This window comes from Varanus komodoensis, unplaced genomic scaffold (assembly GCF_004798865.1).
Source record: "Varanus komodoensis strain SLA01 unplaced genomic scaffold, ASM479886v1 scaffold3, whole genome shotgun sequence".
Taxonomy (NCBI): Eukaryota; Metazoa; Chordata; class Lepidosauria; order Squamata; family Varanidae; genus Varanus; species Varanus komodoensis.
Window position 1 is genome coordinate 55,079,608 of NW_025335761.1, and position 71,635 is coordinate 55,151,242.

Genomic DNA, 71,635 nt, shown 5'->3' on the forward strand with positions numbered 1-71,635 from the left:
CTTGATGGCACATAACAACAAGAAATGCAGGCCATGTCTTAAGCTTGAGGAATGAGATCAAAAGAGTTGGCAATGGCTGCTGTTTCTTGGACAGGAACAGATTCTTCAGCTTTCTTTCATATTTTTTTTAACTTAACGTTGTAAGCTGCCCCGAGGCTTCAGCGAATGGGGCGGCATACAAATGTTTTAATAATAAATAAATAAATAAATACGACCATTTTAGTGTATTATGTAACCAAATGGCTTTTCTCCATCATACTCACACCCTATAGAGAGTTTCTGTGCACTGCTCACAACTGCTTGGCCCCTGAAGATCAACTCTGTGGGGCCAATTTCTAGGGTCTGGAGCCTTCTGGACTCTAAGTGAGGGACTGATGATTTGAATAGTCCTCCAGATAAAAACAATTTTCTGCAAATAGAAAAGGGATACTAGTTTGGAACTCTATTCTTGACATGCTAAGATGAATGTGAAGGGGTGTGTCTGTGTGTTTTTAATAGTACTGAAAGAGTCTTCATGTTATGTCCCATCTGTGGTCTGAAACAGTGCCAATGTACATACTGTATATGACATGGTTTATCCACAAGTCTAGATCAGAATCCTGTGATTTATGGAGAGCCATTTTGGGCTGTGTGTGAAGGAGATCCCCTGTTTGGGCAACTTTTTGAGAAATATATTCCTGTGTGACTTGAAAGCTAATTCAAAGGCTGCTGAGCCTTTCTGTGCAAAGTTCTGTGTTTCACTCTCAAGGCAAGGCTGTTCATGGATGTTACACATGGGAGAAATATATATATAAAACTTTAGCATAATAAAGTGAGTAAAAGCATATGTATATAGATGGCAAGCCTGGCATTTTTATGCCTGAAAGTTGTTCAGTCACCAGTGAGCACAACCAAGATGTCATGCTTGTGTGAGGAGAGTGGTTGGTGGTTGGGAGGTGCAACGAATTATGAAAAGTCGGGTCTGGTATCGGAAAGATGATGCCTTTATCCCATTTTACTCCTCAGAACTGCCAGCTGTGTGCTGCTGACATCACAGCAGTAACTTTCATGTTCTTTGCCCTGCTTATGCAGGTCGCCGTAGCTTTGGGACAGTGCCCACGTGTGGGGTTTTTCTTTGGTTCTTTTGGACTGGGCAGGTTGTGACCTCCAGAGAATTACACAATTTGCATACTTTATGTAAAGAAATGGGTGCTTTGCACAAATACACCACACACGACCGGAACACTTGCAGACTTGACCTTGGCTTGGCTCGCTTCCTGGTCAGGGCCAAAGTCCAGGGATCTCGAGAGAGCCAGATTCTGGTCTGATCTTTGCATCCAAATCACTGGCAGGAGTTCGCTGGACTTGCTCCTCTTCTTCACCACTGCAGCCTCCTTGCCCAGCTGTCTCTCTTTGGCCCAGACAGATATGATGATGAGAAAGAGAAGCAGTGGATCCCATTGTCTACATGCTCACAGGCTCTTGGCCTCCTAAGTGAGCATCATCAGTGAAAGCTTATGAAGTGAGCAACAGCAGCTGGTGGCAACAGTGGTGAAAAACTAGACTCACTGTTGTGGTAAACCCACGGAAGGTGCCTTGCTCATGGGCTCTCAAAAACCTGGTGCTGCCACAGGCTTGACACTTGCCATTAAAAAAGATGCTAAACTTCCTTCAAAGGTTGTTAGCTGATCACATAGGTTGTCCAGCAGTGCTTTAGGGGTCCTGAATTCCATAGGCCAGACCTTCTTATTGTATCTTCATTGTGTTCTGGTTAGGAAAACAAGTAAGATACACTGGGCACTTGTGACATCCTTTAGTCTCTAGCTGCCTGGAAAGCCTGTCTGGCTAACATCATCCCACTGAGTCCATTAATGAGAAAGCATGAGAGCCGATTGCTAAAGGTAATATCCCCTGTGATCAGGATGAAAACATGTTGACCGTAGTGAAGATCTGTGCACTGTCTACCTGGTAGATAGGAAAATGCTGTTTATCAACGCATGCGGAGATCTGTGTGTGCTTATTTTTGCTTCTCATCCTGTGCATTTGAGTGGCGTCCTCTCCTTTGTATATTTTTGTACAGAGGAGCTTGTTTTCTCACCCGCTCAGTGCTGTGTCAAGGTTGGAGGAAACCGTCTGGCACGCACTGTTGGTAGCTTCTTGCAGCTTTTATGGGAAGGCGGCCTTGAATGTGTCACCTACAATGCACTTTTTTCCTTTTGAAGTAACGGCTTCTTTTATTTTAAGGTTCACTTATTTTCTAGGACTGTCTTTTCATATTCATATCAGCATAGATGGCGGGGGAGACAGAGGAGGGAGGGAAAGCCACACACAGAAACGAGAGAGGTACTTTCCAGAGCTAACTTGTATGAAGGATGCTGTCTTCCAGGCAGTGAGGTGTGCCTCTCCGGAGAGGCCTCAGTAGATATTTAACCTCTTTGTTCTTTGTAAGAAAGCTGTATCATGCAGCATGCCTAGAAATTTTTATCCTGACACGGTTAAAACATGCAATTATGTTCAGGTGCAGCATAGCACTCTGAACTAGCAATTTTAGGAACATGTATTTGTCTGCTGCTGAGTGTTGAATGCATCTTGAATGCATTTGTCCTGATCCGGTCTGTAGTTGATGGGTCAGCGGAATGCGATGCAAGATGGGCTGGTGAAGTATGTTCTGCTGCTGAGCAAAGTTTATATGTGTACAGCAGGGATGAAGGCATGGAACATTTTGGATCTTTTGAAGGCTCAGTGAAAATGCACCTACTGTTCTTTTAATGGGGACAGTTTTTTAATGCATCTGGAAGAGAGGACTGGGGAGATCCCTGTCTCATCCCTGGAGAGCTGAACCAATGATCTAACTTGGTATATGGCAGCTTCCTATGTCTGTTCTGTGGTGCAAGGCAGCACCCCCCATTGGTTTCAAGGGCATCTGGGCCAGTCCTTGTGGCCTGGTGGGCACTTTTTCTAAGCTGATGCTCTGTGATGACTGGACATGCAACCTGCGCAGAATGTCGTGTGCTGCAGGAGACCCACACAGTGGGGTCACTCACACCACAGAAGAGCCCTGCTGCATCCTACCTTTCCAGTCCTCTTTTCAACAGTGGCGTAGCAGTTGCCTTCGGGAAGCAACTACTGCACTTGCAGTCATGACTTCCATAAGAGAATTGCATGGAGAAGCATGTCTTAAAGTTTTGTCTTGAATTGGCTATCCTGACACTTTCACTGGGAGCCTCTAATTTTAGAATTATGGAAGAAGGAGAAAAATTATTTCTCCATGCTAATATTTTAATCTGCTATTAAACCATATTTTAACCTCTGCTATGTTTTCCCAGCAGTGTAATCGTACAACATTGTGGACATGATGAACAAAGGGGGATATGCATGGGTTGCATGGAAACTGTTCTCTATGTGGGGGTGCCATCTACACTTTGGAGCAGGGATAAGGGCACTTCTGCACAGACAGGGATTGGTTTGCAGAGCAGGTGAATTGGAAATGTAACAGTTATTACAGATATCACCAAGACAGTGAGCTCATTCACACTTACATTTGCATTGTTTAATTTTTTCTACACTTCACACCGCACATTTAAATGATTTGCAGCTGAATATGTGAAGACGCCATTGCAACGCAATCTGCTTCAGGTGATATCAGTGTTCTACCAGCATTCTTTGTTCTTCCGTTGGCCAGTTCGTTCATGCACATTGTCATTTGATGCAGTCTTTAAATATTGCTTGTGCATGTGTGAATTGGCCGTACGTTCTGTTCCCTTAGGAGAAATGTGATTGGAATAGCAGGGGCTTTGCATACAAAAGGACCCAGGCATCTCCTGGGAAGGGTCCCGCCTGAACCTCTGGAGAGTCTTTGTCAGAAGGTGTAGCAGGCAGGACTAACCTGGACTGGCCAGTGGTCTAAAGCCAGTTGCCACTCACTCACTCACTCACTCACTCACTCACTCACTCACTCACTGAATTTCTGTACCACGCAATAGTCAAAGCTCTCTGGGCAGTTCACAATATGATCCAAACTTCATGCAAGAATTGTAAATGATAGAAAATCAAGTAAAAAACAATTAACAATAGAACTACTGAGACTTGATTAAAAACTGAAACACCCCATTGTGTGCTGTCCAATGCCTGCAAATAGAGGAAAGCCTTAATCTGGTGCCGGAAAGATGCCAGTGTTGGCACCAAATGGAACTCACTGGGGAAAACATTCCACAGGCTTTCATCCATGAGGACTGTTCTCAGAGTGCCTTCCTCTGTAGATGGTGAAATTATTGAGATATAAAGTGGAGGCAGAAATTGTGAGTGAGTGATGCATTCATTTCAGTTTGGGATTAAAGACTAAGATCTGCATTTTTTATGATTCTTAGGTAAAAGTCATGGTGAGAATCTGCCCGTCGCAAGGAACACATGATTCATCGGAATCAATGTCGTTTCTGAAGGTAGATCCGCGGAAAAAACAGATCACGCTTTATGACCCTTCTACAAGTGGCCCTTCCAATGCAAGTCACCGAAGAGGAGTTGTGGCAGTCCCAAAGATGTTCGCCTTTGATGCAGTATACCCCCAGGATGCTGCTCAGGTATTGAAGCCAAGCGCACGCAGCTAATAATTTGGGTGGCTGCCATGGTATTTAAATTCCGGCAAGAGAATTCTTTGCAGCTTTTCGGGGAGATTTTTTTCCTTTGAATTAGTTGGCTTAATTACTGGGAAAGCATGCTAATTAATAGTCAGTTCGCAAGGTCTCACACTGTTTTAATTTAACCCAGATGTGAAATTAAGAAGCGATATCTGTGGAGATAATTCTGCTCGGTGAATACATTCCCCCCATACTTCTTTGTGCTATTTAGAGTAACACACACTCTGCATATGCACCTTGCGGTTTACTGAGGCTCTGATGGTGCGTCCCGTGTAGGTCTCTGTTTTGGCAAAACATTTGCAGGCGTGTGGTTGTCTGTTCTGGTTTGGGAGGTATTTCACACCTAAGAGGCCTTTGGTATTTTGCTGAATAACGATAGAACAGAACAGTACTCCTCCTATTGTGCTTGGGAAATGCAGGCTTGCCTCATTGAGAAGATCAGTGATGGAAAATTCCCTGCAAGAAGGTTGCTCACCATTCTCCACCCTTCAGCATTTGACAAAGCATCGCTCCCGAGCAATTGTATATGCCTAGGGCACACTTTCAGGCCACAGTGCAATTGGGAGTGAGTCCCAATTACTTTTGTGGGACTTTCTTCTGAGTAAAGGTGCTTAGGTTAGTGCTACATACTTGTGGTTGTAGCAGGAAGTCACAACAGACCTACCTATTTCCAGTGACGAATTGGATGTTTGCCTTCCAACTCACAGGGTACTCCAGAATCTTGCAAACAGGGCTGCAGTCCAGAGGGGAGATGCCAGGGTTTCTCAATAGACAAACAGATATAAAGGAAGTTAATAGAAGGAAAGAACCTTGATAACCATTGGAATGTATCATCTGCAGACTTTCAAATGTTGGAGTTTTACTTTGCTTGTATTTAAAAAAACCCCAAAATGTTCAGCAAATAGAGAGGAAGAAACAAACTAATTTTGCTTAATTTTATATAAGAGAACTTTCCCTGAGGGACAGATCCTGCTCTTTCTACACATGCTGCACTGCATCTCAGCAAGAATATAGGATGGTTCACTAACCATTGACAAATCAAGGACCTTCCTCCGTCACTGCTTGGTTAAGCGCACCATAGTTCCCATAACATCTGACCCAGGCAAAGATGGGTTCTGCAAAGCTTACTTGCTGTGTAGACTTTGCCTGAACTGGGGGAGAGGAGGGGCGAAGGTATGAGAATGCACATCAACTATAAAAAGGGAAATGATATTTTGTTTTTCATGTGGGCGCCTGAATGGGCTACCACTGGAAGAGGAGGGATTGTACCAAAGAGTGGTTGAAGTGAGGTCAGAAATAGGCTTGCCTTATACATTCAGAGGTACCATGTGTGTGGAGATTTCTTTTTAGCAGTTATAGATAGCAGAGAAAAAAAACCTCTAAGCTTGAAATAAAGTCTTGAATTTGAGATTTAAATCCTACAGAACAATTAATTTGATTTGATCATCTGGTGTCTAATGGTTTTAAAGCTGAGTCAGAATCTTATTTGGAATCAGAATCTGACTTTTTTTTCAAAATGTGAAATATTTGATCAGCTTGAATATTTCAGAAATTAAAGGAGAAATTTGTCTCAGCTGGTTCTCTCAGCATATTTTTCTGACATGTGGAAGAAAAATGGATTGAAGAATGCCAAATAACCCAGCCTTCTCTGACTTCGTTTGTGCTTCCTGCTCACTCCTTGCTCACTTACAAGTCAGCTTATTATTTAAATTCTGATGGGCTATGGGGATTTTTTTGTGGCCATTCTGTGAGGTTCACTGTCATAACAGCCGAGTCTGGATTTCCTTCTGGTTCTGGGGTGTTTGTTTACAGTATCACTTTTACATCCAACCTGCTGACCTGATCTCAGGCCTTTCTGTTCTAGCGGTCTACCAGCCCTGTTAACCCCCTAACCATTCAACACCTAGAGGGAGTTTGCCAAAGAAGAAGAGAGAGACCACCTATGATATGCGGGGGGAAGGAAGACACAGCCTTGGATTTATAAGAGCTGAGCAGGGCTGTCAAAGACAGGACATTTTGGAGGGTCTCCATAGGACAGAGATGACTTGATGGTTCATAAGAACAACTGTGAGCCCACAGCCCTGTAAGGTTCCATCTTTTAATTGTGGTTAAGGGACAAGGGATGCCCTGACTGGAGAATTGTGGGTTTTCTTGCCCTTCTTAGCTGGTGTGAGTGCCTCCTTCCCTTTCATCCACAGCCTTAAGGATTATACCTGCTTATGGTTTTAAAGTAACAATGCTATAAGAAAATGAAGAAAACCCCCATGGTGTTCAATTTAAGACAGAATTTGAAATGAGGGCTTAAACCTGGATTGTAGACCCTGCTTCTGAAGGAACATTCTGGACATTAGCCATGGTTAAAGTTAGCAGAGGAGGCAACCTGGTTAGCATTAAGCAGGGATCAGGTCAAAAGAGAGCCAGTGTGGTGCAGTGGTTAAGAGCGTGGGACCTGGCTCTCAGGAGATCTGAGATCTAGTCCCTGCTCACCCATGGATCCACTGGGTGACTTTGGGCCAGACACTGCTTCTCAGCCCAACCTATCTCACAAGGCTGTTGTTGTGGGGATAAGATTGAGTGCAGCAGGAGGAGAATGATATAAGCTGCTTTGAGTTCTTTGTGAGGAAAAAGGCAGGCTATAAATCTAATAAAATAAGTAAATAAAACAGATGATTTGAAATAAAAGTTTGAAGGTGGTGTTCAAGAAGGGATCTGGTCATCTTGTAGTCTATCAGATGTTTAGCCCTATAACTTCCATGTTGTATCCACTGATTTGATTTGTACCCTCATTTCTACCAGAAATGGCAGTCAAGGCAACTTACAGGAACAATTGAAATAAACAAGAAAAAGAAACTATTGAAATAAACAACAAAACGATATATTTTATCCATGTATTCTGTTTATATTCCACCTTTTTCCTTTAGGGGACACAAGGCAGCTTATATAATCTTCCTCTTGAACATATCCTCACAACAACCTTGTGAGGTAGATTAGGCTGAGCATCCATGACTGGGCCAAATTCACCCGGTGACATTTGTGGCCAGGTGGGGACTAGAACCCAGATCTTTTGGATCCCAGCACAACACGTTCACCTTTACACTACACTGACTCTTTTATTAAAATACAACAAAGCATAACAATTACAGAATTAAAAAAATAAAAGCATTACCCAATCCAACAGATCACTAATAGGGTAAAGGCCTGATCCTTCACCATTGACTGTGCCAGTTAGAGCTGATGAGAGTTGTAGACTAAAACATGTATTATAGGCATTTACATTCCACCTTTTTCCTTTTGTGAGGAACCTAAGGCAGCTTACACAGCAACATGTTATCCTTCTGACAACAACTCTGTGAGGTAGGCTAGGCTGAGAGTGAGTGACTGGCCCAAAGTCACCCATTAAGCTTCATGGTTATGTGAGGACTAGAACCCAGTTCTCCTGATTTCCAGTCCTGCACTCTAACCAACACATCATTCTGGTCCTTAAAACACGTGGAGGACATCATTGCCCATTTCTGCCTTAAGAAATGTACAGATATAAGCCCAGCTTTTCAGGTGAAGAGTTTTGGGTAAGAAAGGAGGGTGTGCTGTACAAGCTGTCCTGGATCTCTAATCAAGGATAAACGGTTAAGATGCTTTTGTCTTGACTAGGTCATAGAATCATAGAGTCGGAAGGGGCCATGAAGGCCATCGAGTCCAACCCCTTGCTGTTGCAGGATGCTATGTTTTTTCCTTTAAATTTTTAATAATTTGACAAAGCATCTCCCACACAGGTTTATTAAAAACTATCACTAAAGAAACACTGTACAAAAAAAATCTGGAATTGCCTTGTATTTTTTAGCAGCTATGAAGAAATTACCACCTTGGACCTCCTCTCATTTGGCCTGGGAGGCGTCTTGTTCTGGTAGATCCCTGAGTGCTGAAGGAAAAGCAAAAGCTGGCTGGAAATGAGGCATGCAAGAGAGAGCAATCGAGTGTTAGTGACTTGTGGTTCAGACTCTATGGTTTGAGTTCTTTTGAATGCGGGGAGATGTGAATTTTCCCCATGGGGAAATTGTGCTGTGCTCTTGTATGCATCCCCCCTGCCCCCCAAACTCACATGCACAGATGAGGCCCAGAAACATCCACTTGTGTTGATTGTCCAAAATACCTCCTCTATTTTGTTTCTCCAATGGATATGGTTCCCAAAGTGAAGATAAAATAGAAATCTTTCAAAATTTCCATCGGGGGCTCTTGAATTCCTCTCTCTCCTCCCGTCATCCAACAGCTGGGGGGAGCTCCTTTGCAGTGAATCTGCCGCTATTACTGAGAAAGCATGGATGAGATATTATATTAGCCCTACGCTTCGGTGGATAGCATTTCTTTTGTTACCAAGGTCATAAAATTGATACTCCATGGGAGCCAGGATAATGGGATAGGAAACTATTGCAGACTTATATAGCAGCTTTTATTAGAGAAAAATGGAATATAGACACTAAAATAATACGACTAATGCTGTGAAATGTGCAAAAACATTGTGTTTGGAACTGTTCTTTTCGTATCAAAGGCATGATAAAGCACATACTGATACATGGTCTGAAGGTGGCTCTCTGCATGTCTTCTAGGCCGAGGTATGCTCTGGAACAGTCGCTGAAGTCATCCAGTCTGTCGTGAATGGTGCAGATGGTTGCATCTTTTGCTTTGGCCATGTCAAGCTTGGTGAGCTCCCAAATTCATTACAGTTAATTACTATGTCAGCCTGGTAATTACATGCTGTCAGCTCCTGGAACAATAAACCTGGAGTATATGAATAGATTAGAATTTCTTTTTAATTAGCTTTGCAAACTTCTCCTGCTTTATTTCTACACTGGGACCTTAAGTTGTGTGTTTCTTTCTCTCTTTTGTAATTCATTTGAGAAAAAGGTAAAAGGCAGCTATGTATCTATATTAGCTTCTTCAGGAACAGGCTTTTGTAGGACAGGTGTGACCAAATTCAAAAGATCCAAAGGGCCTTGAGAAATTAATTGGCTTTGGGAAGAAAAAGTTAGCAGAGATGGAGAAATTAATTGAGTAAATACCAAAGGATTAATAATGTAATACATAAAAGCCACTTTTAAAACATCTGTTCTTTCCCATTGTCTGTTAAAATGTGTGGCATTAACTATAATCGAAGGGCATGTTCAAACATTTTCCAGGCCCTCTGTCATATTCCTGCAAGCCAGATGGCATCTGCTTATTGACCATTCCTAAACTGCCAGTTGGGAAGAGCCCCATGAGAAATTTGTGGGAGTGGAGTGGGTACTGGAGTTTGTGGCCATGGAAAACCCTACTTCAGAGCTGGAGAAAAACTTCAGATTTTTAAGGGCAATGCCAGCCCACCTTAGGCAGCCAACAAGAATGGGGCAGAAGGGCCTTGGTGCATCTGGGAGAGAGCTCCATCTGTAGGGAATGAGAATGTCCATTCCTGTATACCTGTAGAAAGGTCTACAGGTGTGAATCTACCTATAGCAATGCTTCTTGTGATGTTAAGCCCTGAAATTGGGTGCAACAGGGCAGCCTTGGGTCTGCTGAGGCATAAGCACCTTCATTTCCCTATGTGACATTTTTGGTATCCATTTTTCTCAATGCAAGCAACATCTGAAAGTTCACAAAAATGTGATTTTGGAAAACAGCTCTGTCTTGGCTTGTGGAAGACTTGGGAAATACAAATTGCATAGGGCCTTTAAAAAAGTACATCAACAGAGTGAATGTTTTACCCATCCCTATAATGCCCATGATTATTTTAAGTGGTGTGCTGTCCATTTAATGTTGGACAGCACGCAAAAGTTATTCTTGATGGGCCAGTTAAATTTTCTCTTGCGTTCCCTTCAGGAAAATCCTACACCATGTTTGGAAAAGATAACTCCACGCAAGGCCTTGGTATCGTTCCCTGTGCGATCTCATGGCTCTTCAAACTAATCAATGAGCGGAAGGAGAAGACTGGAACGCGTTTCTCCATTCGAGTCTCCGCTGTGGAGATCAGTGGCAAAGATGAAAACCTTCAGGATTTGTTAGCTGAAGTAGCCACCGGCAGTCTGCAAGACGGGCAATCTCCAGGGGTTTATCTGCGAGAGGATCCAATATGTGGAACGCAGGTATAAGATCTCAGGGCAGGTTTGGAAGCCTGGCTTTTCCTTTCTCGCTGACATTTTTTTTTTAAAAACCCTTTTATCTGACAACAATTCCACCATTTCTTAAGGATGATATTTTTAATTGCTTTTTCATTTTTAATCCTCAGTCCCAGAGTGTACATATTTGTTTCCTTTAGCACCCTTGAGGCTTGCTCTATTCAGAGAGGGGGTATCATTCACCCCGTCTTAATTAGTTGTTGTTTTCTTTATATTCCAGCTTCAGAATCAAAGTGAATTAAGGGCCCCAACAGCAGAGAAAGCTGCCTTCTTCCTCGATGCAGCACTGGCAGCCAGGAGCACTAGCAAACCGGAATGTGATGAAGAGGATCGGAGGAATTCACACATGTTCTTTACCCTCCATATTTATCAATATCGCATGGAGAAGAGTGGCAAAGGAGGAAGTATGTTGCTCTAGCTAAAATTTGCTTTGCTCTCATGATGATAATTTGCTTCAGAACCAAAATTGAAGCTCAAAGAAAGCTTTGAGTTGAATGACCTTTTGATCATCCATTGAAGGAATCTCAGTACATATTTCAATGTCTTCTGCCGTGGAACTCAGTGTGGCATGCATACTTTCTGTCTCTGTCTCCGTTTTTCTGTCTCTCTCTCCCCCCTTCCATTTTATCCTTACAATTTCCCACAGCTTGGTACCACTAGTACAGTATCATTTGTGATACTGGACCAACACCATTGGGTACTGCCCAAATGATCTGATCATTTACTAATGCCGTTTATTTTCTGATGTCTCTATCCTCCATATTTAATTTCTGCTGCCTTAGTATTTCTGCTGTTCTGCGTTGAGCTGGACCAGGGTGTAGCCTGTGTTCCTGTTGCTTTTCAGTGTCTGGAGGTCGAAGCCGTTTACATCTCATTGACTTGGGCAGCTGTGAGAAGGTGCTCAGCAAGAGTCGAGAGGGAGGAGGTTCCCTCTGCCTTTCTCTGTCTGCATTGGGCAGCGTCATCCTGGCCTTAATCAACGGGGCCAAGCATGTGCCATACAAGTAAGTGAGTTATTCTACCTAAGGTAGACCCAAGGCTTGGACTGGATTCTCAGGTCACTTATCACTTACCTGAAGGCAGATTCAGATGGTGCTTTCAAGGTGGTGGACTTCTGGATGTGATGATACCTCCAGTTTTAGTTGTGTTCTCCTCCAAATGGTCAAAAGGAATTCTCTATTATCAGAATAAGGCATAGATGGTTGCTTCCTATTTGAGAGAGTTATGTCTTATAAGGCCAGCAAACACACCTTGCACATCCTGTTTAGCACTGGAAGAATGAGAAGTTTGTGTAAAGCATCATTGTTGTTCAAATGAGAACTTACCAAGATTCAGTGTGGTGCAGTGGTTAAGAGTGTGGGACTGGGACTCAGACAATCTGGGTTCTAGTCCCTGCTCAGCCATGGAGCCAACTGGGTGACTTTGGGCCAGCCACAGACTCTCAGCCCAACCTACCTCACAGGGTTGTTGTGGGAGGAGATGTAAGCTGCCTTGAGCCCTTTGTAGGAAAAAGGCAGGATATAAATCGAAAAATAAATAAATGAATTCACAGATTCCTTCATAAATGGGATGGAAAGAACTTGAGGTTAAAAAAACCCCCAAAAATGGAAATGAACAGGTTTTTCCAGCCAAGGCTCTGAATGCTTGGCCTTTACACCTCTCAGTTGGTATTCACCCATTTTTAGGATAGAGTTAGTGTTGCCATCCGTTTAATCTTTCACAGCTCCTTGACAGGCATATCCAGCATTGTCTTCTCCATGTTGGGTATTGTTGTTGTTAATGGTCTTTAACCTATGGTGACCCTATGAATGAATACCCTCCAAAACGTCCCATCCATGACAGCTCTGTTCAGCTCTATCAAATTTAAAGCTTCCTTTATGGATTTAATCATATTTGGTCTTCCCAATAATAGGCATCTGCATATCTTAAACTAGTGATGTTTCTTTTACCAGTTTTCACTCCTTCCTCTGATTCTAATCCAGTTTTCCAAATGATATGTTCTGCGCATATACTGAACAGATAGGGAGGTAAAATACATCTTTGTCTGACACCTTTGCCTATGGGAAACCATCCTGTGCTCCATATTCTGTTCTAACTGTAGCTTCTTGTCCATGATACACATTACGCATCAGGACAATCACATGCTGAAACACACCCATTTCTTTCAGGACCATCCATAGCTTCTCACGACCCACACAGTCAAAGGCTTTGCTGTAGTCTATAAAGCACAGACTGATATTTTTTTTAAATTACTTGGTGCTCCCAGTAGCCAACACATATTTGTAGATTGATCTCTAGCGCTGCTTCCTTTTCAGAATCCAACTTGGTTGTCCAGCATTTCCAGCTCCATATAGGTCAACATTCTTCATTGCAGCACTTTGAGCATCACTTTGTTTGTGGGGGAGATTAAGGCAATGGCCCTATGGTTGCTGCACTCAGAATTGTAGAATAGTAGAGTTGAAAGGGGCCATGAAAGTCATCGAGTCCAACCCCCTGCTGTTGCAGGACACCACATTACACATCCTACTCAGACAGCTGTCCAGTTTCCTTTTGAATGGTGGGAGAGCCCACCACTTCTCTAGGCACCTGGTTCCACTCCTGAATTGCTCTGACAGTGAGGAAGCTTTTCCTGATGCCCACCCTGAATCTGGGTTGTTGCAACTTGAATTGACTATTCTGCGTCCTCCACTCTGGCATCAGCCAGAAGAGATCTTGACCTTCCTCTTTGTGACAGCCTTTGAGGTTCTTGTAGAGGGATACTTGTGGACTCTTTTGCCTCTCCTTCCTTGAGGATTGAAATATATATAGAATGTTTCCAGTCTGTGGGCCATTATTTTATTTTGCATATTTGTTGAGATGTTTTTGATGGGATTTGAACTGATTCATTTTCTGAAGCTTGGAATACATCTATTGGTAACCTGTCTATTCCAGGTTCTTTATTCTTTGCAAGTGCTTTCAGAGAAGCTTTCATTTTACTTTCTAATATTGTAGGCTCCTCTTCATGGGATTCCTCTTCAAAGAAGTCTGCCATCCTTTTATCTCTTCTGTGTATTGTTTCCACCTTCCCTTTATTTTCTCCTGATTGGGTAGCATGTTCCTTACTTGTTTGCTAGCATTGCTAATGTAGGTATGAATTTCTATTTGATTTCTTGGATCTTCTGGAAGGGGTATCTTGCTGTTCCTCTTTTGCTCTTGTCTATTTCTTCGTAATGGCCATTGTAAAAGTATTTTCATTTTTACATGACAGTTGCTGAGAGGTTGCATTCAGATTTCTGGCCCCGTTTCTGCCACCGTTTGCTTCTTGGTTGTCTTTTTCAACTGTGTTTCTTGTCAACCATACAGGCCTTTTTCTTTCTTGTTGCTACAGGAATTGTCTTTTGGCATTCTTCTCTAATGTCTCCAGTTTCAGTCCAAAGGTTTTCTGGCTCACTGTTAAGTTGAGCAATGCAGGTGCCATTCCTGGTGACCAACCTCCTCCCCTGCCTGGTGCACCTGGCAGTGGAAGTTGGGCTCTGGAGCACTCCAAAGCACACGAGTTTCTGGAGAGCCAAGCCCAGGGAATCTGATCAATTCCCAGCCCCAAACAGATTTCTTTCCACATCTCCAATAGAAAGAATGAAGCTGGATAGAGCAGGAAACAAAACCGGCAAGTCTTGTTGCCAGTTGCATTTAGTGCAAGAATACTTCTAAAATATTGTAGAATAAAATATTCTAAATGAACTAAAACACATGCTGATTCTGTTCAGCAGAATTTGACTCCATTGCATACACTTTTTTGATGGGACCAGCTCCAGGTTTCATATGGGCCCAAGATTGTACCTGGATAGGCCTGAAATCCAGGAGAAGCAGCATGCTTAGAAAGTTGTGGAAAGAACTGTGAATGGTGACAGATCCTTGTTTGTCTATATTCCATAGGGACAACAAATTGACAATGCTACTGAGAGAATCACTTGGGAACATCAACTGTAGAACAACCATGCTAGCTCACATATCAGATTCCCCAGCAAATTATGCAGAAAGTCTTACGACTATTCAGCTTGCTTCTCGCATCCACAGGATGAGGAAGAAGAAATCTAAGGTTGGTACACTACAGCAATGGTTTGGAAAGAATTCTGCTTACCTAAGAGCATAAGAAGAGACCTGCTGCATGAGGCCAAAGGTCCATCTAATCCAGCATTCTGTTCACACACTGGCCAAGCAGGTGCTAGTAGATCCAACAAGTACGGTGTGTGTGCGGTCGCACCTTGCCACTCTCCCCACACCTGTTGGCAAAATAGAATTCCATGACAGTGAGTGGAGTAAGCCAGTTCTTGAATCAGAAACAGTGCCTAATGCTTACACTTCTGAGGTGGGAGGATGATCCATGGCAGCAATACCTCCTGGGTCAGTGTTACTAGAATCAAAGACTCTACCTTTCTTGCCTTCTGTCTGCCAAAATGGAACTCTTTATGATTTTTTAAGTATAGTGAGGGATGGTTTGGAGAATCCTACTTTGATTGTCCCATTAAATCTGGTTGTAAATTCACTGGTGTGAAAACAGTGCACAGAAGCAAGTCATTCTATGATTCTGTGTTTGGGGACTGTATAAAGGGGCCAAGAAATGCCACCCTCTGCTCTTAAACTTGGCCACCCCTTTTGGCAGGTGGTGAGGCTGCAGGGAGAGGGGCATTCTGGGAATTTTGGACAGTTAGTGAGGGAATTTTAGTGGTAGTGTTTTTCTCAGTAGGCCGCCAGACTTTTTACCTAGATGTCCCCTCGCCATGGTGCTCCATGATGCTGTAGCATCGTGAGAAGAGGATGTATGGATTAAAAACAAAATGGCAGTTGCTAGTGGTAGTGCTACCACTGTAGCCGCAAAACAAACCATGGCAGTAGAAAACCTACATGCCTGGCAGAGATTTGGGGAACTTCCATTTTTATCCTAGACTTTGGGTCAAAAGTTCTCATTTGGCCACCTGGCACCAACCTTGCCAGCTTTTTAGCACCAGAGTTAGCTGACCCTTAATGCTGAGACTTTAAGAGAGATCCTTGGTTATCCACTGGCTTCAGGGGAGTACCCATCCCAGGCATCCATCCATCTGCCTGCCTGCCTGCCTTCCTTCACTATATGTTTTCAGCTGCTTTTAATTTTTTAATGTTTCGTTCAATAAGCTGTTATGCTACATGCACTGTATGTAATGGCATTGTTTTTATGTACTGTTGTAAGCAGCCCAGAGAACTTTGGCTGTGGGCTGGTATAGAGATTAAATAAACCATAATAATTTTGGCCCAGTGCTAAGACTGCAGTGCAACTCAGGCACTCAGCATCTGCTGCACCAGGCCTCCAGTTGTCCAAACTGCTTTGGAGGATGTAATGCCTCGGATGGCAAAAGCATCTCCCGAAGCCACCTCCCAGCCACACTCCAAGTGAGTCTAGGATGCTAACAACCTGAATTAGGGGGTGAAAGTGTTCCCTAGACTGCTCCTAATTAAACATTTATCTTAAGTATCTTGTACTGGGATTGTTTCTAGCAGATAACAGGACCTGGGGTATGGAACGGGAGGTGGGAAACAACCTGTTTGCTTTAGCCTTTCATGCTAAAAATGCTGGTTTATTTTGTTTTGGGTTTTGTTTTTTTGCCATTGACAGTATGCATCCAGTTCCTCTGGAGGAGAAAGCTCATGTGAAGAGGGCCACATACGAAAACCGCCTCACCTGCGGCCGTTCCATCCGAGAACCATAGCTCTAGATCCTGACCTTCCCGTGCTGAATCTTTCCAGCGAGCCGGATTATTCCTCAAGTAGTGAACAATCCTGTGACACCGTCATCTATGTTGGTCCCAATGGCACAGCACTGTCAGATCGCGAGCTGACAGATAATGAAGGCCCTCCAGAATTTGTCCCCATTATCCCTTCCTTGAACAAAAAAAGAAGTAAAGACAGCTTCGGTCTTGCGAGAAGTTCTGACAAAGATCATTTTAAGTGCAACACCTTTGCGGAGTTGCAGGAGAGGTTGGAGTGCATTGACGGAAGTGAGGAACCGGCCAAGTTTCCTTGTGGGGAGGTCCCCGCAGCAGCATCCGGCAGCACAGTCCCAATAAGTGCAGACAACGGACACTCTAAATCAAAACCTCTGTCTCCTCCCGGAGGATTCAAGAAGAGCCTTTTGCCAGAAACGGGCCCTTCCAAGAAGGGGCACAACCTTTACTTCCAGCGCAATGGCAGTGGCCCTGAGAAGAAGATACCATCACTAAAGATGGAACACACCAAGCAACAGACCAAGCCTGAGGCCAAGAGAGTGGACTCGGATGGGGAGAAAGAGGCAGCGGTTGAATCCCACAAGTTACCCGCATGTAATGGTCCCAGGGACCATGAGGCAAGTCCAGCTACTGCTGAACTGGTGGTGAAAGAAAAGCCATCGCATGTGAAGAGACCTTTGCCCAGCCCTGCTCCCCCTCCTCCACAGCACCAGGAGTCCCCGCTGAAGAGCAAGCAGGCACACGTGAAGTTTGACCACAGCCGTGCCATCCGGACACCCCCGGTGGGAATGAGTGAGCAGGTGGCTGGTGAGCCTGAACCTCACGCTGGAGGAAGCACGGTTTTGGCCACCAACAACGCGGAGCCGTCAGGAGATGGCATAGAGTTGCATAGGTTCCACTCTTCATTCCGGGGCAAATGCTTTGACCGGGATATTTTGACAACCACAGTGACTTTGCAGCAGCCGGTGGAGCTCAACGGTGAAGATGAACTTGTATTTACAGTGGTTGAGGAATTGTCCATCAGTGGGATCTTGGACAACGGAAGGCCTGCCAGTATCATCAGCTTTAACAGCGACTGCTCTCTGCAGGCCCTTGCATCTGGCTCTCGGCCGGTTAGCATCATCAGCAGTATAAATGATGAGTTTGATGCTTATACTTCCCAGGCAAGTGCTGCTGGCGTTAACATTGAAATTGTTGTGCCCTTTGCTGAAGATCCATTCTCTAGCAGTAGCAGACGTTCCTCCATCAGCTCATGGCTCAGTGAAGTCAGTATATGTACAGTTGGGAGTGACGGAGGCCGGTCTGGTGATGGCTTCCTTGAAGAGTCCCCTTACAGCTGTAGCAAATCTGAGGAACCATTTAACTTGGGTTCTCCTAATGCACCGGTCCCCTTGAAAGCCACCCTAAATGACAGCGGCTTTTGCTTTTCCGAGCTGGAGAGTGAGAGCATGAATTCAAGGAAAACTTCAGGAGGTGAGAACAAAAGCCCTCCAAATTCTGACTTAACCAAAGCATCTCAGACAGAACATGTTCTTTGCATCTCTGATCAGCCAGCAAAAGTTAGGCCTTCTAACTCTCAAAATGCACCAGTGATCGAAACAATACACTCCAGTCTTCCTCGGAGAACGAAAACTACCTCAACTTCAACCCACAACACCACCACCCTTAACTATAAGGAACTGCCAAAGTCACATGTCATGTTCGAGGATCCCTGGTTGGTTCGTACAGATGATGGTTCGGAAGCAAATGCCACAGATCGGTTGCCATCTCCAAACATTCAGACACTCAGTGCTGAGAAACAGTCCGTCAAGCCTGCCCAACAATTTGGGCCGACAAAATCTCAGACAATGCTTGCATGCTTGCAGAGGGTTGTCGATGGTTGTGAAATGGCCTGCAAGTCTTCCAGTGGAGCTGCTAAAAAATCTGAGGCCATTACAAAAGTGCCGCAGCTCAGAAGAGGAGCAACCACACTGGGAGTGGTCCCTGTGTCACACAACGCTGGCCCAGCTGCAGAAGGTACAAGCAGGGCAAATCCTGAAGCTGCTTTTGCCACCAGCAGCCTGAAAAAGAAGAGCATGCAGCAGAAATCCAGCATGCTGCCCAGGCCTAACGGAACAGTGCCTCCAGCACCCCCTATCCGTAAATCGAGTCTTGAGCAGAAAAATGGTGGGCTAGCCAATGGATGGGGCAAGGCTGCAGGACTGGACCCCACTAAGGCCGCCACAGCAAAAAATGAGGATGAGGCCGATTTGCGCGGAAGGTCCGGGTTATGTGCTGCTGAAAACCTCAGTAGCAGATGTAACCTCAAGGGAGACCATTCATTACCCAAAGCAACTTCGAGCTTGAAAGCCAAGACATCCAAAAGCGAATCTGTCCATCGCTATGGGAGCCACATGTCCCTTGAAAGATGTGATAGCCTGACGTCTGTTGGATCCAAGGTCAGTCTGATGAGGGAAAATGGCAGTGGCGGCACGAGCAATGGCAGAAATGGTCGGCTGGTCCCCAGGCTTGGCGTTCCTCCTGTCTCCTCCGGCCTGACATCACCTCCCTCATACACCACACCTTTACCATGCAAAAGCAGTCAAGCAAAAACTGTTGCAAGCCAGAAGGCTCCGGCCAGTGGAAATAAGAACCGGAGCCTTTCAGCCAGCGGATCCAAGTCTCTGAGCAGCTCTGTGAAGTCGCTAGCTCAGTCTGCTGGGAAGACCTCCAGTGTCCCTTTGAGCGGGAAGCCCACTCCGCGGTCTGTGCAAGGTGTGACCAGCAAACCTGGCCGTGGAACCATCATGGGGACCAAGCAAGCCATCAGGGCAGCCAACAGCCGTGTTAACGAGCTGGCGTCAGGCAGCTCAGGCAAGATGAGCCATTTCCGGGGCTCGACAGACTCTGACAGTGGCAACGACAGTGGAATCAATCTCAGCGATGAGAAGTCGCAGGTCCTTGTGCTGCCATCGCCATACAGCAAGATCACTGCCCCGAGAAGGCCCCAGCGGTACAGCAGTGGGCACGGAAGTGACAACAGCAGTGTCCTGAGCGGAGAGCTCCCCCCAGCCATGGGCAGGACGGCGCTTTTTTACCACAGCGGTGGCAGCAGCGGCTATGAAAGCATGATCCGGGACAGCGAAGCCACTGGCAGTGCATCTTCGGCTCACGATTCCATGAGTGAAAGTGGCATGTCCTCCCCAGGGCGCATGAGAAGTCTGAAGTCCCCAAAGAAAAGGTCAACAGGTAACACAAACAGAAATGCTCATGCGAGCATTTCCAGTGCCTTAGAGCCAAGTGCTTCTTCTGCAAGTGTGTCAAAGCCATGAGCGCACGGATCGTGCAAAGCACATCGGCCTAGAGGCCCACAAGATGCTGGATGGCGTTGGATAGGTAGCAGATGTGCTCTTGCTGAAGAGATAAGCAACTGACACGTGTGGCAGCCTTGTCCAGTCTGGTGTCCACTAGATGTTTGGGCCTGCAGCTCCCAGCATTCTTAACCACTGCCCATGCTAGTGGAGGTGCATGGGAGTTGAAGTCCAAAGCATCTTAATTAATTAATTAAGTTGTTGCATTTGCATGCTGCACCTATATCCATGTCTCTCTGGGTGGCTTACATTACAATTATAATTACATTAAAATGTCAGTTAAATAACTCAATACAGCAATGAGTAAAAAAGTAATAACAATATATATCTATGTATTATATAGATAGATAATAGGGATGAACATTCTCGTAGTAAAGTAACATTAACATAATTGAATAATCAATTAATCAAATTTACACGTACCAGGCTGGGGAAGGCTGCTGTATGTTTCCATGAACAATGTCAATCTTCACGTCTATCCTTTCATAAATTCTGCCCTTATAGATCCTAAATAGGTGTTAGCTAATGATGCTACTGCAGAGTAGTTCCGGCTCCCATCACCATTCGACAAATCCATTCTCACTTGCTGTTGTGTCCATTACTGCTTAAAAGAGGTGTTGTTATGTGCCACCAAGTCGTCTCTGACTTACGGTGACTATGGATGAAGCCCTCCAGATGTCCTTTCCATGAAAGCCCTGCTCAGCTCTTGTAAATTCAAGGCATGGCTTCCTTAATGGAATCCATGCATCTCATCTTTGATCTTCCTTTTCTTCTGTCTTTGACTTTTCCTTGCATAATCGTCTTCTCCTGGGAGTCTCGCCTTCTCATGATGTGTCCAAAGTATGACAGCCTCTGTTTTGTCATTTTTGCTTGCAGGGAAAGCTCTGGATTGATCTAATCTAGGGCCCACTTGTTCATCTTTCTGCCATTCCAGGGTATTTGCAAACATCTCCTCCTCCATGATTTGAATGCATCTGTTTCCTTGCTGCCCCTTAAAAGGGTAGATGCCCTCAATCTGGTGTCTCTGCTTTGACCAGTCTGCGTTGGGTGATCCTGCTAGGATAGCATCCTTGTAAGAGAGTCTAGGCTTCTGGCAGCACTGCTTTCAGTTTCTCTGGCACGATCAAGCCCTCTTACCATGTTAAAGTGTGCTAAGAACAGGGCGAACCCATCTTCTTAGCTCCCTAATATGATTTTGTACTCTGATGTTACCAGAGCAGTGTGGGAGCAACACGGTTGTTGCTCCTAAGATATCACAGTTGGCCCACATCCCATCCACATTCACTTAGAAGAAAGGCACTTTCACTGTCACTTCTGCAATTATCACTCTCCATCCCAATCCAAGACCCAAAAGGATCATTGAGGAACCCTTCATGAATTTTTTAAAATGCTCAGAAAAATAGGGCAGAAACTCATGGAATGAAACTGGCCTCTAGCCTCCTCTTTCCAACCCTCATTTTGATCCTGTCCCTTCCTTCTGCACCCAGTGCCTTACGATATTACAGTTTCCGAGCCATTTGGTGACCACCCACAGCCTCCTGAAGCAGCGCCCAGCGGTTGCCTTGAATTAGCAGAAGATGCTCCTTCCTATTAAGCCCAGCCAAGCTCTCTGGAGCTCATTGAGTTCAGTTTTCAAGCTGGGCTATTTTACGATACTCTCTTTACTTTCCCCCCATCCCTTCCTCTCTCTCACCCACCTGGAGGTACATTAATTGTCCCTTCAGTGCTTTCTCTGCTTGTTCCTAGACTAGGCTGAGACTTTTTTTGGCATGTAGCTGTGCAGCTCTGCAAGCCACCTCCACCAACAGCAACTGCCACCTTGTTCCACAGGAAGGACCAGAAGAACTGTGGTTATTGCTGCTTGTGCTCTCTTTCCCCTTCCTGCAGAATTGCCTCTCCCAGTCTTCTCTAGTTGGTAATTGCCCTGCAGGATCACCTTTCCTGGTTCCTGCTGTTTCTTGCCTGCCTGTAAACCCACACAGTGTTTGATTTTCCCTGTTTCTCCGTTCATTACAAAGCACAGCTAAAGGATGGTTGGGTGCCCATGGGTGGAGGGGGGCAGAATGAAGGTGCATGTGTGTGGGGAAAACGGATACATGCGTGTGGATGTGTTTGCAGTTGGATGCATTGGGGTGTGGCACAGATGGACACCTGTGGGAATGTGAGTAGGGTTTGGAAGAGTCTGTCCGTTTATGGATTTCTTCTTGAGCTCAGCCTGCTCTTGCAAAGCAGGTCTAGCCAAGCAGAAGCTCTAAATGCTTGCAGAATGTAGGTTGTGAACCTGGTGGGCCTGGTTGGGCTTAGCAGGAAGGAACATCTTCTGCTAATTCAGAGCAACAGCTGGGCACAGGTTGCTTCAAGGCAACCTTCTGGCATGGAAGATGGACCGCGATAGCAGTTGCAGGGGGCGCCATTCCTGGTGGGCCCAGTGCAACCATTTGGGCTGCTGCAGCTGATGCAGAAGGAGGATGCTGCTTGTGTGCCATCTTGGGCTCCATCAGGAACTTGGGGAGCTGAACCTGGGAATCTGTCAGGTCTGAGTGGATGGATGCATGCAGGGAGGGGGCATGGATTGATGTGTGCGGATGGATACGTGTGTGGGGATGTGCATGGGCTGTGTGGATGGCTGTGTGAGAGGGAGAGGCAAAGAGGGAGTGCAGGATGAGGACGAGTCTTTTGATAGATGGACATTGTCCAGGCAGATGGGTGCATGGCAGTGCAGTGTCTCTGTGGCTTCAGCCTCATTCACTGCTGCCATGTGAGCTCAGGACATAGAGGATTGTGGGCATCCAGGCAAAAGTGCTTTCCCGTCCCTGCTTTAAGATGCTGGGTTTGTTTGATGCAGCAAATATCTTTCCACTGGTTCCTTCTGCAGTTCTTTGATTGGCAGTTCCCCGAGTCAAAATTAAAGAGATGTAAAAGAATTTGGAAAAACAATGCAGTAAACTTTGTGATTAATGCTGCTAATTAACTACAAACCTAAGGCTTTCATTAGTTTTACAGCACATTTAGACAATCAACTGAAATTAGAAATAGATTGGAGATTCACTAGTGTAATCAGTTCCAAGTGGCTTCTTTTCACAGAAGAGTTTGTCCAATCTATTGAGCCCTCCAACTTGCGAGAACAATGATGAGGGGCTTATCTAGTTTGAGTTCGGACAAGGCCAGTTGGCGTGCAGAGCGATTCTTGAGACGCAGCCTGGTGATGTGACTTCCCCCCAACTCGTTACTTACCCTTTTAGAACAAGCATGCTTCCTAAGAGAAAAGGACCATTAGGACAACATTACCGAGAACAATAACATCTCAGTCTTTTCCCCTGACTCGCCCTTCGACCGTGATGATGATAATGATGGCATCCCACCTTTTTTTCTCTTGTGAGGAACTGAAAGCTGTTTGCATAGCTCTGTTTCATCCTTACAACAACCCTGTAAGGTAGATTAGGCTGAGTGAGTGACTGGTCCATGGCTGAGTCGTGACTAGATCCTGGATCTCTCGGGACCCAAGTCCAACACTCTAACACTGCACTGGCTTTAGTGTGAGTAGTTTACTAGTCCCTGAATAAACATCACTGTTCTTTAAAATGTATAAAGGACTTTCCTACTCAGATTGATTTTGAACAATCAAGAGCAATCCATCAATCAAGCGCAACCAATATCTACCTAACAAAATATGGGAATCCAGTTTTCGAGTGTGTCTGTGTGCTAGAAATGTATGATACAATTTCTTTCAGTTTGGGGTTTACCCAGTTGGGACTGAACATGAACTCAGATGTAACCTGTGGTCAAAGTTCATAGATGTCCAAGCTTTCGGCACAATTCATGGAGCCCTAAAATGAATTTGAGATTTGAAGAGTGAGAATGAAAAAAATGGATACTTTTGAAAATGTGCACCAATATACTTTAATCAATGGGAGAAGAGTGTGTACATTCTGGAAGGACCCATAGTGGATGCATACATTTGGAAAAAATGCATGAAAACAGGCACAGAATAAAACCACTTTTTTTGTGAAAAAAACAAAGCACTCGATCTGACAGGATTCAAGTCAGAGGGAGCTCAGAAGGAAAGCAGAGAACCTTGGTGAGCTCCAGTTTTGCTGATTTGCATATCCCAAGAATGTATATTTATGCATGTGTATATCTGTGTTTAAGAACACATATACATGTGTGTGGGCAAGCTAATGCTTCTCCTGGTGTGTTCCCTGGTCCTGCTGACCAATTTTCTTCATTCGGTGACCAATCCATTTAAAGACCAGGCTTCAGCCTTCACAGCTGTTCTCTTTTCATAGCACATCAACCTCTTAAGTCTCTCCTGCAAATCAATATTAACAGCTGTGTAAAGTTGCACACATATTGAGAAGGTATTACTGGCTGATGGATTTGTCTTTGGTTTTGCCCCAGGAAATGCTTTATAAGGTCTTTCGTTCTAAAATGACAAACAGTCCCCTTTTCTCAATTGGAATTGTCCTCCGTCAATAAATTACAGTTTACTTTTCAGAGTGCTTGGCGCTTTGACACTTGTAATATATTCAGAAGTCATTCTAGGTTTTAGTTTAGGGGTTGGTAGAAAAAGCAGCAATACAATCTTATGAAGTCAGCTCTGTGGGTTCAGTCGGACTTTCTCCCAGGTCGGTGTGTTTAAGCTTGCAGACTAACAATGCAGTCCTGTAACAAACGGATGCGGGAAGAAGCTCCACTGTGTGCAATAAGGGCATTCTCTCAGATAATGATATGTAAGGATGCAATTCTACGAAAGAAGCCCATATGGAATTCTATATGTAAGAATGCAGTCCTATGGCAGATCCATTTTTCTGCTGAGGGCCACGTTTGCTCAGGAATTTAACGCACCGCATGCTGATGGTGGGTGAGCACAGAGCCAGATGTGGACAGTGGAACACTTTTCTCCTTTCTTTTACTTTCCCTTCCTGCCAGCCCTCCTTCTGTCTGCCAGAACCTTTTCTCTCGCTTGCGCTTCTCCCTGCTTTCTGACATCCTCTTCGCTTTCACCCTCTCCTCCCGGCAGGCTGCCGAGGAGGAGACAAATCTTCCTGAATTAAATGGCTTGCAAAGAGCTTTAATATTAGGCTGATCGCCTGCCCTGGATTAGGGAACAGAGTGGAGGTTATATGTAGGTTTGCACAGTAAGACGAGGACTTGATAAAGGTACATAAAGAAGAACAGTGTAGACGGTTCTTCACTAACAGTCAGGTCCCTCAGGAATAGTTATTGGCACAGGTTTTGGAGAAACAAGATTCCCCTTTCATGCTGTGGCACTGCCATGTCACATGCCTCTCGCATTCCGCCGAGGAAGACAAAGCGTGCGCCGTGATGTCATTGCACTGCAAGTGACCAAGTGGATCCTTCATGCGATGTGGGCATGGAAATGTGCGGTATCGGCAGGGTGGCCTAGGGAGGAGAAATTGCTGGGTCGCTGGTCCTGCATTGGCCAGCCGCTGCTCTGAGGTGGGTTTCCAGACTGCTCAGCCCCATCCAGGGTTCTGTGTTTTGGCCATGCTAAGTTGACCGAATTCAGTGAATGTTGGCAACTGGCTGTTCCCATAGATGTGCATGTGAATGTTACACAAAGTAAACCGGCAGGCCCTGCAGAGAAGTACATGCATAGCCTGGACTGGCACATTGACTCATAGAATAGTAGAGTTGGAAGGGGCCCAGAAGGCCATCGGGTCCAACCCCCTGCTGTTGCAGGACACCCATTTACACCATTGCACTCGGGTGGCTGTCCAGGTTCTTCTTGAACGTCTCCAGTGTGGGAGAGCCCACCACCTCTCCAGGCAGCTGGTTCCACTGTTGTATTGCTCAGTGGAGGGAGCTTTTTCTGAAATCTAGCCTGAATTTGGCTTGTTGCAGCTTCACTTGATTATTCTCTGTCCTACTCTCTGGCATCAGCGAGAAGAGATCTTGACCTTCCTCTTTGTGACAGCCTTTGAGGTGCTTATAGGGGGATTTCATGTCCCCCCTCAGTCTTCTCTTCTCAAGCCTGAGTGTGCCCAGTTCTCTCGGTCTCTCCTCATAGGGCAGAGTTTCCAAACCCTGATCATTTTTGCTGCCCTCCTCTGGACCCTTTCTAATTTTCCTGCATCTTTCTTAAATCTTGGTGCCCAGAACTGGACACAGTATTCCAGGTGATGTCTGACTAGTGAGGAGTACAGGGGAGCTACTACCTCTCGTGATTTGGGAGTGATACTTCTTTCAGTTCATCCCAAAATAGCATCTGCCAGATGAAGATACATGACTTCTTGTTCGGTTCCATCGCAGGTTTCCAGCGCCGTCGGCTGATCCCAGCTCCTCTTCCTGATTCTGCATCCCTGGGGAGAAAGCAGAGTACTGCTGGTCAGTGGGTCGATCTACCACCCTTGCCAGGCACTTTGAAGGAGCCATTTGAAATCAAAGTTTATGAGATTGATGATGTGGAACGACTTCAGCGACACAGACAAGAGGAGACTGAGGTCAGCACATATTTTATCACAACACTAGACAATCTGCGTCACACGCACCACAGACAAGGCAGGATCGTTGTTCTGTCTTGAGCGTGTGCCTTTAGTGGGAACTGCAAATGCTGTTTGTTACCCCATTTTTGCATTTTCTACATGGGGGTGCCTCACCCATTGAAAGTAATTGCTGCCTGCCATTAATTGTGTTTAACGTAGCTGATGGAGTGAGTGGAGAATATCAGTTAATATGTTACGAGAAGGTTTTATAATCATTGCCTGCCTGATGAAACTTTATGGCCCTTTCTTCACTAAAGGGTAATTAACTCTTTATGTAAATGGCATAAAGTATCCCGGTTAGAATTCTGTTAAATTCAAGATGTTGTGAATTTAATTTACTTGTAATTGGCCAAACAATCCAGTTAATTCTGAGTTGCTGACAGGAATTAGTTTGCTCCCATTTCTTTTTAATAACTTGTCTCCTTGTTTCTTTTGTGACAGCCTTTCCAGGATGTTGAAAAGGTAAGTCGAGTCTTTGGATCTGCTTTTACCAGGCAGCAAAGAGCTTTCATTCCTGCCACCACATTTGTGTCTGTTGTGCAAAGCGGTGAGGGGACAGTTCCAGGGGAGGGCCTGTGCATAGCAGAAGCTGTGGGCAAGAAGAATGTGCATAAAAGACCTTGTATTACAGGCCATGGATGCATTGCCCAGGTGCGCTTTTATCTCTGTGGATATCTTAGATCTTTCATGATTTGTTTCTTTATTATAATACGTTTTGGAATCCGTGATCATAAATTGTGCTTTGCTGCTGCATTTAATTTTGATTGCATTTAATTGGCATCTATTTATATTACCATTTTTTACTTTGTATATATGCACATGGCCCTGAGAGCCTTGGTTTTGGGAGACTTATTCATCAAATAAATGAATCAATGCATTTGTAGATACATATAATAAATAGAGTTGCAATGGAGCATTTATTGGAGGACCCAAATAGGGGTGATAGTGCATAACCCTTCCCGTCCCCTTTGCTTCTTCTCGGCAGCCCTTTTCTGCTGCTACTCTGAACCTTCCTTTCCTGATCAAATGGTGAAAGGTGTTTGGGCACCGGGCTTGCAGAGGAGAAAAAGGACATGGGAAAGCATTTATGTACCCCGTCTACTTTTTCCCTTCTAAATGCCCTTCCAACTTCCCCTTTGTGTGCAAGTCAAATTCAGGGTTGAAAATCTCTAGTTCTGCCTACAGATTTTGCCATTTTGGTTTTCCTAACTAAATTATATTTACTCTTTGCACTGCGGAGAGAAAGCAATTTCTGTACATATGGTTGTAATTTAGGAGTATCGGAGGGAAGTACATTAACTCAGGGAATGGCAATAAAATGTCTTAAATGCTCATAGCATGTCGCTTTTATTAGATTAGCATCCATGAAAGTCCACTTCCAGCAAAGGGAGCCGGGTGGGAGAGAGCCCTTCTGCTGTTTAATGTGGCATGTTTGTGCTGTACACCAGTAGTCGACGCTGAATGATGAGGGCCGTAAGATTTGGGGGCAGAGGAAGGAGCAGGCATATGGCTAGCAAGGATCACAGCTCGGCAATTCTCATCTCTTCAAAGGGCCTGATATATTTTAATACCAAGCTGAAAATTCTGGAGAGGCGCCACCAGCGGATTAAAGAAGTGAAGGCAAAGCACGAGCTCTTGAAGGATGAGTTGGAAGAAACAAAGTGCAGGTTGATGCTGGATCCAAGCAAGTGGCAGGGGGAATGTAAGTATTTTTAGCGGATAACCACCAACGGCATTTAGTGCACGGTTAGCACTAATTGCAATTGCATTGCACTGGTGCGAGCGAGCTCTAGTGCAATGCCAGTCGTGTATTAGCTGGTGCGATAGGTTTTCAGGGAAATGCCAACGTGTTTTGGTGTTGTGCTTAGAGATATCTTATGCTACTGCTGTGCAATTTCTACTAGTCCTCGTGTTGCACCAGATATTTCCCCGAGGTCCCCGATGCAGGAAAAAATAGGTGTGCAAAAAATGTTCCTATTACCTTCTGGCATCTAAAATATTGGGTTTGAGCCTGAATTGTTGAGGTGGGCAAAAATAGAATTAGTTGGCTTGGGTGTGTCTCCTTTCATAATTCATCTATGCCTTTGTTCTAGTCCACTTTCCTTTCTAACTATCTTTTGATTTTATATGGTCAAAGGCTGGCTATGGAAGGCTGTGCAAAAGTATTGCCCGTGTCTTAATCCAGAAAAATAAGTATTTGGGCCCATTGGATATGCTTTTAGTGGTCTGCTCTGTGCTTTGGTGCCACTCAAAAGAATTCCCCTTGGATGTTCTTCCTTTTCTATAGAGTTCCTTCCTTGTGCACAGTGGGCTTGTTCATTCTACTGTCCACTTTGTTAAAACTATGAAATTCTTTGCTTTCTGCTCAGAGTGAAATGAGATGCTGTGCTTAATGTGGGCTCACCTATCTCATTTCCCTATTTTGCATTTCCTTGCCCCACTGCTACCCCATGGCTAGTTAAGCTGTGGAATTCACTGCTGCAGGAAGTAGTGAGGGCCACTGAATTGGATGGCTCTAACAGGGGACTGCACACATTCATGGAGGAGGAAGGTATGGATGGCTGATGGCTTTGCTGCCCATGTGCTACCTCTGTTATCCAAGGTGACCTGCTTGTGAAGAATATACCCCCCCCCCAATTATAAGAACAGGGGTCACTTACTTAGTATTCTGTCAGAGGGACACAAGAAGGTCCAAAATATAAAACAAACCTTTATCAAGAAGGTCATAATTTGCAAAAATTAGCCTGGAAGTAAATGTTTTGACACCAAGGAAAGACATGCAAGTCAAGAGAACCCTGTACAAAAGTGACTATTTTCCTTCTTATGATGCTTGCCAGTAACAGATGTATCCTGCCTTTATTTAGAAATGCATCTTGTTATGATATTCTCCGTCATTGCCAAATATAACATATATGTGGGATATGTTGGATGAATGAAGGAGAGCTGATCCCTGCTGGGTGGGCTCACTCTGCATTGCTGTGGCCCACCTGCAATAAAGAGGGTTTTTAATGACTTTTGCTGGTGCTGCCTGTCTCTCAGACAGAAGTCAGACAATGAACATCGGGGAACATCCCCCCCACCATACTTGTGTGCACCAATTGCTGAGGAATGGACAGGTGGAGCTCTTGTCCCCATCCTGCTTGAGGGATCCTGGAGGCAGCTGGCCTGTTGGCATGTGAATGGAGTGTTGGGGCGGGTGGAAAAGCTAGGGTGGGTTTTCTCATTTTTTTAGGTTCTTCGGCTGCTGCTGTTGGGAGTGGGAGTCAAACGGTGATATCAGCGTGATCTAATGGGGCTAATTCCGTTGGCAGGACTTGACATGGGCTGCCATTTTTGGTGGCAGGCCATTTTTAGTGTAATGTGTGAAGCTGGCCTTCTGCCTGCGGCTTTAAAATGGCGCCAGGAGCTCTCAGCAAAGGAAATATCAGTGGCATTGCTGTCCCGGGCAGTGAGGATGAGGTTGCCAATGACTGGCAGCCATCTTTTTCCCATCCTGTGGTGACTTCACAGGTCCGTGGCCATAGCGTACAGAGCAGCCTGGCCTGAGCTGCAGGGGAGCTTTGAAACAGAGAAAAGCAGACCATTCAGCTCCCTTGTAATGAGAGGACAGTGACTCCACTCCTGAAGTTTTGCTATCCAGACATTAGCCTCCCCACCTGCCTTCACTTCACTTCACTTCACTTCACTTCACTTCACTTCACTTCACTTCACTTCACTTCACTTCAGCCTCCCATAGCCCTCCCAAATTTGACAAAGTTGCAAAGAGGGGGGTCAGACCATTCCTCGTAGGGGTGTCGCTCCAGCCACCTGGTCTGTTGGGCCACCCTTTACTGCACCATTTCCAGCTCAACAGTCTCCTTTTCAGGATCCAGTGAGCAGAATGAACACTGTATTTCAAGTGTGGTTGCACCACAGATTCTTAGAAAGATATTTATGACATTTATTTCTTTCCTAATGATCCTGAGTATTGAATTTACCTTTCCACGACTGCCATTCACTGCGCTGATTTCATTTGAGGAATCCATCACAATCCAAAGTTCACTTTCCTGGTCAGTCACCATCAGCTTGAATCCTGTCAGGGCCTGTGTAAAGTGAGGGTGGGGTTCCACATTCGGCCGCAGATGCCATTATGTTGCATTTTCTTTGGAGCTCTCTGTAATCTCATTTTGCTTTTTCAGCTCTTGATAATATGGGTCCAGAAGCTCATGTCCAAATCCAGACTGCGTAATGTCCAAGTCTGTCCAGAGCCAGGGTTCCCCCTCCACACATTCAAAAGCCACAGACAATTTTCCTTGCAAGGCGTCCTATGATGGCCAAAAAGCACAAAGCACCCTCTGAGCATGCACAGAGCAGTTGAACCCAGTGTCTTATTCACCTCCAGGAACTCTCCTTATGAGCATGCCTGGGCCCCATTCCTTTGGAAGCAGCCTTCTGAAAATGAGCACACCCTTTTCTGCTGATGCCATGTTGCCTGAGAATGAGAACTGCCCTGCTCTGAGTCTCCTGCTGCTGGCTGTACATCTTGGTTTTCCCCAGGGACTGCCTGTATCCCTGGGGAGTCTGGCCTTGAGAGAAGCATCTCCGCCTCCCTCCGTGTCTCAGGATGACCCACATTCCCAGCTCTCCCCCCCACACACACACACAATTCTGCTTCACGTTCTTCTGAGATCCAGCAGCCCTTGAGAAGCAAACACCCAAAGCAACCCACCTCTCATTCCCAACACAATTCTGCCTTTCAGGGTTCTTCTGATAGCTGCACCTGTTTTCCCTAATTACAGATCTTTTGGGGGTTTCTTGGCTTTTTGCATTTTTTAACCAAGCGAGAAGTTCAAAATGCCTCTCCCAAAGCTTCGTTGCACGGCATTAAGTGCTTTAAATGAAAATATGCTCGTATTTTTGGCCTTGCTCCTTTTGCTGTCAGGCCCACCCGATACTGGCATGCAGTTCCTGAGAGCTGCTATGCAGTGAATTCCACCCTCCGGATGAAAGATATTTAGCACCCTGTTTTATGATGAGGTGCTATCGTACCCGAGCACCTCATAGCAAACTGCTCGCTCTCTCTCTCAATCATTTTGCGACAAGCTAAGAAGCACGGAGGACCTTCTCACATCCCTCCGTGTGAGAACTGTCTGTTTTTCCCCCTCAGCTAAAAGCCTCATGTGACGAGCCCCAGAGAGGCATTTATTTGCATGGATGCCTCATTGTTCAGTCAATGGTTGGTTCCTGTGTTGGGAGCTATTCCTTTCCCACCTTCCTCCCAGTTCCAGGAACTCAAGACAATCCTTTGAAATGCAGTTCTTTCATTGTAACTCCACAGTTGACCCTAAGTAGCCTTTTTCCAGAGCTGGAAGGAGAAGCCTCTGCCTATGTAAAGAGTTGAATCCAAACTGGAAACTTCCTTGCATTCCCTCCCTTTCCATAAGGCTGCTGGCTACACCCTCGCAGGGCTCTCGCTGTCAAAAAGCAAGATGGCACAAACAGTGGAGTCTCTCTGGCCAAGCAGCTTGTCTCCTGATGTCTCCTTACGAGGTCAAGGACTGGGTCCCATATCCGCTGCCCTTCCTCTACTGAAAACCCTTCTGTCTCTTCCAACACAGATTGAGTCTCACACTCAGCGTGAGACACCTTGCTCAGCCGCTTTGAAGGATCTTCAAAGGGTTTGGCCCCTGCTTGTTCCTCTTTCTTCTTTTCCAATGCATGATGACTCCACCAGCAACTGGCCGACTCTTTATACGCAGCACAGGCGGAATTCCACACAACACGGCATGCTAACATACGCCATCCGTTTGAGTGGAAAGGCACAGGGGATAACTGCAGATGAATCACTGAATCTGGCCAGGGCGACTTATTTTATATTGTTATTTTTTGTATTTTAACTTTATGTTGTGAGCTGCCCCGAGGCTTCGGCGAATGGGGCGGCATAGAAATGTTTTAATTAATTAATTAATTAATTAATGAGGCCTTTGTCAGAAGTGGAGAGGTTTTCCACAGCTGCGCACTTGCTAATATAATAACAGTCATCAAGCAAAGAAAATCAGCAACTGCGGAGCAAAGATCATATCCCGGCGGTGTGGCCATCCTTTTGATACACAATGTAGGCTGGGTTTGTTGCCAGTATAGCTGTGCCTCCTCCTGGCAGAAGTCCCATGCCTACCTGTGATGCATGCTGAAGGGGTGGAGCATCTCATCACAGGAGACCAAGGGGGCCACCTGCAAACCACCTGCAAACTCGTGTGCCAGGCATGCCATCCTTGGCTGAGCTACGCCTGTGGCCCGTCTCACGTATTTACTTGTAGGCCGCCGTTCCCTGGGAAAGCAGTGTGGACAGTTTTGATTCCGGGAGAGTGCTGTTTAGCTATTGAGTGACTTCTCTTGATTTTGTTCTGCTTACAGTTGAGGTTGACCCAGAACTTGATAAGGAGTCGCAAGATTATCTGGAGGCATTGGAGCAGGTGACCGATGAACTGGAGCAGTGTGTGAATCTGTGCAAGTCGCGTGTCATGATAGTCACCTGCTTTGATATTGGAGTGGTTTGCGACACCCTGGATGGAGCACGGGAAGTGGAAGTTTGAAGGTGATTGCAAAGGGACTTGAGAAGGAGCCAAACTTTCAAAAGATGGAGGGCAATTATGTGTATTAGAAAGCAGAAGCATGAAGACTTAATGTGATGAAGAATGTTAACAAAGCCTGAAACTGTCGAGGAATTAGAATGTTCTAACCATTTATGGTGCCTCAGCAACCTAGGAATTGTACAAAGATCACCCTGGTTTCTAAAAGAGGAAAGCAGAAGAAAAAAATCTATTAAGAACCAACTCTTTTTGAAAAGTGGAAGTGCCTTTACCATTCATTTGTGACTTGTTTTCTTGATTTTGTATTTGTTGCTAGAATTAAAACCAGCAAACCTAAACAGACCGTAAAATGTATTCCTATGAAATATTTTATACTGTATAGTGTAATTTATGACTATATGTAAAAATCAAAAATTGTAGCAAAAGCAATAAGTAAATTATGTTTTCATACCTGAATTTGCCTCCTTCTTTCATGGAAAAGCTGGTTTACGTAGCAGAACAACAAAAATAAAAAATTAAATTGTATTATAATTGCTTTTTCATGGTTTAGGATTTGAAATATTTTTATGAACATTTATCTATTGGAAAGGTGTATTATGAAATTTCAGAATGCTTGGTTTGTATTCAGTTTTTGTACTCTTCCTTTTTCAGATCATGGTGAACATGCTTTTTTCCCATGTTTTCTATACAAATATTAGGGCTGAAATAATTGGTCGATTAATCAGCTTGATTAGTCGATTAAAAATCCTTATGATTAATTAGAAAGGTGCCTCTTGATTAACCGAACAGCAGATTTTTAAAATGTTGTTTAAACGTGTTTTTAATAGGAGTACTTAACAAAACCAGAGATTGGCAGGCGCCATCAAGAAGATGCATTTATGGGTTTTGTCTCTTACCCACACAGGACGGCCTCTTCTAGATGGTGCTTGCTGCAGTCTGTGTGAGTAATTTTACAACAAGAAGTATGCTTTTTTCCAGAACTGTTGTTTCTTTGTATGCAAATGTATACAGTTTCATCCTGTAATTGTTTGATTGATTAATGGGCTAAAATACATACGATTGATGGGATTCCTTTAATCAAGCGATAGTCCTAATTGATATATTAACCACTTAGCTACTTCCATGGGCCACATTCTGCTTACTCCAGAGAGGTCCAGTTGGGGTCACACATTAGTCGACAGACTCCAGAGGAGTTACCAAGAGTAAGCAGCGAGTGTTGGCAACGAAGGACCAACCTTTGGATTGTGATGCACAACTGCCTGTGTTAACATCCCTGCAGCTGCTTCATCCAGTCAAAAAATATTTTTGGAGTCATGTTTTTTGACAATGAAGCAATTAAACTTGACCTGTTTCCCACCTGCTGCTTAAATCGAGCATCCCCCTTACTACTGTTTTGGCTGGAATTTGGTTTTGACATAGGCTGGATGAACATGAGTTGAGGTTCTGCAAATTTTCCTCTGAAGCTCACTGTTGCCACTTGAGTGTGAGCACCTTGATTTTTCCAAGTGTGCATTTTCCCCAACCTAAAATGCTCGCTTTCCTCCATGGGTGAAAGTGTGGATTCTGGAGGGAATTTATGCAAATATGCACCCGTAAACATGAATGCACATTTGGAAAACTGCAGAAATGTCCCAAGAATTGCATTCCAGCTCAAGCTCATATTTGAGATTTAGCCTTTTCATAGCCTTGACGAGAAGAAAAAGCTAAGATGGTTTTTTCATGCAGTTTTGTATGCATAATTGTAACTTGACCCCAACTCAGACAATTGACCTCATTCATTAGTGACCCCCTTTTCTTGTATTTCTTAACCTCCAGGCTGGTACCATAGACCAGCTCCCCGTCCTCCCCCCTCCCCCCAATGCACAAAAGACTTGCGACTGAATAACCCAGAGATGACCACGCTACTTCTTGGTCTGAGCTGCCTCACGGCTGCACAACCTGGGGAGAGAAGCCTTGCTTGAGTTGGGTGTGGCCCACAGGAATTCAAGTTGCTGACCCCTGCCTTAATCTAACCTGAGGAAGTCTGTATACAACACTGTGGCTTTTTTCTCTTTCTTCTGAGTGCAGGAATTAAAATTAATGGACTGGATTCAGACTAGTCATATTTAGAGTAGAACTATCGAAATTGATCTTGTTAGATTCAACAGTGTTGCCCTTAAGTGTGACCAAGTCTGAACCCAATCCTGTGTTTACTACCAAAATCACAAGGAAGTGGGGTAAAAAGTTTTCTTTTCTTGGTAAATATTAAGTTAGGTCCATATTTTTGTATAGTTTTGACAATAAATATAGCATTTGCATTTTATGAACTTTGAAAGACAAATATATCTTTTTACAGTTTTTCTAAGGAAGGCAAACTCTCAGGATTGTTTCTATACATGCTGCATGAATCTTGTGCGTTTTCTTTTTCTTTTTCTAAGAACACCACTTTTCAGGTGGAGACTGTTAGATAAATTGTTGCCAAACAAAATGACTTTTGCAAAGGTTTGATAGTGTATGTAATGATCACATTTCATAAGGAACCATATTTTCTGATCATCTTGCTTTGTATGGGATTGGGTTTTTCCCCCCAAATCCTTTGTATAAATGTACACAGTAATAACTCGCTTCAGCTTTTCCATGTGAATAAAAAGATACATCTATTGTTCTCATGTCTCCTGATTTCATTGAGGGGGGCTGGTTTTGTCCTGTACTAGCAATGTGGAATGGGCCATTCGTTCTTGTCCCCCTTATACTGAGCAGTCTAAATTGTGTGCAGCTCATCCTGGTAGATACCTGTGTATACTCTGAGAATTAGAAGCATCTGAAATGAGGGATTGTGCAGTAGTCAAACTGTTCAACTACAAACCCATCAGGAATTTGGGAACATGCTTTGCAAGAGTGCAAAAAGACGTAGGCAATGGAGGGAAACTGCCCGCCCCTTGTCTTTTGAGGGCTGCATGTCAGCAATGGATGAAGGCAAAGCTGGTAGATTAAATGGTGCACTTGGGGCCCTGTGGTCCTGCTCTCCACCTGCCCCATCATCCAGAGGACATCCTGTAATGGAAAGAGTTGCAAACAGGTTTGGCATTTACCTGGGCCCACTGCTGCTCACAGCATCCTTCTCAGGTTTAGAGGCATGTTATGATGGGATTTGGGTGGACAAATGCAGGCATGGCTACCGTTGTTCACCGCATTTTTTAAAAAATTAATCCTTTGCCTAATCCCTTTTCTATAATGTAATGGTGCTCATTGCCAATGAAATCTGACAGAAGCCACTGCATTTTATCCCTGTCGTTGTGCTGGCACTGTGATTTAAGTGAGTTTATAATGAAGAACTGTACATGACCCTCTTTCAACAGGCAGGGAGGGGAACTTGTTTGGACATGAGGAATGTGGAAGCTGTTGTAAAGATGGTGTCACAACCTGTCTTAAACCAGGTAGGCAGTGGGTTGCCTGGTGATATCCTTGGAAAGAAGGAATGGATTTTGTCAAATCCATTCCTTTTCGTGCATTGTCAAGCATCCTTTGTTCTGACACCTGCTCTTTGACGGAATCACTTTTGTATTAGGGTGCCATTCATTTACAAACACGTAAGTTTATATTAGTGCAAATTAACATTTCCTTGGCACTCATGTACACTTGCACAGTTGAGTATTTGCACATGAATGGTACAACCCCATTGCAGAATCCACAGGTCAGAGTCAAAGAAATCCAAAGCAATTTTAAATCTATTGTGGATTTCTCTAACTTCCACAATTTTTAAATTATTTTAAAAAATTACCAGATTTTCTTACTGGCACCTGGACTTCTGTCCACTGCCATGTTTTCCAGTAATGCTTCTACGCCACACATGGGACCCAAAGACCTTTTTAGGAAATGAAGGTGGCAGCCAGGTTCAGGTGAAAGCCTGACTTCTCTGCAGTGTGCCCCAAGCAGCCAGGGGTTAAGGATGGCTGCACGTCTGTTTGGAACAGGTTATTTGTATTTTGTTACTAGCCAAGCCTCCCATGACAGCCAGTTTTGGGTTTTGCCCAGGATATTTCTTTCAAAGATAACAGGCCCCAAAAGTTGCTTAGTAAAAGGTAAAGGTTTCCCCTTGACATTAAGTCCAGTCATGCCTGACTCTAGGGGGCGGTGCTCATCTCCTTTTCCTGGCCGAGGGAGCCAGTGTTGTCCACAGACAGTCTCTGTGGTCATGTGGCTGGCATGACTAAACACCGAAGTGCACGGAACACTGTTACCTGCCCACCGAAGTGGTACCTTTTTACCTACTTGCATTTGCATGCTTTCGAGCTGCAAGGTTGGCAGGAGCTGGGACGGAGCAACAGGAACTCACCCCGTTGTGCAGATTCGAACCGGCGACCTTTCGATCAACCAGCACAGCAGTTTAAACCACTGCACCACCTGCAGTTCCTTAAAAGTTGCTTACCTTTGATCTACAAATTCACCTAGCTGCACCAGTAGTTTGGCTGAACAATGGACGAGTATAGGTGAGGCCACCCCTTTCCACACCCCTCTTTCTTAATTTTCTGCTCACTTTTCCTGCAATTTGCTTCCCTGTCACTCATTACCCAGCTTACAGGATTGTTGTTAGGATTAAAGGGAGAGGAGGAGGATTATGTGACCCATCTTGGGTCTCTTGCACAAAACAGGTAGGCTATAAATACAACAAAGAAATAAAATTGGCTTTGCCTCTGTGGTTCTCGGAGAATGGAAACTGAAAGGCAACTGCAGCTCATCACTGAAAACTTGCTCCAGGGATCTTCTGTGCTGGGTCAACTTAGCAGCTGTCCAGCAGCTGCTTTAGGGACACGGCCTTCTGAACCATCCATGGAGACAGAGAGATGCAAGGAAGCTGGATGGGGCAAATGGCTGTGCGGCACTCGAAACATGCAAGCGCCTCTCCTGATGGCCGTGTGCGGCTCCAGCAGGCACCATGTGTGTGTGCACCAGCTGTTGCAGAACCCAGCTAGGAGCTGCTTGTGCACTCATGTCCTACTTGGGGAGTTTCTACAGGGTTCTAAACAGAATGCTGGCAAGGTGGACCCTTGGTCTGATCCAGCATGCTTTTCCTTCCCATTTGTGCCAATAAACACTTCGTGCACGTCTTACATAGAGATTGGGGAGATGATAAATCCACATACCATTTTGGGTTCAGTCCTATGAAGTTGCACTTTCTCCATTGCAGGACTTCCCCTCGTGGTTGCCCTAAAAGGATCTTGTGGTTCATCTTGACAGCAGCAACACACTCAAGATCCCTTGTGAATCATAAACAAACCTTTCATGGAATTGGGCCATGGGTTGATCTAATCCAATCTTGTGTACTTTGGTAGTTTCTCCCCAAGATCTCTTGTCTAGCTGCTACATGGGACATTGAAAGCCAGTGTTCTTAAGCATGTAAATGGAAAATTCTAAGGCTGGGGGGTTGTTGTCCTTTCTGGGGAAACTCTGGGGGTGGGGAGGCTTCCAGTAGATCCAAGGCCTCCCAGACCCACTCCTAATGTGCTTTCTTTATTTTATTTGTAAACCACCCAGAGAGCCCTCTGGGCTATTGGGGTGGTATATAAATTCAATCAGTCAATCAATGCAATAAATAAATAAATGAATACATTTAAATCCTAAATGCATTCTTCATTCAATCAATCAGTCAATGCAATAAATGAATTTAAATCCTAAATGCATTCAATCAATCAATCAATCAATCAATGCAATAAATAAATAAATTTTAAATCCTCCTCAGCCAGAAACAAAGGGCTGCTAGCTTGTGCTCAATCAGCAAAATAGAGCACACCCTGCCTGCAGGTTTACACTCTGAAAGGATACAGCAGGCAAGAAAAAGGGAATAGGAGATGGGCTTGGGTGGGGAAGAAAAGATTTTCAGCAGGGCTGCAGATTTTATCTTTATTTCTGGGGCTGGTTAGCCGTCCAAATGGAGCAGGTCCTCACGTTCCTACTCTTGCTCCTGCCTCACTTCCAAGTTCTGTGCAAAGTGGCCTTGAGTGGCGCTAAGAGGACTGCTTTGTTAGTGGCCCCTTGTTTCCGTTTCTTCCTCTCACTTTTCACAGATCCAAATCTCAGCCGTGAGATTACTATCCGGTGTGACATGTTGTCAGAAGCAAAACTGGACAAAGTGGCTTTGAGAGTTTAATTTAGGCAATTTTAATTTCTAATGGATTTCATCTTCTATATTTTATTTGAATTATTCATTATAAATGGTTTAATAATGCATGCCTACTCAGAGCTACTTGGTACATTTTTACTATATATGAGGGGTCTTCAAAAAGTTTCTGCACTTTTATATTTTATACATTTTTTGCTGATGGCATTAAAAAGTTGGTACGACGATGGGAAAAATGCATTGCAAAGGAAGGTGACTATGTAGAAAAGCGATATAATTTGTTTTTGAAAATTTTAATAGAGTTTTAAAAAGTGTGGACACTTTGTGAAGAACTGTCTCTCTCTCACACATACACACACACAATTCCAAGACAGTGCAAACCAGAACAGTGTTGTATAAAGTCCTGGAAAACTATTCTCATCCTAATACATAGACAGGGAAAGCTGGATCCTGGGCTTCTTTTCTGAACTTCGGTGATAATAAAAACTCTTAACAAATTACATTTTATTGATTTATTTATGAGCGTGTATAAGTTGCCTTCTCTGCTAAAAAGCCACCAGGGCCATATAAAACAGTTTAAAACAATAAAACCTCACAAAAGTCAAAACAAGAACATTAAAAATGGTAAAATTTCAACACATTAAGAGAGACACATTTTATAGGCTATTTTAAGATGTGTCTTTGCACCCTCCCTAAAGGCCAAGAAATGGGGGGGAGGGATTGTAATTTTAGAGGGAGCCATTTTCATAAAATGGGGGCAACGCTGGAGAAAGTCATTTCGAATACATCTGCCAAAGGGGCTTCTTGTATGTAATGGTGCCCTATGGATCTTAATACCTGGACAGGTTCATAGCAAAATGGGCAGTTCCTTGGATAGCCAGGTCCTAAGCTGTTTGGGGGGATGCAGGTGGCGCAGTGGTTTAAACCGCCGTGCTGCTGGGCTGGTAGATCGAAAGGTTGCCAGTTCAAATCTGCACAATGGGGTGAGTTCCCGTTGCTCTGTCCCAGCTCCTGCCAACCTTGCAGTTCGAAAGCATGCAAATGCAAGTAGATAAAAAGGTACCATTTGGTGGGCAGGTAACAGCGTTCCGTACACTTCGGTGTTTAGTCATGCCGGCCACATGACCATGGAGACTGTCTGCGGACAAACGCTGGCTCCCTCGGCCAGGAAACGGAGATGAGCACCACCCCCGAGAGTCAGGCATGACTGGACTTAACGTCCAGGGGAAACTTTTACCTTTACTTAAGCTGTTTGGGGTTTTAAAGGTTAACACCAATACCTTGAATTGGGCCTGGGAAGGAAAAGGCAGATCTTTCAGGCCAGGAGTCATACGAACGGACACTTTGCACCAGTTAGCAGCCAAGCTGCCAGTTGAGGTCCTGGACGCTCTGTCGGGGGTGTCCCACATACAGGACAGTGCAGTGGCTGGAACGTGATGTCAGCAAGGCACAGGCAGCTACAGGGGCACCTCGGCTCACGGACGCCTCGGTTCATGACCAAATGGGATCGCGAACAAACATTTAATATCTATGTTGTAAGCTGCCCCGAGGCTTCGGCGAATGGGGCGGCATAAAAATGTTTTAATAATAAATAAATAAATAAATAAATAAAAATGTTGACTCAGGCCATGAACTCCGCATTGGGTGGCGACCGCGATCACGGCCGTCTCCCCGCCCCTCCCGAGTGGGGAGATGGCCACAATTGTGCTGGGGGCGGCGGGGGGAGATGGCCAAGATCATGCCCGTCTTTCCTGCAGGAGCGCAACCGTGATCTCGGGCATCTCGCCACCCCCAGCGTGATTGTGCCTGTCTCCCCCCCCCCCAGTGCCCCCTTGCCCCCCCCCCCCCCCCAGCACACCCGCGATCGTGCCATCTCCCCCTCCACCACAGCACAGCGGGATGACAGGCATGATTGCGGTTGTGCTGCGGGGGGCTGGGGAGATGGCCGTGCTCGTTCTCAGAGGGTGGGGAGATGGCTGCGATCTTTGTTGTTCTTTGTCACTTTGCTTCACATTTTTCTGATTAAAAAAATAGTTACAGAACGGATTAACGTTATTTACATTGAACCTTATGGGGAAATTTAACTTGGGTCACGACCATTTTGGGTCACGGCCAGAGTCCTGGAACAGATTAAGTTCGTAAGCCAAGGTTCCTCTGTATTTCCAAGTCAGTGTAGTTCAGGAAAGGTTGCAGCAGGCACCTTGCATAAGGGTAGTAATGTAATGCAGTCCCTGAGTTACAAATGCCCGAGTTATGAACAACCTGCACTTACAAACAAACTGCCATAAAGCCTACGTATTAAAAAAAAACTGCGGAATATTGTCATTACCATAGAGAGAGAGGAAGTGGAATGGGAGAGAGGGAGGGCCTCCAAAGGATCACCATACAGTGAGGGGTGGGGGGTGGGTTCTCCAAAGCAGGCCTTACTTCCTCGCTTGTCTGGAGAGGGAAATCTCTCTGACATTTCCTTGTTGCAAAGAGGTGCTGGTGCGTTAGGGCAGGGTGAGGCGGGGGAAAGGCTAGAGATATCTGTGGTTTTCCCACTTTCAGAGGGATCCTGTATTCTTGACCCCCTCTACATGACCCAACTTACTGTATGTACAAATGCAAGTTAAAGACCAATTTCCCTTTTCTCAGGAACTGAACTAGTTCATAATCTGGTAACTGTACATAAAGAAACTGTCCAGGCTCTCTCCTTGCCACCTGAAAATCTGGGAAGTGTAGAATCAAGGTGCATTCCCAGGCCATGGACCTGGCCCTACCTGGGAAGCACAACCCCATCTAGAACAGGTTGAATTCCAGATCTGATGCCGGGGTTTGTACAGTCCAGCACTGCCATCATTTCTCATTTTAACTTCCGTTTAACTACAGTTATGTGCACCTTTCTTGCTTCCCACTGAGGTGCCCTAACTTCCCACTTTTACCTTTTTAAACAAAATGAACACATTTTCTTATTGATGGCCTAGCCTCCGCCACTGCCTTTTCTTCATGATCGGGCTCAGTGACATTCTTAGGAAATGAGGATCGTGGAGAGCTGCAGGCAGATGGATTCCTGTGCAGCAAACCCAGTCCTATGCAATGCACAGTTCCCATGACCGTCATTTTGTGACAGTGCTCTGAACAATTTCTCAAGTTGCCAAATGTGCCCATGGACCAACCCTGCCTGCCTACCCTGGCTGATAGATTAGGACTGATAGACAGAGTGTAATGTCCAATAGATTACACTCTCCAATATCAAATGTGAAACTGTCAGATATTTTTTCAAATCATGGAGCAAGGCTGCTGAGAATAGACTTCATAATGTCCTAGGGCTGAGTCATGGGCCTAAACGGGAAATGCCACTCGGGAGGTTTTCCGGGGAGGGGCTGAGGGTGGGGAGACCGTTCTTTTTTCTGATTATGGTACCACAGTTCCTGTCTCCTTCCCTCCACCTTCTTTACCACAGAAGGAAAACACACGGCACCTGCAGGGAAGGTTGGTTTGCCAGAGCAATTTTAGCATTTTTTGAGTGTGGAATTTGTGTTCAGTGTAGAGAACAGGCCCATCCCTTGCTCATTACAGGCTGTTCAGATCGAGTCATCTGATTCTGAGGAGCAGGAGGTGCAAGGGGCGCAACTGAGGATTTTGAATTTGCAAGGTTATCTTGTGGAGTTTTTCAGGCTGAGTGTGAGAATTGGCCTGCTTTAGAAGGGTTTCCAGGATGGGATGGAGAGCAGATGTGGGACTCATGCCTTCACCCAGTAAACAGGTGATGAGAAAAACCAGCTGCTCAGTTAGAGGGTCTCCAGCACTCCCACCATCTTGCCTACAAGCAGCAAGAACAGCTTTCCAGTTTGGATTCAACTCTTTATGTGGGCAGGTGCTTCTCCCTCAACTTTGGTAGAGAGCTATTTGGCGTTAATTCTGCTCTGCTGTCTGTTCAGTCTGAATAAAATAATTCCACTTAAAGGATTGTCTTGAGATTGATAACCAGATGAAAAGAAGGCAGCGACCACCAACTCATGACAGCCAATCTAATAGAATAGTCATTGTCTTTATGGGGTAGAGCCCTCCTCTTTCTCCACTCCACCTCAGGCCTTCAGTGGCAGGGGGCTCCCAGCTACAGCAGCCCCCCTTTTTCAACCCCGCCCCCATCTACAGGAAAACAACGGGATCCGTAGGCTAATATAGTGTCTGAAGTCAACCATATAATTCCGACCTTGTCATTTAGCCAGTGTGGTGTAATGGTGAAGGGTGTGGGTCTGGGACTCTGGGTTCTAGCCCTCGATCAGCCATGGAGCCAACTGGGTGACTTCGGGCCAGTTAAGGACTCTCAGCCCAGCCTACCTCACAGGGTTGTTGTAGTTACATGATGGAGAGCAGGAGGAGTTGTATTATGTAAACTGCTTTGAGTTCTTTGTAAGAAGAAAGGCAGGCTATACAGCTAATAAACAGAGACAGACAGGTTGGTGCCAGGTTAAGATAGCACTTTATGCTGGGGCTTGTAAAGTTCTACTTGGTGATCCAGGGACTAGAAAGGATTGCTCATCCTAGGCATTTTTTTTTAATTAACAGGGTCATTCTTCACTGTCTTTTTGAAAGATTCCTTTGATGAGAATTAATGGTATGTTTATTTTAGTTTATTGTAGTGTGATTGTGTATAGTGCTGAATAGCAATCAACATTTACCAAGTGATAGGTTATAAACCAAAAACTATGATCCAGCTCACACAACAGCGGCAAAGCACCATCTCTTCTGTCTTCTTTCTTTGCTAATGAGGTTCCTTTTTTGGCAATTCATAAGTGGCCACCCTATTTGTGGCCTCGTTCCAAAGGACTGACCAGTCAGGGCCGAGTGGGCCACTCAGCGCCTTCTCTTTAGTTCCGACCCACCACTATGGAGGGATCTGATCCTTTGGTGGATTCCCAAGTTTGTGCAGTTCTTTGCAAAATCCTAAAAGGTTGAAAGACTTCCTAAGAGTAGTGACTAGCAGTAAGAGCTTTGATTGTTCCTTTTCCTGATCGCCATCCACTACAATCAAGATCTGGGGCCTGCCTCTGATTGCCACCTCCAAGGGAGGCTTGGTTGGTGGCAACCAAAGAAAAGGGCCTTTTCAGGGGTGGCCCTCCAGTTATGGAACGAGCTGCCCACTGAGGCCTGCTTGAGCTTTGTTGTATTTTTGGAGCCAGGTTGTCCTCTACTACAGGGTGTTTAATTAGTCTATTGGGACTTTGTTAACTGCATAACCAGGTCTAAAGTTCTTCTTTGCTCCAGCTATTTTCTTTATAAGGTTTTAAATTTGCTTTTTGATTTTTACATGAAAACCTTTTTATGATGTTTAAATGTGGTTCATATTTTATACCATATTTTTATGGCTTGTTTTAAATTGCTCAGAGAGCTTCAGCTGTTGGGCGGTATAGAAAAAAGGAATATGAAATGTTAATTAAATAATCTAAATGATGCTGGTGTTTTATCTTTTTGCTTTTCCTCACCACTTTTGCTTTGGCCCTGCCTGCCACCCCCAGAGAGCTGCTCTGGAAGGGAATGAAACCCTCCGGCTGAAAAGGTTTCCTGCCTCTGCAGAAAACAGAGTTGTTTTATATAGTAGAATGAATCCAGGCACTTCCCTTCCTATGAAATTGTACTGTAAATTTCCAGTAATGAATGAGCTGTGTAAAACATATGAGGAGATGAACTAGAATTTGGAGCTTAACAAGCCCCCTTCCTTGTATGGGGGGCACTGCAATCTCAAACTTCCAGCTGATTTCAGTGGTCTTAGCACACAACCCCATCTATACACATAAATTCCAATTCTTTGTCCTTTTCTATTCATACAATTATTTGCAGAGAAAGCAATTACTCAAATGGCAAACAGCCTAAATTACAAAATCGTTAGGCACAAGGCTATCAATTAAAAGAAATCAATCCTTGATGCAAAAAGAGAGAGAGAACACCATAGAGACAGATAGATCAATTGGGGGATATCTGTTACTGAGGAAGAAGAGAAGGTGATGCTGTCTGAGAAGCTTAAAGGATGGGTGTGGGGCTGGCTCCATTGCTGGACTGCAGGGAATGGAGTCCCTCCAAGGACCCGGTTGACTGCCAGAAGCCATACTTGGCGCATCAAGAGCAAAGGGGGGAAAACTTTCTCTTGGGTTGTGCAGGCACCAGGACTGGCAGGAGAGAGAGCACCTCATAGACAGCTTTGCCTGGTGATGTTGGACTCCTTATAGCCCAGAGAATGGTCTGAAGACACGAAAGGCATCCACCATGTTGAAGCTCAGCAGGTCTGTGGCTGGCCTGAGCTTGGAGGGGAGACCACCTGGGAACTGCATGTAGCTGCTTTGAGTTCCTCAGTGGGAGAAAGGTGGGATAGAAATATCATAATTATAATTTAAATAAATAAACAAATAAATACAGCAGGCATGCAGAACATCTACCTCATGTACCACATCTGGCCTCTGGGGTTTGCTTATCTGGCACACCATGCATCTTCCCCAGATTGTCTCCTCTTTCCCCTGCCCCAGGGCTGAGAGAAACTTCTTGTTCCAGAGGAGCTTTCCCATTTGATAATTTATTTATTTGATTTTTGTACCACCCGACTAGCACGTGCCCTCAGGGTGGTTTGCAACCGCAAAACCAAACAGCAACAAGAAAATAACCAAGGATAAATTGAAATAATAACAGAGGAAGATGTGTCAAGATAATACAACATGAAACATGGGAAACATCAAGGAGCCATCAGTAAAATTAATGATGCAGCAAAACTGGAGGATAAGCCCTGCTTCAAGCGTATAGTCTTAACTGGGCATCTAAGAGGGCAGTCCTAAGCATGTTTAGATAGAAATAAGGTCCTGATGCTGGCCATGGACGGGCAGAACAGAATAGAATAGAAGTAGAGTTGGAAGGGGCCTCCAAGACCATCAAGTCCACACGCCTGCTCTGCTTCCACATGTGGTCACCCACCTGGCTACAGTCCTGAGCCTTTCCAGCTTCTTAGCATGCGAGCTCAATTTGAATCTCTTTAGCCGGAGGGATGAATTTTATTTCAGAAGTCTTTTAGAGGCTGCCTTGCAGAAATGGCAGGAGAGATAGGCAAAAGGATCAGGGCAAAAATGCCAGAATAATTAGTACCCATAGTTAAGCTTTAGGCTTTTCTAACTTTTAGAATGAGAGAAAGAAAGGCGTGCAGAATCTGGGCAGCTGTCAAGTGACGGGCAGGCCAGCTGGCTCCCTGTCTCTCAGGTGAGCAAGTGGTAGCAGCGCTACGAAAGTGGTGAAGGCGCAACAGCAGCTGGTGACCACCGGAGTAACAAGGAGGCTCACTGAAGGTCTCTTGCCCAAGGGCCCTCAAAACCCTGAAGCTGGCACTGGTGCAGAACTTCAGGTCTGGGGCCATATCCAGCCCTCCTGGGGTCCCCCATCCAAGTTTCCAAGTTGCCAAACCCCTTCCTATGAATCACTCATTATATGGCTTTAGGGAGGTGGTTGCAGTCCCATCGGTGAGGGTGTTCAAGGACAGGCTAGACATGCACATGGTAGGCATGTCATGGGCAGAGCCAGCTGGAGCCAGGGGTCAGACTAGATGGCCCGGGAGACCACTTCTGACTCACTCTGTTTCTATGTTTTTATGTTATTAGGCCGATCATTTTGGCGGTTTGACCCCAAGTCTTTTGTCTTTCATCCTGCAGCTGCTGGAATGTGGGCCTGAGCCTCTCTGAAATAGAGTTTGGCCCTCAGGTGGTAAGAGCCCCCCTCCTAGGAGGGAGTTAGAGAATCACTGCCAGCCTGGGCAGGTAAAGTTGATTTAGGTAGAGTGATGGTCTGGTGCCACATGAAGCAGGTTTGGAAGTTAGAAAAGAGCCACAAAAGAAGCACAGGTTTTGTTGTCTTATACAAAGTACGAGATTAAATAGCTCAATAGAGAGAGGGAACCTGTTTCTCTGGGATGTAGAGTCAGACAGAACCCCTGACGATGTCTGTGTTCTGCAAGATTTATGCCTTTCTCTTAGGGGGAAACTGTCTTGGAGAGATGTGTGTTCACACTGTAGATCTTCCAGCAGCTCTCTTTAAAGTTCACTGACTCCTCTTTCTTTCTGTGGATTGTTGTGCCCTGCAGCTAAAGGGGAACACTGGCTCTTCCAAGAATGTATGAAGCTGCAGGTGCAAACAGGACTTGTCCTTAATGGAGCAGGTGGTCAGGAAGACTGAATGGCCACAAGAATCTCTCTATCCGCTTTGCTGCCCCCATTCTCAGGACCTACCATCAATGGTGGCACATATGATACTTCAGATGGTGCAAAATAGAGCTGCCAAGATGCTGCAGGAACCAGTCGTTACTCTCACATAACTCCAGACCTCTATCAGCTCCATTGGCTTCCCATTGAAATCTGGGCCCAGTTTAAGGTTCTGGTTATTACCTATAAAGCCCTAAATGGCTTGGGAACAGGATACCGAAAGGAATGTCTTTTTCCCCATATACCCTCCCACCCCCTAAGATCGGCAGCAGAGGCCCTGCTCCGGGAACCCTCCTTGAAGGAGGTTAGGAGAGAACATACCTGGAGGACAGCTCTCTCTGCAGTGGCACCCAGACTATGGAATGCGCTCCCCAGAGAGGTCTGCCTGGCTGCATCTTTATATGTTTTTCGGCACCAGGTCAAGGCCTTTTTATTTAACCAATATTTTAATGATTAAAAAATTCAACTATTATTAAGTAATAATTTTAATCTAACTTATTTTATCAATTAATTTTATATATTTCAGTTATGGAATATCTAATTTATTGTTGTTTAGGATAGAGATGTTATTGTTTATTGTTGAATTTATAGATTGTTGTGAGCCATCCAGAGACGGAAGTGATTGGACGGCCTAGAAAAATCCTTAAACACACACACACATACACACACACACAGGCAACCTGAAGCCCTCCAGATGCCCGCAATCTTCAGCCCTGAGCTGTATTGTCAACACCTGGTATTCTGCCACAGCATCTGTGCAAGCTGGTCTTTGGCAGAATCTGCAGGTTGGTTTAAGAGACATCTGAATCCATGTGGATTTTCAAGCATTCTTAGCTTAGGAGCATCTGAATGCCTTGTTCTGCAGTGGCCAGTATATGAGTAAGTGAATCCCCAAGTGCCAAGTGAGAGTAGCTAGATTTATGTTAATTTTCTTTAGTATCCTTGCTTCCCCTTCTATCTCTTTTCATATTCTCTTGAATAAACATTCTTTCTTTGTTTAGGCAAGAAGCTTAGGAGGTCTAGCACTGGATCATGTCTAAGGGAGTGATCACTTCATGCCTCCGGGGGAATTGGGAGTATCTTCCCAGTCGGACAGGTAAATGAGGTTGGAGCTTTGGAATCTCCTGTCCCCAGGGTTAGAAACCAAAGAAAGGAGTAATGACAAGCTCTGTGTTGGTTTCCTTGTGACGGAGGGTTTGTTATTCTTAGAATAATCAAAGGAACTTCCATGACTCTCACAATGCACATGTTTTTCACCCCTTCCCTGCAGAATACTAACTATGCATCATACTTTCTAGTACCAAAATATTCGTCTTCCTTTGGAAAGCTCTTATATTGTGATCCTCTGTAGACTTGCTAGGGAATAAGCCTCACTGTTTAGGCCACTTGTGATTTAATGGGACAGATGAGTGATTGGATGTCGTGGGATTCGATAAATGGAACTTTTCTTTGGCAGCCAAAAACTAATGTGGAATAAATTACTGTGGTCCAGATTTTACTCAAGTGTGGAACTATTCCACTGATTTTATGAAACCTACTGGGTTGTGAGTTGTGTAGCTTACATGTCTTACTATTGCATCTCACCAACTTCGTATCAAAGAACATCAGCAGGGAGCTGGGAACAGGAGGAAACCCAAAGCATCACATTTTCGGGAATATTTCAGCTTCATAAAGATGTGTGTGTGTGTGTGTGTGTGTGTGTGTGTGTGTGTGTGTGTGTGTGTATGAATAACACAATGGAAAAAAGACTGAATTTGTTCTGCCACTTTTTGGGAGGAAGACAAAAAGTTAAAATAATCTAAACAATAAATCCATACTGAGGAGATGCCAATGGCTGATGTGTGCATATGTTTGTCCAAGAGCATGTGGTTTTTGAGTCATCTGGGCTTATTTCACTCCCTGCTGTTTAGGTACAATCTTTCAACTGTCCCTTTTTACTAGGGCGGTTCTGGATTTGGGATTTTTTATATGTCTTAAAGCTGCTTTCTTTTCTACACCAATGTTGCCAGCTCCCACTTTCTCCCTTTTTCATAGTGTGTGATTTTTTAATGTGCACTTTCTGCTTCTTTAAAGGAAAACTTATGTATTACATTTGGAAAAGAGTGGATTTTGGTGCACGGTTGAGTTTGCAGGTGTAAATCTACAGCTGCATAATAATACAAATGGAGCAAATTGTCTAGCCATCCTTATGCCAGGCTCAGGCCATGCTGAGGGCTCTAAGATGTGTCAGGAGCTGGGCAGCAGAAGCTCTGGGACAAATCCGGACTGAAATGAGAGCCTATCAAACCAATGAGAGGCAGCAAACCATAGGTCAGGACGGAGGAACAAGTGAAGATGTGGGAATATGACAGAGCTCAGGAATACCTTGTTGCTCAGGTGCAACAGCAACTCCTGGAATGGCAGGGAGGAAAAGGAGGCGCGTTGGGGATGGGGGAGGGGGAAGCCTGGGCCTTCGGATTTATGCTGATTCCACTCTTTCAGCCTCCTTTCCTCGCCAGCAGTAAACGGAAACAAGCAAAAATGGCTGTTTAGAGAAAATGCAAGATGAAGCAGCAGAGACCTCTGCTAAACCTTGTTCTGGGCCTTGTTGTGGTGATGTGCTGTCAAATTGTCCCTGACTTCTGCTGACCCCATGAGCGAAAGCCCTCCAGAACGTCCTGTCCACGACAGACCTGCTCAGCTCTAGTAACTCAAGGTCATGGCTTCCTTTATGGAGCGCATTCATCTCCTGTTTGGTCTTCCTTTTCTTCCTGTGCCTTCAGCTTTCCCCGGCACGACTGCTGCCCATTCCGGGAAGTTTTCCCTTCTCATGATGTGCCCAAACCAAGTATCTGAGCCTAGAGGCCTAGCATAGGCCTGCACCCTACCTGAACGAACACTAATTATTGCAAGGGTATCCCCTGGTCACAAAGGATGCAACAGTGTGCATATTAGGGGAAATAATTTTTAAAAGCTTAAAAATGCACCAAAGTATTTATGAATTTCCACGAACATTTACATATGAATTAAATTTAAGACTGGAAAAGGTGAAACTGAAGCAGATAGACCTGCTATGGTTTACGGAATCCAGTTGGCTGCACCAAGATTCAAAACCAGCATACAGCTCAGGAAACATCGGGTAGAATTCTGTTCCCATCCATTGCTTCTTGGGCTAAGGTGCAAATTTATTGCACATTTTGCCGCAGCACTGGATTCCAGCCTAGCTGGAGTGTTTACTGGCAGAGGTTTAAAATAAAACATTCTTCAACCTGTTAAATGGTAAAACAGGAAGATTGCAAGATTCTTTTAAGAACAGGTGCCTATATATTTGCAAAGGCTACTTCTGCTTACCTGCCTTCGGCTGATGTGGAAAGAAGAAATAATTTGACAGCTATTAAGCACAGTGTCTGGATCATAGAAATCATCTGCTTATCTTGGCTTCTTGATTCAAGGATGGGCTTGGCTCCTTTATTAACATTCCCTTTGCAAAGAAACCACAAAAAGAAACTGTGTGAAACTGCAAGCTTGAACTGAGCTCATTACATGCTCTTGGAACATCAGTGACTCTGATCTAACCATCCCAGAAAGAACTCACCTTTGTGTGTGTATATATATATATATATATATATATATATATATATAGAGAGAGAGAGAGAGAGAGAGAGAGAGAGAGAGAGAGAGAGAGAGTTGGATCCAGCCAGAATTTGCATGTGTGTGCATACACTATGTGGCTTTATAACAGAAAGAAATTTTCAGTCCCAGTGTCTTTATGCAACAGCTTCCCTAGGGCATGAGATGGTCAGTTAGATGTTTTCATAAACCTCCTCTTGCATTTTGTCTCCCCCCACCCCACACTCCTTTGGCTCCTTATCTCCAAAAAAGAAAAAAAAAAAAAAGAAAAAAAAAAGCAGGAATTATACTTGTTAGCCCTTTCTATAAGTCACAACCTGCAGATCTCTTTCCCTCCTCTGAAAGCTCCTCTGAAAGAGCCAGTGTGGCATAGCACATTCCTGGGACTCAGGAGACTTAGGTTCTAGTCCCTGGTCCATCCTGAAGCCTGCTGGGTGACTTTGGGCCAGACGCATCTGCTTCTCAGCTTAACTTACCCCATAGTGTTGTGATGAGCATAAAATAGAGTGCAGGAGAACCTTGTAAGCTGGGAAGAGCAAGAAAGGTGGGGGATAAATGCAATGTAACAATCACTATACAGTAAGAACTTTACCCACCCCATTTCTACTTTGAGTGCTTGCCTATCTATCTGTCCCTCCTTCACTCCCTCCCTCCCTCCGCCTACCTTAATGGCGTATAAACTTTTTGATCTGGGGGGACGACACTGGGTACCTATTGGGGTGGTGGGTTGCATGGCATACAGCTGACATATCCCAGGAGCAACAGACCTCAAACTCACACCAAAAGCATCCATTCCATGTCACAGCATCAAGATGCAGTTCATAATCACACTGAACTTATGACTTTGGAGGGGGGAGGTGAGGATACCCTTCTAAGGACTGGTGGCCTGAACACAAGCAGATTCCCAGGTCTGGCTAGGTATCCTTCATCCATGTCCCATGCTTAGGGATGGGGTGAGCTGGAGCAACAGAACTAGGGGTTGAGATCATAGGTGCCCAGTGGGGACCTGTTATACCAGCAAAATGCTCTTGGGGCACAAGGTGCCACCTGACCTCTCCTTGATGGCTTCCTCTTTCTGAGTTGACCTTGAGGAGACAGGAAACCCCTTTGGCACTCAGGTAGTTCCATCACTGGCTTTGGGCTTCCTACCAGAGGACCATCTAAGCTCCTTGGGCCAGGGGCCAGCGGAGGGGAACTGGAGACCAGAGCTGAATGTGCGGCCATTTCTCAGAGACAACCTTGGATCTGGGAAGCCCAGCAGGCACAATCTTGTTGTGTTATGCTTCTCTGTAGGGTCCCCTGACTCCTCCTTAGAGGGAGGAGGTCAGACTGCATCCCACTACCAGTCCAAGAGCAACTGAGGTCCCAGCTTCCAATCAGAAGCTTTTCAGCACCAATCAGAAGCTACCTGAGTAACCACTGTGGTGCCTTCCTGTGGTGCAGCTCCACACCGGAAATAAGGCCAGCTTAGCAGTTCTGGCTTCCAGGAAAGGTCCCCATTGGAGTGCCCAGTAAGGCAGCCAGATTTCATTGCCAGAGGAGTGAGATCTTGAACCACCACCCTATCAGATAAGGCCCCCAGCCTTTCATGATTAATTCTCAGGTGCTTTTAAGGATTAATCTATTCTCCTTGGCCGACGTGGGCCATGGGTGTGTCCTAGAGAGATCTGGCTGTGACTCCATTCAAGCCCATCTCTTAGTGGCTTCAGATGAATCTCAGCTGCAGTTGAAGAAAAGCCGAATCCTTGTCTCACTAATTGTGGAGGCCCATCTGCTGGAACCAAACTGCTAGGGATTGTCTTAAGTGTGCGTAATCCAATTTTTGTGTGTGAACGCTGCCTTTAATCTCTGCAAGGCTCACAAAACAAGGCATCTGTTTCTGAATTTAAGTAGCTGAGACTAATCAGGCTAATTTGACTTTTTTTCCTGCAGTAGACTTAATTGATCAACCTAATTTTGTTGTGGAAAGGGCATAAATTGTTTATTTACATATTTCGATGGGTTTTGTTTTTCTGCTGAGAAGCACAGAGACAAATCTTTTAATCACTTTACATGGGGATAGCCATTGGAAATCTGGTGCTCATGTTTCTCTTTCTAAATGCACAGAAGGAACTTGGATTTGGATGCAGCATCCCAAATTCTAATACTAGGTGAATATCCTGATTAACGGTTCTGAACGACCATCCTAGCACGCATCCATGCAGAAGAGGACATTTACAGTGTGTACAATCTGTCCCAAAGAGACAGATTCACTTTATATGTGTTGTGATGATTTCATTTGAAGAAAGTTGGACTCAGAATTCTGAATGAAACTATCTAATGCTTTGAAGTCATTTGCAGCCACCAGGCTTCCAGTACAGGGTTGGGACAGAAATGTGGGTGTATGCCATTTATTATGAATTTAGATGAACATCCTGCCCATGAAATATATTGGATGGGATCTAGCATCTTTCTGCTGTGAGAGGAAGTCTTTCACCTGAGGAAGGTCTCTCTGCCTGACTTTTGTGGACCCCCCCACCCCCTGCAACTCATCCCAGTCTGCAGGGTCACCTGATTTTCCATATTTGTGTTTGCGGGGGCCGGCAGAGCTGGGGAAGTCTGCTACTGCCACTGCAGTTGCTCCAGTTCAAACCTGGATCCATCCCATTTTCAGGATGCCTTGCAATGACATGTTAAAAACACCCTAAAATAACCAATGTAGCAATCCTATGTGGACTTCAGGTGCTGGATGATCCACCATCTCCCAAGCCCCTTTGGGGACATGCCAGAAGAACTGGGTGTTGGGGGGTTCTGTTCTAGCAGGCCCAGGGCTGCCCCAGCCCTGGCATGTCCTCAGTCAGCCTCTAAACCTGCTGGTACTTACACACCTGTGGCCATTTCTGAGGGTGTAAAGGTACCTCCAAGGTGCAGGGCTGTAAGTGAGGATGCCAAAGTGAAGATGTCAGTGCATAAGGTGCATGCCAGCTTTTCCCAGCTTAGTACCCTCCAGATGCTTTGGACTCCAGCCTTGACCAGCCCCAGGTAGTCTGGCCAGTGCTCAAGAAGGCGACAGTCCAAAACACCAGGTTGGGAAGGGCTGGAGTGAGGTCCAACGAAGGGTTCTTCAGCCCCTCCTCGCTTGCTGATGGGTGCCACAGAGAACGCCCCATGCCAAAGCTGCCAGAGGGAAGCGATTTCAACCAGCCTGCGTGCGGCTGACGTAATGTGGGAGATCGGCCCGAAGGAACCTGAGCCCCTCGCAGCTGCTGCTCAGCTCTTTCACGGCTGTCAGCAAACTGGCAGCGCAGCCAAACCAAAGCACTTTGGAGAGCGATACCCTCGGGCCAGCTTGGCACGGTGCAAACACACTCCTAATGGTGTTTGCTTTGCTTCTGTCATTTGATGCTGAAGGGAGAATCATGCCACAGATTTGGCAGTGGCATCGATGTTGACATTTGCCAGACAAAACTGAATCGGCCCCCCCCCCCCCCCCGCTCCACTCTTCCATCGCTGTCACTCAAGAGATTACTTGTGGGCCCAGCCGTCTTCTGTCTGCTCTTGGGCGTCAACAGGTGAGTGGGCGATTTAAAGATAAATGCCCAGGAGGGAGAGTTTATAAGTCTGCACACTTTCCTTAATTCAGTCCGTGCAGGAGAAACATCTTTTTCATGGAGCTTGTGGGTGCAGGGCATATAATCTTAGGATAGTAGCATTGGAAGGGGCCATGAACAGGGCCATCTTAACGCAGGGGCCTGATGGGCACTTGCCCATGGGCCCCATACTAATCTGTGTATGTTAACCCTTGGAAAATTGGAAAAAGTGTTGAACTGGGGCTTGGGAGATCTATTTGGCTGTGAAGGTCCCTAGGTGACTTTGGGCCAGTGAATGACTCCCAGCCTTACCTACCTCACAGGGTTGTTGTGAGGTGAGAAAGGAGAGGAGGAGGGCCAGGTATACTGCCTTGGGGTCCTGGGAGAAAAGGAGTGGTTTGCCTGGCACCAATGTTATATTCTTTTCAGCATCAGGGAAAACCCTTTTTATTTCCCTGTTATTTTAATGTTTAATTGATTTTAACTGGGGTTTTAGTGTATCAGTTGTTGGATCCTGTGGGGTTTGTTTTATTCTACTCATTTTTTGTAGTGGACAGGTTAGAAAAGCTTTTAATACATACATTAAAAATATAAATGCAAGTAACAAACACACAAGGAATCAAAGGTTTGTGCTTTTTAAAAAAATACTTTCCCACAAAACTGATGCACAAACCAGTATGCAGCAATTCAAAATAAGGCTAAAAGCAGTAAAAACTAACCCCCAAAACTGGATTAAAACTTTAAGGGTTCAGTTATATATCTTGTGTCCTCAGTGCACACAAGCTTCCAAACCCAGAGGTTTAGCTGCCTGCTCTGTCTGGAGTGAGGTACAGGGGCTGCCGTCTTCACTACTGCTGCACCTTTTGCTGAAGGTTTTCTCTGGATGGCTGGTTTCGGCCATCCAGATCTAGTGCTGGGATGCTGACTGGAATCGGCATAATTCCTCTCCAGCATCTCTTCCCTCTCCAAGCTCCAGTTCTGACCTGGGCGCAGCTTGGTGGGGTCATGGAACCCTGGAGCAGGAACTCCAGATAATCCTATGGCTTCCCTAGCAAGGTTGTGGAGGCCATAGGATAACCTCCCTTCACTTTCCCCTACAGATGATTTTGACCTTCTGCAGACCTTAGGGTCCCTGCAGGCCTGCTCATGCCAACTCTCCAAAGCATGGGGGACTCTGCTTGGCTATATAAGAAGTAGAAAGTGTGATTTTGATTTTGGCTCATCTAGGTGCCCTGTACTGGATGCCACAAGAAAGGGGGAATAGATCAGAGGTAGAATATGTGGTATGTGGAAGGTGCTAAATTTAATCTTGGCATTTCCAGGTAGGTGTACAAACGTATCTGGCCTGTCACCCTGGAAAGCCACTGCCAGGCTGTTCTACCATATTGGGCAAGACTGGCCCGTGTATCTAACTTAGGATAAGCCACTTTCCAATGTCCTTAGTGTGGCAGAACTTCCTTTTGCTGAAGCCATGTTGTTTTTTCTTTGAGTCACCAAGTGCAAGGAGCCCCAGTGACAGAGCATCATGGAAATCAAAATAGCAAATGTGGTTCAGTGAAATCAAGTCTGAAGTGATGCATGTTGGGAAAAACAATCTCAGCTTTACATATGAGCTCATGGGATCTGAATGAGCAGTGACTGACCAGGAAAGAGACCTAGGGGTTACAATGACATGAAAATATTGAGCCAGTGAGCAGCTTCTGTGAAAAGGGCAAATTCTGTTTGCATTCAGCATCTACTTGTGGGTTTTCTAGAGGGCCTTTTGCTGGATCCTTGGTCTGATCCTGCATGGCTCTTCAAGGGACTGAAATATTACACATGGAGGTTATTATCTGTTTGTTATTAATTGCCTACATCTGTATCCTGTCTTTTCCTCAGGGAGTTCAAGGCAGTGTACATGTGAATCTCCATTTTATCCTCAAGACCTCCCTGTGAGGTTTGTTAGACTGAGAGGTAGTGATTGGCCTAAAGTCACCCAGTGAGCTTATGAATGAATGGGAAATTGAACCCAAAACTTAGTCTGACAATCTTTAAGGTGGATCCCCATCAGTGTATAAAAAAGCAGTGCTTCTTGTATAAAAAGAAACTAGCATGCTTAGCTTGTTGAGCAGCAGTAGTGGTTTCATTCTGTTAGAATAATATCCTGATTTGCTTTGCTGCTTTATGCTTCTGCCAGCTTAGAAAGGTAACTATCTGTTTTAAACGTGGTGAAGTTTGCGATCAGTCATCAATTCAAATGGAAGAGTGCACCCAGGAAATTGGAAGGCGACTGAGACTTAGAAGGACAAGTAAGATGTAGACAAGATCATCATGTGTCAGGATGTTTCATTGTGGAACAAGGACAAGATCACCTACACTACTGTATTCCTGATCAATATGTATGGGTGTGAAAGCTGACTGTGAAAAAAAGATGCCTTTGAAGCATTGTGCTCAAGGAGAGCTTTGATCTGGACTGATGGAAAGATGAACAAGAGGGTCCTAGATCAAACCGTGGCAGAACTTTCCCCGGAACCAAAATTGACAAAACTGAAACTGTCCTATTTTAAGCACATCATGAGAAAGCAAGACTCACTGGAGAAGACAATCACGCTGGGGAAAGTTGAAGGCAGATGAAGAGGAAATGAAATGGGTTGAGTGCATAAGAAAAGCCACAACCTTGGGTGTACAAGGTCTGAGCAGGGCTATGAGGGCTTTCATTCATAAGGTCACCATAAGTCAGATACGACATGATGACACAAAACATCAAACAAAGTTTGATGGCCTGTCACTTTCTGGATCCAGATTGCTTTAGTTTAGTCCTTCTGCTAGCTTTAGGAAATGAATGTATGTGCTTGTAAAGCCTCTGGCAGAACAAGAGACATCCAAAATATCTATAAACTCTGGGAACCATGTCCTCTCCCAGTGATTTACAGGGGATGGATACTGGGGTGGAGTGGAGGACTGTACAGTTGGACTGTATAAAGTGACAGACATAATCAATTATGAGAAGCAAAATGGGAGTGTTTCCAAATCTCTCTCTCTCTCTCTCATCTCCATAGTGAAATGAAGGGCTCTCTCTCTGCCGCCTGCCTCTTGGTCTCCCCTGGCTCCTGGAATTGTGCCATTAACACATTCATCTTAAACTTACCACCCCAGCAGACAGAACCTTTTAATGTCCCCGTATTTCCAAGTCTCCTGGGAATACCGTGGTTCTCAGTTTTGCTCAGCTCAGCAGCCTGCAACGCATGTGTGTCTGTGTCTGTAAGGTAAGGAGCGTTTCTCGCTCTGAATAAATTATGACATGTGTTGGAAAATCGAGGTCCTAATTAAAATTGGCATTTTGGTGCTGCTTAGCAGCCCCTTGCTGAAAAGTAACATAATTTGTGGCATGGGAAGTCCCTGGCAGGAGCTCTCTGTGCTGAGAGCCGATAATACAGTCCCTCCATCCTGCTATAATGCTGGTTTAATATTCTCCAAGGCTTGAGCTTTGGGCTTTTGATGTCCAGTGGCCTTGGACTCAAAAATTGGAACCAGCTGAATGCCAAGCTCTATGTTTGTTAAAACGCATGTTGTGGGGCTATGCACTCCTGCTTTTTTTACTCTCCTGTAAGTGCACACAGGTTTTCCCAGTTGCAATGTATGGCTGTGAGAGTTGGACCATAAGGAAGGCTGAGCGCCAAAGAATTGAGGCCTGTGAATTGTGGTGCTGGAGGAGACTCCTAAGAGTCTCTTGGACTGCAAAGAGATCAAGCTGGTCAGTCCTAAAGGAGATCAACCCTGACTGCTCTTTGGAAGGGCAGATCCTGAAGATGAAACTCAAATGCTTTGGCCACCTAATGAGAAGGAAGGCCTCCCTGGAGAAGAGCCTGATGCTGGGAGCAATTGACGGCAAAAGAAGAAGGGGGCAGCAGAGGATGAGGTGGAGTCACTGGGGCAGTTGGTGTGGGCTTGGGTGGACTCTGGGGGATGGTGGAGGACAGGAGAGCCTGGAGGAGTGTTGTCCATGGGGTTGTGATGAGTCGGGCACAAGCTTGCAACCAAACAACAACAACAAAGTGCACACTGCTCTGATTAAGACTGGGGCCAAGGTCCTCGAGGAAAGGATTTAAGGTCCCTCCTCACCATTATGTTTGTGTGCGTGAAATTGGAGTCAATGAAGGCCTTCTTTCTTTTTTAATTTCTTGGGGGTGGTGTGTTAGATGTTCGGATTTCATGAGAGAAGAGGGTGGGGTGGGAAAGCTTAAATCCTGCCCCCCTGGAACTCCTGGGTTCCAATCCAAATCAGGGCCACATGTGCTTGCAGGAGAGAAGGGAAAGCCAGCACACCTAGCTTCGGTGTGTATGCTTTAATGTATGCTTAGTTTGGCATGAAGAATTATGCTTCACATTATTGTTCAGAAGTGGCTTGTGAGCGTCGTAGGCCTGCCATGATGATCTGGGGACATATTTCAGCTGTGTTTGTCATATGGCCACCACTGTGCTTTGTTTATTCTTTGGAGACCACCATATACATTATCCTGCTTACCTGGAGCCATGCCTAAGCCCTGCTTTCTGTCCCCACTAAACCAGTATTTTCCACCATATAGATCAATCAATCATACAAAGAAAGTTTGCAAATTATCTGGAGACGTTCTCCAGCCATGAGTGAAAACCCAAAACGAAACTGTTTTAGTCGCAGAGCCATCCTGGGGTCCCTGGGAGGACACCTTGGGGGGCCATAGGATATTGCAGATCCCTTGTCTCCCATAGCTGCAGATTCAGCTACAACCCTGGGAAGGGGAAATGAGTGGGGATTTCCTGTCCCCTTGAAGGTTTCCTGGAAAATTACTCAGTAGCTTCCCTTCTGAGGTTGCTAGCAAGAAGGTCAGCGAGGGGGAAGAAGGTCCAAGAGGGGGCAGATCCATGAGCTCTTCCATTCTCACCCCTTGAAAGGTAAGTCAGGTAGGTGGAAGGCATGGCAGGCCACAAAAGCTTCTGTCCTCCCTGCTGCAGCCCGCCAGGCTTTGGCAGGCGTGGCTTCAATTAGATGGAAACCTCCATGGTCAGACCCTCTCTCTATTGAGGACAGAACCTACCAGAGAACTCCATATGCTCAATGAATGTGCAGACAGTGGACTGGGGCCACACATACTGGCTCACCTGTAATGTCACCATCACTTCGCTTTCCCCATATCCACCAGTTCATCTTGCACATATGGCTACCTAGTATGGTGGCCAAGGTATCAAAGGTTTCAGTCCTATGCCTGCTGATAGTAGACATGCATGGGAGGGTAGCATAAAGGAACAGTCGCATCACTCTTTGCGAAGCTCCTGACTGGCTTTTTCTTTGACTGAGTTCCACATCTCTGCTCCCTTTATGTGGAAATTCCTTCTCTTCCATTGCCACGTGGCAATTCATGTTGCCTGTCTCCCTTGCAGGACACATCTGGCTGTCTAGGAACATTTGGATGGGAGAAAAGAAAGGTATTTGTGCTTAAATACTTCACAAATATCATTTGAACAGTGATTTATACCAGCAAGGGATATAAGGATTGGGCTGTGGATATGTGCTAAATATCAATAGCATTTGGCCATTTTTGCATTTGGTGTAAATTATGTGTGAGGACTGGAAGATGAAGACAATGATGGACTTAAAGGCTTCTTTTGATGTCATCGGATCTAAAGGAGACGGTAATAGCTGGGTGTGATTGCACCCTGTTTGCTAAAGTCTGAGATATGGCCAGGTGTTTCATTAGATGCTGCTGCTTTGAATTGAACATTGGCCTGGATTCTACACAGGAGTGTGGTTACACTTCTGTAAGTTATGAATAATTCCCAGAGATGCACATTCTCATCCCTCACAGCTGGTAAGCAATTGAGAAAGTCTCAAGAAACTTAAGACAGGGGGCAGAGGAAGAAGGAATCTATGGGCCTTTCGTGTGATGTACGGTTTATGGGAGTGTGAGTCTGCACATGTGTGTGAGACTGTGTGTGTGTGAGGGAGAGAAAGAGTCCAAGGGGAACTGGTGGGAGTCTGTGTTTGGGCTGGAATGATCCTGAGAGAAATGGAGGAGAGCAGATAGTTTGCATGCGTGCTTGGCTATGTAGTGTGTGTTTTTGTGGTCACTGGCAGTGCAGAGTGTGCCTTTCTATGGAATGGGTGTTTTGCTGCAGGAGTAAATGTTGTGAAGGCCCACACCTCATGGCGCCACTTTGTGTCTCCTCTCCCTCACCAAAACAGACATTGTAGGATGACATGCACAACATTTAATCTAGATTCATTTGTTGGTCCCACAAGATTGGAGGTCTTGGATGGACTCCATTCTAAACAACATGCTCAAATTTCGTAGAGATTGCATTCAGAGTAGAATGAGAAATATCTTTCCAGGACTGAAGGACTGGGTAAATCAAAGCCAACAAAGCCTTGAGAAAGTCTTGATGAACTGAGCTAGAGGTTTCTTCTGGTAAGGGTACTCTAGCCCTGGATTCCTGCAACAAGGTGGAGGTTGGACTAGATGGCCTTTGGGGTACCCTCACAATCTATGAGTGTGTGGGGAGGGCTTTCACAGGGTCATATTTGGCCCTGGGGCTTCTTACTAGTTGCCAATCTCAGCCATAAAGTATGGCTACAAACCATCCCTACCAGAATAAAAGCCTGGAGAATCTAATACTTAATTTCTTGCCTTATGGGGGCTTATAATAAGACATGTGTGAGGGTCACTATTTCAGTGTTTCCACCATCACATGGTCATGGGTTTTATGTCTGGTTGTGTACACGCTGAAGCTTCTTGGGTCAGAGAGCTGAGAAAGATCTCTGAAGACTCGGAGATCTAGCTGGAAATTGGAATAGACTGAATTGAATTGCTGACCCTTTGGTCCTTCTGAGCAACAGACATCCCTTAATCTCAATTTTCTGCCACCTTACCATTTGTTCTCCTAGCCTTACAAATTCCAGAGACCTGACTAAGAAGAGTAATCAGAGATACTTGCAACTGTGAATGTTGGTACTTAACAAGATTTTCTGTGCTATGAGCTCATTCTGATTTCTTGATTGCTGTCCAAAAACACATGGTCATAATCCACATATAGAATGATCAGCAATGGCCCTTGGACATGTGTCATTTTTCTATATTTAGAATTAGAATGGCATGCAAAGGAGAGGTTGGCTGAAGTCCTCACAACATCGATCTGGTGCAAACTTCTTTTTTGTCCTAGTAAGTCTTGGACAGAAGACAAGGGACACAAAGAGCATTTTTCATCCAGTCACATGGCCCGCAGACAGCATCCTTCAGAGCCACAGGAAATTTTGGATCCCTACTCTGCTGTGGGGGTCAACAACTGGGAATTGGAGCTCTGCCCCCCACCCCTGCCTCCTTGCAGCTGTGCAGACTCAACCATGCTGACTGTCCTTCAGAGTGGTAAAAGGGGTCCAGGGAAGGAAAGAGATTGGGAGACCCTTTCCTCCAAGGTGCTCTATTTAGGGAAGTGCAGCTGCTGAGGAGGACAAAGAGAGTAAGATCATGTCTCATCCTTCCCACTTTGCTTCTGCGTTCACATGCTTAGATACATCTTAATAAGGTGGCACCCTTACCCATAGCTCATTCATATCCACATTTTTTAAATTTATTACATTTAAATCCCCATTTTCTTCTGAGAACTGAAAGCAGTGGGTGTGCTTTTTTCCTAGGCCAGGGGTCGACAACCTGCGGCTCCGGAGCCGCACGTGGCTCTTGAACCCCTCTGCTGCGGCTCCGTCGCTCAAAACCCGCGCCAGCACAGCCCCTGATCTGCTGGAAGCTCCACTCAGCAACCAGTGCTAGCTAGTTAAGTAAATCAGCTAGTTAAGTAAATTGCTACATTCCTCTGCTAAACAAGCTTCCTGTAGGCTCTCATGTTACAGGAAACTGCTGAAAAGATTCTCTTTGTCCCAATGTAATCTCCTTCATCTGAATGTTAAAAGCTGCGCTTGGGACCTGTCACAATTCACATCACTTGACTGTTTATCTGCTTGCTAATCAGTCACTAAACACTCCTATATCTGCACTGATTTACTGAGCTTTCCCCCCTCCAACCATGGATAAATCTGAAGAAAAGAAAAGTTTCTGAAGAAATCTGAACGTTTAATGGTACGTGGGTAGATTCATTTGCTTTTACTTCTGACAAACTTATGGGGTTTGCTGTTTAATGCATGCAGCCCTTTAGCACTGACTTTGACTCTGCAGGAAGCTGTTCTCCTATTCAAAATATTTGAAAGGAATCCTACTAGTCTATAATCTAAGATTAAAAATAACAGTTTTTAGTGACTGAACAAGAGCTGCAGCTAAATCCTAATGAAGATATAGATCTACTTCTTTAAGAAGATTCTTATAAAAATTCCAGCAACATTATTACATTGGGAGGGGGATGTTTGTTCAATATTTCACCATGTGATAAAAGGATGAGGGCACACAGAAGCAGACGGCATTTTTGGTTTGCTGCAGGTGGCACATTTGGTTTGCTGTTATTGGATAATGTAAGTTCGGCTTTTTATTTCATAAATATGAGGAGGACTCAGATAGATATTGAGTATTTTATTTGAAAGTAACTTTCAACCCAGTGTCTTTGTTTTGGAGTTCAAAATGTTTTTGCTGCATGCAGAAATAAAAAAAAAATGTTTTCTCTGTAGCAATTCATTGATTTCATAAATGCTACATTCTATAGTTTTTTATACATAGCATAAAGGTAAAAAACTATATATGCAGTGTTATCTTCATTTTAGATGTCAAAGGGGTTTTGCGGCTCCTGGTGTTTTCTTTTCTGTGGGAAATGGGCCCAAATGGCTCTTTGAGTGTTAAAGGTTGCCGACCCCTGTCCTAGGCCTACCTAGCTCAGTTTGGGCCCAGGCCCAACCAACTTAGCATAAGCAAAGTTGCTGCACCATGGATCACTGCTTTGGTGCTGGGCCCATCTTTCAAAACGCTGTGCAAAAAACCTGAAAAATTGGAGCAGCATTTCCAGCCCAGTTTTCAGAGACAGGAAGAAACTCTCAAAACATTGTCCATGGTGGAATGGAGGTTTAATTGGATAAGTGATGATTCTAGCGGAGAAGAGAATGGCTTCTCTCTATCAACTTCTTCCACACCATGTGTAAATTTATACACTTTTATTGTGTCTCCCCTTTTTCTAAGCTAAACACTCCCAGACCTTGTAACCTTTCCCCACACAGGAATTACTTCAACTCCGTGATCACTTTGGTTGTGCTTTTTTAAATCCTTGACAAAAACACTTTGGTATCAGAGTTGATTTAATTACCTAATCGTGAAGCAAAGGACAGCAAGGAGGAAAAAAAATACAGTGAGGAGAATTAGAGGCTCCGTGCCACCAGAATATGTTTGCTATTAGGGTTGAAAATTACTCATAACTGCAGAGGCTTTTCAAGCATTAGGAAAATTAGAGACAGATGAATCCATTAATTTCTGTTTCTCCCAGTGTCTCCATTTTCCAAACCAAGTTCAGTTCACCCTGAATGTTGAAATGCTATTTAAAAAAAAAGTCCTCATGAAAATTTGTTTACATTTTTGTTCACAGTTCTCCTAACTTGGTACACAATTGGGCCTCATACACACATTTTTGGTTTGCAAACTGTGTCGACTGAGCCGTAGTTGCTACTTGTGGCTGGAAAAATCCAGTATCAGTTTACTACCCTTTTACAAGTCTGTTAAAATGGGATTGTATACATAAGCCCTCAGTCCCTTTCTGTTTCCACAGCCTGTTGGAATCACTGCTTTTGCCGGTCTACGGGCAGCTTTGTCTGTGATAAATGCCATTCCTTCTTCACGAAATTTGCACCAGGAATGACAAAGGTGCTCTATTCTCAGAAGAGCTTTTTAAGAGACATTAGAAGAAGAGGATCAGTGTATTTTTACAGATGAGCCGTCAATGGAGAGGTTATTGTAGCCTTGCTGAGTGCATTATTTATAGTGCCTGGGCCTTGTGAATAAAAGGAAATATAAATCTCCAAGCATCACTTCTAACCCTCTTCCGTTTATACAGTTCGTTTTCATTGGAATAATTCTTCATCTCCCTCACACTATGCAGTCTTAAAAGCTCAAATTCAGAAAGGGCTTTCCATGGTCTGCCCTGCCACATTGATCACACACATGAGCAAAATCCTCTTGCTGTACAGGGAGCTTTCTCGGGCTTGTGCAGCTTGGAACTCCCTGATCCAAATGTGGCCAACGGCTACAAAAGGCCTTTCTTGTGTCTCAGGGATAAAACTACATGCTATTCTAAATGGGTGGCATTTAACTCTGGACTGGGATAGGCCTCCTAACCTGAGGGCCAAATTCAGTCTTGGAGAAGCCACATTGGAGACCACATTCTGGTGCTGGGCACCAGATTAAAAACAAAACAAAACTGGTATATACAGTTCAACCTCAATTTTCACGGGTTTAACTATCATGGATTTGATTATTGGGAAGTTTGCCATCAATACTTAAATGGGGATTTTTGGGGGGAATTTTGTGACCTACTGAGAAAAATTACAACAATGCATGTAGGCTAGAAAAGGTAAGGAAAACTGTGGACTAATGCATTTGGGGATGCCATGCTTTTTCTCTTGATATTAGTCAGCCTCACTCATGTTTTGTCCCTCGGTTTTTTTTTTATTATTATTATTATTATAACATTTCTATGCCGCCCCTTGCCGAAACCTTGGGGCGGCTTACAACATGATAAAATACATTGAAATACAATAGTACATAATAAATTACCATTAAATATAAAAATACAAAAAATACATTGATTTACAAATATAAAATTAAAATTATTAGTATAAAATAAAAATATAGGGGGAGAAAGAGAAGGAAGAAGTTGCCCTGGCCAGATCATATGTTTTAACAATTGAAATGATGTTTAAATAAAAAGGTCTTTACCTGGTGCCGAAAAGCAGTAACGACGGTGCCAGGCGGACCTCTTTGGGGAGTGAATTCCATAGGTTGGGCGCCACCGCAGAGAAAGCCCTCCTCCGGGTACTTACTCTCCTAATTTCTTTCATGGAGGGTTCCCGGAGAAGGGACTCTCCCGCCGATCTCAAAGGGCGGTCGGGCATATACAGACGTAAGCGCTCGTTCAGGTAGCCAGGACCCAAGCTGTTTAGGGCTTTATAGGCCATAATCAACACCTTGAATTGGGCCCGGGCTTCAATGGGAAGCCAGTGAAGCTGACGGAGGACTGGAGTCATGTGAGCATAACGCCCCATCCCCGTCAGCAACCTGGCAGCTCTATTTTGCACCAATTGAAGTGTTCAGACTGTCTTCAGGGGAAGCCCCACGTAAAGCGCGTTACAGAAGTCTAGGCGGGAAGTCACCAGTGCGTGTGTCACCGTCGCCAGGCAGTCGTACTCCAGGTAGGGGCGCAGCTGATTAATCAGCCGAAGCTGAAGGAAGGCGTTCCTCACTACCGCTGTCACCTGAGCTTCCAAAGAAAGCTCCGGGTCGAGGAGTACTCCTAAGCTGCGGACCTTATCCCTAAGAGGGAGTGTTCCACCATTCAGGACCAGGTCAAATCCACCCTCTCCGAAACCCGATCCGCCAACCAACAGGACCTCCGTCTTGTCTGGGTTGAGTTTCAGTTTATTGGCCCTCATCCATTCCCTTACCTCGGCCAAGCACTGGTTCAGCACAGCCACTGCCTCACCTGGATTAGTGGAGAACGAGAGGTAAAGCTGGGTATCATCAGCGTATTGATGATTCCGCAGCCCACACCTCCTGATGACCTCTCCCAGCGGTTTCATATAGATGTTAACTAGCAGAGGGGATAGAATGGAGCCCTGTGGTACCCCATGGCATAGCTGCCATGACGTAGAGACATGGTCCCCCAGCACTACCTTCTGGAATCGACCGTCGAGATAGGAGCGGAACCACTGCAAAGCAGTGCCTCCAACCCCCAATCCCGCAAGTCTATCCAGAAGGATACCATGGTCGATGGTATCGAAAGCCGCCGAGAGGTCCAGGAGAACCAACAGGGACGCACTCCCCCTGTCCTTCTCCCTGCACAGGTCATCGTACAGGGCGACCAAGGCAGATTCAGTACCATACCCGGGTCTGAAGCCGGACTGAAAAGGATCCAGATAATCAGTTTCATCCAAGAGTGCTTGGAGTTGTCCCGCCACCACTCGCTCCAGCACCTTGCCCAGAAACGGGATGTTGGCCACAGGTCTATAGTTAGTGGCCATCTCTGGATCCAGTGACGCTTTCTTCAGGACCGGTCGTATTACCGCCTCCTTTAAAGGGGCAGGCACTCGACCCTCCCTCAGAGCAGTGTATCTTGTGTTATTCACAAGTGGAAGTGGATATTAGGCATAAGGTGGGTGGTATTTTTTTAATATTAGACTGTTTTTCAATTAACTGGTAGGTGTAGCAACAATGTAGGCTAACAGAGAGAGTGAGGGAGAGAAAGACAGAGAGAAGCAATCCAGTACAAGTATGGTCAACAGGATTAAGAATTAAGGTTGCAGGGGGGTTAGAGATATTCATGTTTTTTCACTTTTGTGGGGGTCCTGTGCCCCCAACCCCCCATGAGTGTAACCCCTGTGTACTGGCAAAGTTTATACTTTAGGAATAGCTTTCCAAGTATGGAGGGGGAACTGCCCCAAATCCAAGAGACCACCAAACCATCAGTGGTTGTGGGAAAAGAGCTGGAGGCAGGGGAAAGGACCCCAGGAGTCCCTGGCCTGGGGTTTCCCACCACTGCTGTAGCTGGTCATTACTTTTTAGTTTACTTTTCTGTGAGAGCACCAACCCCAACTTCGGATTTGGAGCAGAGCACATAGGTAGGGCCAGGTTAAGCTTTCTCAACCAGCCAATTCCCCCCTTTAAATGTACCAATACACACATGTGAAGGTGCACAGGAAAAAAAAAAAGAGAAAACACACCTTCACCCATTCTTTTCCTGCCAAACTTGACAGACCTTTCTTGAATTTATTCAGTTGAAGGCAGAAGAAGGAGAAGGACAACTAGATGAACCAATTCCATATGGGAAGCCACAGCCTTGAGCTGGCAAGTGCTGAGCAGGGCTGCCGAAGACAAGACATTTTGGAGGGCTTTCATTCATTGGGTCCCAAGAAGTTGGAGATGAGCTGACAGCATATAACATCAACAGCTGCTTGGCATGGGAAGGGGCCATGAGACTCGGTACACGGAAAAACAGACCAAGAATGGCAACTTCTTTTGGAACAGGATAAATTCTATTGCAGGAACCATGTACTCTGGAACCATGGTAGCCAACGGTTGAATTTGCTTGGATTTCTTGGGTAGGCCCTCCAATTCTGAATGGTGTATAATAGTGGCCATTTTCTTGCAGCAGAAGGTATGTTCTGTTCTGCTCAGTTCTGTTCTGTTCCCATGGACCAAGCACACCAGGCTCTCCTATCCTCCACTGTCTCCTGAAGCTCACCCAACCCCACACCCACCACACCAGTGACTCCATCCAGGCACCTCAACCTCTGCTGTCCCTTCTCCTTTTTCCTTCAATCGTTCCCAGCATCAGGGTCTTTTCCAATAAGTCCTTCCTTCTCATTAAGTAGTCAAAGTATTTGAGCTTCAGTATACCAGAGGATATAGCTGGATCCAATTTTGCAGCTCACAGAAAGGGGAGGAAAATCACTGAGAAAACTCGTTTTGAAACTCAAGATCTCCTTTTATTCGCTGCTCATGTGAAATTGCAGTGTCGAGGAGTGGAGCAGCCCAGTATGACTTGGCAATCAGTTTCCGCTGGTGCTGGATAAGATGTTGCTCTTATCCTCCTTTGCTATTTCTGTCACCCTCACAATCACCATGTAGACTTACTCTTGAATTGAAGCAATAAGCTGCAACATTTATCTCCCCATCAGCTCCTGCCAGACTTCTCTCATTTGCCAAATATACCAGCTTGGAGATGGATTTGAGCCTCTGTTGAGCTATTTCCCCACATAAATCATGTATTTAAATCCTAACGAAAGAGCAGCAGCAACAACCTGGATAGAAAGAGTTGGACACATGGAAAATGGCATCACCCTGTTTCACTTGTGCTGGACTTTCAGTGGTATGGTTGGGACAGGCTTCACAGCATTTTATTGTCTATTTCTTTCGGATGTTGCATATGGTATTTTATCCCACATGCCACCCTTGCACTGGAACCTTCAAAATAATTTTAGAGTAATAAGAAATATATTTTGAAGCACAAGTCTGGGGGTACAAGAGCTACAGGCGGATTAGAACAGATTAAGAACAAAAATGATGCAGGGTTTGGAAACTCTGCCCTATGAGGAGAGACTGGGGGAACTGGGCATGTTCAGCCTTGAGAAGGGAAGACTGAGGGGGAACATGAGATCCCTCTATAAGTGCTTCAGAGGCTGTCACAAAGAGGAAGGTCAAGATCTCTTCTTGCTGATGCCAGAATAATCAATTCAAGTTGCGACAACCCAGATTCAGGCTGGACATCAGGAAAAGCTTCCTCACTGTCAGAGCAATATGGCAGTGGGACCAGCTGCCCGGAGAGGTGGTGGGCTCTCCCACACTGGAGACATTCGAAAACAAACTGGACAGCCATCTGAGTGGGATGGTGTAAGGTGGTGTCCTGCAACAGCAGGGAGTTGGACTCGATGGCCTTCATGGCCCCTTCCAACTCTGCTGTTCTATGATTCTAAGGCCAGCTCCCGTTTCTAGAACTGCCTGGTCAGCCTGGAGTTGTTTGAAGTGGCAATAAACAAGCAAGTGGTTCAGGGAGCCACTTCCACTACTAAGAAACTGCTGGCTCCTGGATCCCCCTGGTCTGTTTTGCCCTTCCTGCTTTGCAATTCAGCGTCCTCTCCAGAAAGATTGGTTTAACCCTTAACTGAGCACAGTCTAGGAAAATTCCACCGGCCCAGTGCAAAGAACAAGTTTTATTAGGGATGGGCTGTGGAAAAATGCCAGGAACTCTGATATTATGGGGTCTAGACATCTGACTCTGATGAGACCTCTGGTACTGGAAGGAAAGCTATACCAGATCCTCCACAGCGCTGGACCCAGAAGAACCCCCAGGGCTGGACCTTGCCCGTGGCAACCGAGGTTGAGGCTGAGCATCAGTCCAGCCTTAGGATGCATTAGTTCCAGAAGGCTGTAGCACAGGCCACCCATCAGAAGAAAGCTCACATCCAAGAGCTGCCACAACCAGGTCACTCCGGATGGAAGGACATCTCAGGAGCAGGGCAGTCCTCAGAAGAAGGACTTCTCCAGAAGCCTCTGATGAGCTGCAGCTGCGTTTGGGGTCTCTGGAAGTTCCAGCATGTGAGCCTGCCAGCTGCCGAAACAACACCTTTACCTAGTTCCTTGATAGTCCTTGGAGTGTCCTGCTGTGCAGCCCTGCTTCTGGACTGCCCTGTTGCTGGACGAGTGGTACTGTGCCCTGGACCCTTTGCCTGCCTGCTGTCTGCCCCCCACCTTGATCTGCCCTTTTTGGTGGCCTGATAAAAACACTTTGCTTGCTGATTTGCCTCTAGCTCGCCACGGGGCTGAGCTCCACCCAGCTGCAGCAGGGCTGTGAGAGACAGACATGGAGAGGCAAAAATAAAGGCCTGCACGGTGAGGGTGAAGCTTCCTGAAGCTGTGAGAAAGCAGAGCAGCCGTAGCAGCAGCAGCTGCAAAGGGAAAAAAAATTAAAAGCGCAGAAGGTGAAATCTAATGCCACATGGGCAGGTATGTAGTTGTCCAGCAGGACTTTCTTTTCTCTTTGCCTGGCTGGCCCAGCCCTCCACACATGGTCTGGAGAATCCCTCAACCCTTTGGAACAGCTTCTAAGCACACAAGGGAGTGCAAGATGGAGGGGGCATTGCTGTCCTCCCCATTCCACAGATGCTGGCATCTCTGCCAACCCTTCTTAGATGACCCTGCCCCTTTGTTAGATCCACCCTTTTCTCCCAACCACTTCTCCTCTGTTGCTTTCCTGATTTTGAGCAACTTCCCTCCTTTCTAACAGGTTGAAAGAACTCTTCTAAGGCTTGTTTACTGGCTGTAGGAGCCTTAATATTCTGGTTGTTTTGGCCTGGATCACTTTTCCTTTGCACCACCTCTGGTATGCAGTCCCCAAAGACTTCTCCTAATGGAATTGAGCCCTTTGACTGTAAGATATTCTATCGCCCTGCTCTAAATTCAGGGTTCTAACTCTTGGGAAGGCCCTCCGTGGATAGAGAAGGCTCTTTGCTTCCCCGCATGTGGGAAGAGAATGGGACGGCAGAACGAGTTCATTTTCCCACCATCGCCCTTCTCCCATGTGCTTGGAATACTCAGAGAGCGCTTCTGTGTATTTGTCTTTCCATGCTATGTATTCCTATGGCTTTAGCTCTGTGATATTTTGAAAGATCTTTGTATGGTTTGATGGCCATCGTGGTTTCAGGGTCTGCTTTGTTTTTGATCAATTGCTTTGCAGCCATGTGTGCTTTGATGCTCATTTCTGTGCGGCTCTTTGGATTGTCCTTTCTGAGTTGTTTTGTGTAAGTTGCCCTGAGAACAATCGCTATCGAACATCCTTTAACTGCCAAATAAATAAATAAGTACCTTCTGCTTCTGGAAAGGTTTATAAAAGACCCTTCTCATTTGGTGCACTTTTCTAATGAGCTGATGACTCTCTTGACTTGATAGCTTTGTTGCTTTTATCCAGCTCTTGCATTGCGTGATATTGTCTTGGTTTACCTAGGCCTGGCTTTTAGCATTTGGAAAATTGCTGTAGAAAGAGACTTGGCCAATCAATGTGGCCTTTGCTTGTACAGATTCTACCACTGGGGTCTTTTAGAAAGCCTGCCTCTTTTTCACCTGCCGGCATAAATTACATTTATAAGCAGTGCTGTTAATGCAACTCCACCTCCAAAGCAAAAGGATCCAAAAATGGCTGATGAGTGGTAGAATGAGGAGGGAGGGAAAGAGGGGGCTATGAAGAATCTACCTTCTCCTTGTCCCTCCTCCACTTCGTGCCTCCAAGTTTGTAGGCAAAGTAGAACATGTCCTGGGATAGTGTATCACAGCCTTCTTGGCATAGGAAGTTCAACAGGACCAGATAGGGAGAGTCAGAAGGTGAGAAGGATTAGCTATCCTTCTTCGTATGATGCAGCAATGCCCACATCTGAGGTGAAGCTAAACTGTGGGGCAGAGAAAAGAGGCGTCAGCTGGAGCTGAGCTGAATCTTCTCAGAAGACTTATTTGAGGAAGTGTCTGAGATCTTTCTTTTCCTTATCTCCAGAGTAAAAGAGAACCATGCTGAAAAATATTCTCCAA

The 71,635-nt window shown here is 45.2% G+C and overlaps 1 protein-coding gene across 2 annotated transcripts; it reads left to right on the forward strand.

Moving 5' to 3' along the window:
* Positions 1 to 4,248: 4,248 nt before the first annotated feature.
* Positions 4,249 to 35,474, forward strand: KIF26A (kinesin family member 26A). Of its 2 annotated transcripts, XM_044436958.1 has the most exons (11): positions 4,249 to 4,556; positions 9,215 to 9,308; positions 10,461 to 10,723; positions 10,977 to 11,160; positions 11,601 to 11,760; positions 14,672 to 14,834; positions 16,386 to 19,722; positions 26,118 to 26,308; positions 26,792 to 26,812; positions 27,902 to 28,052; positions 32,744 to 35,474. In XM_044436958.1, exons 1-11 carry the CDS (start codon positions 4,356 to 4,358, stop codon positions 32,920 to 32,922), a joined length of 4,944 nt encoding a protein of 1,647 aa, XP_044292893.1. In that variant the 5' UTR covers positions 4,249 to 4,355; the 3' UTR covers positions 32,923 to 35,474. The 2 variants fall into 2 exon arrangements, with proteins under 2 accessions (XP_044292893.1, XP_044292894.1); XM_044436959.1 differs by lacking the exons at positions 4,249 to 4,556; positions 9,215 to 9,308; positions 10,461 to 10,723; positions 10,977 to 11,160; positions 11,601 to 11,760 and adding an exon at positions 10,074 to 10,079.
* Positions 35,475 to 71,635: the final 36,161 nt, after the last annotated feature.

Bases quoted from the DNA above. Each gene is read 5' to 3' on its own strand.
- KIF26A (XM_044436958.1), top strand. From the start codon at position 4,356: ATGGTGAGAATCTGCCCGTCGCAAGGAACACATGATTCATCGGAATCA. The intron at 10,724-10,976 runs GTATAAGATCTC...TTTATATTCCAG, and splicing joins ATCCAATATGTGGAACGCAG to CTTCAGAATCAAAGTGAATT. The intron at 26,309-26,791 runs GTCAGCACATAT...CTTTTGTGACAG, and splicing joins ACAGACAAGAGGAGACTGAG to CCTTTCCAGGATGTTGAAAA.